Source organism: Pinus tabuliformis, chromosome 3_2 (genome assembly GCF_031772625.1).
Source record: "Pinus tabuliformis cultivar Carrire ecotype Pingquan chromosome 3_2, CPIR1, whole genome shotgun sequence".
Taxonomy (NCBI): domain Eukaryota; kingdom Viridiplantae; phylum Streptophyta; class Pinopsida; order Pinales; family Pinaceae; genus Pinus; species Pinus tabuliformis.
In genome coordinates this window covers 586,452,801-586,524,889 of record NC_142302.1, presented here as the reverse complement: position 1 = coordinate 586,524,889, position 72,089 = coordinate 586,452,801, and the positions used below count along the sequence as shown (strand labels likewise).

Below are 72,089 nucleotides of genomic sequence, written 5' to 3'. Positions count from 1 at the left end.
CTGGGTTAAAGTTTTTAACTGTATCTATTAATAATAAAGATCAAGTTTCCAAAAGATTTGCTATTTATATAAGCAGAAGTTCAAAATCTGATAGAGAAATGGTGTCTTTAGTAAATGTCAAATGTTGTTAACCACAGCAAATTTTATTAGGGAGAAAAATATTTAAAGAAATGAGAGGTAACTATTCCCTTGGATTATGTACATGATAGGGATAATTTCTTCTCTTATTTTGCCTACCAATATTTAAAAATTAAATTATCCACCTAATAACCTAGCTAAACTACCCTTACTTCTATTCTAACTATACACAGAAAAATTGACTAGGTAAAATGATATTTCCAGTGAAACCATCTTTTCATTTTTATTCCTACACGTATGTACCTTTTAAACATCAGTGTTAAGAATAAAACTTTTCTTGGACTGTGAACATTGAATGTAGGATTAGAAAGTGTAACTTCAGTAGGAATTCCACCTGAAATTTCTTTCTTATGAAATCTTCTTTCCAATTGGATACCTATTGGATCATAAAAATCAGGATGAATTTCTGTTATGGATTGGTGATCATGTAATAGGAAAGATGACAAGCCAGGTTGCGAATATGATTTTTTAGTTTTTATGACCTGTAATCTACTATGCGTTAAAGTCAAGCTTTTAGCAATTTCTCGTAAAAGGAAAGTTTCCACATATAAATCACTAAATAAATCAATGAAGAATAGATGGAAATTTCTCGAAAGAGATTTATCAATTAACGTGAATTGCTGGCAAGTTTCCAAAAATACTTTCTTTCGTTGATGATGTTTTGGATGACATAGAAGTTTCTTCTGAAAGGTTGATATTGATTGATCTTGGAATTGAAAAAGTTCTGTATTTCCTTGACACAATTTAGTTTTCCAAAATGGTAATACATCTCTCGAATGTTCTTTGATAAGGTGCTCAATATACCATAGTAATCTATCAAAAGTCTGAAAATTTAAAATACAATCCGATTTTATACAAAATGAGTGCAAGCGAAAAAGAATGTAATGATTATCTGTACAACTAATGTTACAGCACAACTGGGATTGACTTGAAATATCTTCTTTTTCACAAGAACTGGCCAGAATTATGGGATCCGAGTAATTTCAAATTACGTCTTGTGAATCAGAAAACAAGTTATGATTGGGAACAGACATGGGGGTTTGCTCATGATACGAATCATAGATCAGGATATTGTTTTGGATAGTAAAATCATGCAAATGATCCGTCACTCTGGGATGAGGATCGACTGATATGATTCTTGAATTAGAATATCTCTCATTATCTGAGCTCTGTTGAGCTACTTGAGATAAATCAACATCATCATCATCAAAGTAGCTATCATAAATGATTTTACAGGTTTCTCTAGATTTTTCTTTTTCATCCAATATTTTCAGAAAAGGAAGGTCAAGTCGTTCTTGTTTGTAAATGACCAAAGGATGTTCTATCGCTGCCTCTTTATCTTGAAAACCTAATGGTGATTCATTTAAATAATCCTCTGTACTTTTTGAGATATCATTAATACTGAGGAGGAAAAAATTATCATCACTAAATACATCAGGATAAAGAGAAAAATGTGATTCTGAAACAATGCATTTGAAAATATCATCGTGAAAAAAAAATTGTTCATCACATTCATTGTAGACATCGGGCTTTAGATCATACCTTTGCGTGTTTTTATTTTCCGAAAGAGAATTAATTTGTTGTTCTAACCTTGGCATATGCATTTGTTGACTTGCGATGATATTATCTAACCTTGTCTCCAAGTTGCTTTCTGGTTCCAAGGCAGACTTTCTTTCAACATTCTTGCTTTTGTCTTCTTGCATTAGAGCAGGCATGTTTCCTAAGCTTTGGGAAGTTTCTTCATCATGAGTGATTCGCACATTCAAATTGGAATTTTCATTCCTATTAGAAGAAAATAAAACAAGACTTGGACTAATTTCTGATGGATCGGGCATAGGAGGCAGGGAATGCTCAGCATAATCTGAAGATTCTTCATTCATGAGTTCATTTTCAAGATCATATTTTAGACAATCAAGATGAAATCGCATATTAAAATCCCTAACAGATTCATCTTCTTTTTCTTAGATACTCAATTTCATCATATACCTGATCATAATCATAACAATCAAATTTACAAATGAAAGCCTTGACAAATTGGTCCCAGCTGTGAATTGAGGCAACTGGGAGGGTTCTACACCATTTTCTAGCTTCTGCCGTGAATGTGAGAGTAAAAATTCTGCATAAAATGCCTTCATCAATTCTTTGAACGTTCGAACTTGAAACATTTTGAATAAATTGAAGGGCATGATTAAAAGCAGAAGAATGATTCTTACCATTGAATTTTCCCTGAGACAAGAGTTTACCACTTCAGGTGGAGTGTTGGAAGAGGCACGAACATGGATACAACTCCAAATGGGAAGTTTGTGAGCAGCCATCCTAATTCAAATGTTATGATTTCAAACCATTCCAACAGAAACTATGCTCAGGCCCTCCTTCTAGCGCCAAATATGTTGAAACCCCGAAAATCGAGTCGACAACAAGGGGGATACCCGCCCGGTCCGGACCTTGGTTGGCAGCTCCTTATCCGTTTGGTATAGCGGGTCCGACTGGGGATAATGGGACCAGTTTCCCAATCTAAGGGTGTGTGTGTGTGTGCAGAGTTGGATGATGTTGATCTAAGAGTTCTAATCTAAGCTACTTTAATCTAATTCTATGCTATTGTAATCTAATGAAAACAGCACATCTAATCTATCCTAACCTGGGATGTATTTCTTCTATTATGCGATCTAAAGAGATTTCAAATAATAACTGGTAATAAAGATCATTCAGCTATCATAAGAATGGAAATCAATTAAGATGAACCACTTTGCATAAAAAGTTAGGCAAAACAGTTGTGAACAGCATATCGCATAATAAGTTATTCATATATCAAACATAAATAAATGGCTTCACCGTACAAAAGTGCCAAATGGTAACTCAAACATTCATGCAATAACATATAAATAACTAAAAACTGTATATCACTTTAAGAATATAAGCAGAAATGGCCAAGAGATAAAAGTACCATTTATGACTGGTCCTACTCATAAGCTTCAAGCAACAATGATTTATCTCTCCTTCTTCTAATATCTACCAAAAGTACAGAAGTGCAACATCAGTAGCAGATATCAAATGCAAACATTAATAAACCTTGATCCACTCATTCATCAAAACCTCCTCTGAGGGTGCAAAAGTGCATGTTCTGAGGACAAGTTTTTGACAAATTTCTGGACCCTTCTCTAAATGCATGAGAAGGGTTTAAATACTACTTCCTAATTCTAATAATAGTTTATTTACAAAATTTAGGATGCGGTTTTCAAATGACCGTCCTTTTTCTAATCTAATTTTTTAAGTAAAAAAAACATTCCAAATTAAGCTATTTCTGTATTTGGTCTTTAAAGTTGCATGCATTCAACATTGGTTTAAGGAGAGCCGGCTAGCTGACTTCTGCTTTGAGTTGGGCTGAGAAAATGGAATCTATGAGAGCTGGCACCACTTTTTCGGCCGCATTTATGATACATTTCACAGTCATCCACTGACTATGCGGCTTCACCAAGTATGCCCAGTAACATTCCCAATTTAACATGTTTAGTGCTTGGATTGCTTTTCCCTTTTCTTGTGCCTTCTGCTTCCATTCTGCTTCTAGTCGTAGTTTATTTGATAAATACCCGGGGTGGTCTCTGCGATTAAATTTTCTCTGTGCAAATTCTCATTTACACAGTCGATAAGAATGCTTGCTGTCGTGGCCGATGTTTCTGCTGCTTGTTCTGCCTCCCTGATTTGATCGTCCCACTTGTTGAAGAGCAACTCTTTATGATTCTCATTTATCCTGGGTGCGTCAGAAGATGGAGCGATAGGAATATGCTCTGTTTCTGTGACATTGCTGACTATAGTTGAGCCCACTTCTTGTGCTACCTGTGTATTGCTCACAGGTGTTTTTGGGGCTTGTCCTTGAAGATTGATCAGTTCGTTGAAGGTTTCCCATTCCTTATCTAATTCTGTTGTGACGGATGGTGCTTCAATGATGAGAGGGGGGACATCTCTTGGTGGGGAGGTGATAACCTGCTGTTGTGGAAATTCCATTGACTGAGCGGTGTCTTTAGCTGACTCTTCGCTCCTATCTTGGTTGTTTTCGGATATTTTAGAATGCTTAGGCATCTCTTGTCCAGTCTTAGATTTAGATCCGGAAGTGCTTGAATTCCCACTGAGACTAACGCTTGGAGTCGGTTCTCTGGTAGATAGTCGCAGCTTTTCTAGAGGGACACTGGCTAGTCTTCTTTCCCTGTATACTATGAATCTTTGGAGGTCATCTGGAGACAATTGCGATTGGGCTTCCCGAAAAATTTCCTGAAGTGAGCCTTTACTCTGAAATATATCATCAAATAAATCCTTTTTTCCAACGAACACTTTTATCTTGACTGTCGTTGTGAAATTCTGGGCAACCTCATTTGGGTCAAATGGTCTTGTCGGGAATTTAAATAATTGTAGACACGTCATATTCTGTACTTCGGTGAACGCGTGACCTATATCGAACAACGAAAAGGCCCCACAAGCCACAGGAAACTGTGGCCATATGGCCTTCTTTTTGTCTTTTAGGTCTTTAGTTAGGTTGCCTTCTGAACAAGTTTGATATGCAATTTCTCGAGCCAGAAGTTTGTCAGGGATATACAAAGGTAGGACATGAGGGGGGACAGTGCTTCCAAATACTCTAATATAGGTGAACCATTCTTCTCCGAACCATCTTGCGATGGGGATGATATCTATCTATGCCTCAGGTGAGCACCTCGGGGGGTCTTTATCATACATCATTCTATACAAGGGTAAGATAAGCCCATGACAAATCTGGTAGAAATGTGGAATGAACTGAGAATCCCATAATATCTTATGATAAACATGGATGGGTAATGGGTCCTGAGTTTTCCATTTCCAACCCATAACGGGAAATTTAGACACATAACAAATAGAATCCATAACATATGCGGATAGGTAAAAAGGAGGATAGATCCTTTGAGACATGGATCTTTTAGACCGGTAATTGACAATAGCCGTGAATAGGTTATCAGAAAAGATCTTGGCCCAATCTATAATAACGGCATTTGTGGCAGCATCTATTAATGGTAACCATTCAGACGAAAACTTATTGATATCTGGCATCCCAAATAATCTACAAAGCATGGCCGCAGCAAAACAATACGGAGAGGTAAGGGAACCAATGCTGTACATACCGTTTTTTTCTTTCTTGAGCAGTTCATCTTTTCTGGACCAATCTTTGGTGGTCTCTGATAGGTTTGGGTTCTCCGCCACAAATTTTTTAATGAATTGTGCATTGTAAGTCGCCTGCGGTTCAGGAAGATGATACATGAGCTTTAAATCTTGTGCAGCGAATGACCCGATGAGCCCATGTCCTTGAATCTTGAACTATCTGTTGTTCATTTCTGCATCGTCAAGTATCCACTTGATCATATCCGTATATGGGAGAATTTTGGGCCTTGCTGCTATCCGATGAAGGAATGAGCACGCTAGTTCTTCTAAGGATGCTTTGGAAGAGCCCTGTGAGTCTGAGACAGCGATAACCTTCATTATTCTGGGGTTTTCTTCTTCAAGCAGTCTGTACATGCTTTCCCACGTCGATATCCCTACGTCTCTGTTACAAGCTGTGTCTGTATATAAAGGTGTCATTTCCTTCACCTCAGAGCCCTGAGCTTTATTTTTCTTTCCCATTTCTTCCCTCGTATGGCTTTGTATCGTCCTTCGTTCTCCGTTCCTGCAGCTCACAAGTGAAATGGAAATGACTGATCAAGAAAGGTGATGGGAGGGTCTTAAATGCAGCAGATATATCAAATATGCCACCTTACGTGAAGTAATTCTTTGCAAAAGCACGCGTCTACATTTATTAATAGATGACAACTAATTCCTTTATTATCATTAAAAGCGCATGATCTTGAGTCAGATTATGGTAAGTGGCTTTTCTTGAATAGCGTGCCCGAAAGATTCGTGATGGAGTGATTTTGCGATTTGGTTCGCAATCGTCGCAGATCGCGACATCGCATTATTGCACTATCGCGCTCTCGCACTGACTCACAAATATAACATCGCAGAGTTGATTTGGCTTAATATCGCAACCATCGCTTTATCGCGATATCGCAACATCGCAGATCGCAGAAGTTTTATGCTTGCCAAATTTTGTTAGCCCATTCCCTGCGATATGCGATCTTGCGATCGGTGTTATCGCAAATCAAAAAATCTTGAAGTTTTTCTTATTAGCATTACTTTATTGCGATGCGATATATTGCTTAGTACGAGAATCTTGCACATACCGGGATTATACCCAAATGGAGGTGTTTTTCTATCATTTTATGATGCGGCTTTTTAAAGATTTTTTCCTTATCATAAACTTAGGTTTTAAAGTATTCAAAAGATCTTCCTAAGCTTACGATGGTAACCTTATTTTGAAGAAAGGAAACTCTTGCTTTTCCTAAATTTTAACTAAGGGTCCCCATTCATTTAGTATTTTGGACAACACTTAAATGAAAAAAGGGGGGGGGGGGGGTTGTTGCTAGCCACAACAGGGTGGCAGGGCATGCACCTCCCTACCCGACCACCCCCACGGCCCAATTGGCGCAGTGGTGGCACGGTCATTCCCGGAATTGACCCTACCACCCCTGGGCCTATTTTTCTTTTTCTTTTTAATTTTTTAATATTTTTTTAATTATCTAGTTTTTACTTTTTTACTTTATATATATATATATATATATATATATATATATATTATTTTATTTTGTTAATTTTCATTTTTTTTACATTTTTATAGTTTAGATATTTTTTATTTTTTGGTCATGTTTAAAATAAAGTGTGTTTTCCCCAGCTGCGGGTGTTAATTAGCGCAATGAATGAGGAGGCGGCCTTATTAAATGGCAAGTGGCCGCCCGCTCCAGCCAAATGGACCGAAGCCTCGAGAAGCCATCACCACTCAGTTTTTTGTATGTCGATTATAATGTCTGTGTCTGTCATGTCGGGTTTTTTGAAGGTGGGATTTGCAAGGTCTGTAAACTCCTCCCTCGCCTCGGCAGGGAGTGGAAGTATAGCACCTAGGTCCAGTTCTCTGTTGGTTCTAGCTTGGGGTCAGCGGACAGTTTCATAGTCCCTCTTTTTTCTCCGGCTCAGTTTCAGTCTCAGAATGTCAAACTGTTCATGTAGCCAACTCTTTGTGGCGGATGTAACTCTCTCTGTAATCTTTTTTGTACTATAATAGAATTAGCATGATTTACAAAAAACAAAAAAAAAAGTGTGTTTTATTATTTGTAATTATTTTTTGAATTTTTTTGTGTTTTTTTTTTATTGTTTTTATGTTTTTTCAATATGTGAATTTTTGTTTTCTTTTGTAATTTTCTCTTTTATTTATTTATATATTTATCTATTATTATTATTATTATTATATGCAAGGTTTGTGTCATTGCTCATCTAGCAACGCATTCCCGTTATGTGTAATTTGGTAGTTGATTTTAAGATTTTCATTATAATGAATCGAGTGTGCCCACACAATGTGTCAATTTCATGGTTGATCTGTAAGTTTTTATTACAATAGCTCGAGTTCGCCTATGTTTCGTGTCAATTTGATAGTTGATTTCTAAATTTTTGTTGGTACGTATCAAGTTGTCAGGGTAAGATTTTAAAATTGCTATACATTTAGCATTTAAAAAATAAGTTACTCTTGGTATAATAACTATTTCATTCAAGTGTTCATTTTTAAAGTTTTTTTAGTCATAAAACAATTTCATAATGTCATATTTGAAATATTTTGAAAACTTAAGATTCTTTTGTAGTCATAATCTTTGGTTTTAATTTCATGGTTGAAAAATTGTCAAGATTTTAATGTTTTTCTAAGTCGTGATATTTATCATTAATGTTATGGTTGAAAACAGTTATAAGTATTTTTCTTTAGCGCCGTGCCTGAAAATTGTTGGAATTTTAAGGTTTTTCAAAGATGTGATATTTTAAATTTAGTGCCATGCCTAAAAATCGTTGGAATTTTAATGTTTTTCAAAGGTGTGATATTTTATCTTTAATGTCATGTTTGAAAATTGTTTTTCTACCATCAACACTTCGTTTTCAACCTGTTTTTTGGGGTTTTTTTGCTAGAGTTCTCATTTGAAGGTAATAATTCTCGTTTGATCAATAACTTTGTTTATTATGTTGTAGGTGCATGTCATCATAACAGGGTCAACAAATGTATCAGTGCATAATCACCCTTCAACAGACTTCTTAGGTTAAACTTTCACAGTGATAATAGCAATTTGTTTCAATCAAAATTTCAACTTGAACATCTGAAACGTGGATCTAGCCAAAAGAAAAAATGATGATCGAAAATGCTAATTCTTAAGACAAACTAACAGGTCTACTCAATGTTGTGTTTGAACGTATTCCCAATTAAGAAGACAACAAACCACAAGAGCTTGATATCACAGGTCCACCAAAAGAAAGCGAAAATCTTTCCAAATACTCAACCTCCAATAACTCAAGGTCGTAGACCGAATTGTTATTGGTTGCAAGCAACTTCTGGAGAAATATCTAACCCCGAAAAATCAAGAAAATATATGAGAAAGTCATGTTTGAAGTGCTTCCTGTAAAACAAGCGAGACCTTATGCCCAAAATAAGGCCTCCCATGACTTTTCCATGGAGTCGAATTATTTCAAGGCTAAGTCACAAGTATCATTCTTTCAATTCCTTTCTCTGTCATTTCTTGACTGGTCATAGAGCACGTGAAATGAAAGGTTTATCCAACAGTTATGCCATAGGTTCAAAAATATTGGGTGAATAGAGCTCTGAACTGCGATGATTCAGGTAAATATGCTCAAAGAAATTCCTTGGTACAAAGGCCGCAAGAATAATAGAGGATAGGAGTTTTTCATAACACTGATCACGCAAAGAAATAAACCCCGGTGAAACCCATATGTAAAAGAGAGCAATGAATCCCAAAAAAATAAACCATGAAAATAAGTGAAATCCCTTAAGTCTGAAACCACAAACCCAAACAACAAGCCAAAACTCAGATGCTTTCTGACCTTCATCAATAGATACTCAAAACTATGCACGAGCCACAGATACAAAAGAGAAATAATCTTCATGAATTCCTTAAGACAGTGAGGGAAACTTGGATTAAATCGATGTATTTGAGGAAGAGTGAGGGTGTGTTTATACAATTTTGAGAGGGTAGCTAACTTCAATATTGAGGGAAATATTTGATTTTAAAATTAAATGTCAAACCCTAAATCAAGGCCAACTTACTAGCAGCCATTTTGTTCCAAAATAATTTTGTCCTTTTATTTGATATTTTGGACAATGAAATTATAATAACGTTTCTTTTTTATCCCCCAAGGATAAACTTTAAAATAATAGTGTTTCTTTTTTATCCCTCAAGGATAGACTTTAATAAAATATCCTTTGTCTTAGACCATAGACTTAAGGAGCCTTGATCTAATATAATTGAATAATGACCCCTGGAGAGTCCTTCAACGATAGATCAATATTTTTTCCAATACTGCTACATCATCATTCAATCCTTTTATGACACACAATCTTACCACATCAGCAGCCCCTGAGCCACAAATTGGGTGCACAACTTTGACGGGGCATATGTCGCAAATCATGAAGGTCCACATGACACCCCACATACACTAGAATCGGCATGATGAGGAGAATCCATCTAAAGAGGTGTTCAACAAAAAATCAATAAATTACAGCTTCAAAACTCCAATCAAAGGTGGGGTGTCCCCATCATCTAGGGAATTCAAACCCTAGGACTAGGGTTTCAACCAATAGCTAGAGTTTCATCCTCCACCTGTAATGTCAACCACATCCATGAGCCAAGAACATCAAACTACATCATCATTAGTTGCACAAGGGTTCCAAACCCTACGGTTAGGGTTTCATCCCTTTAATTATGGTTTATGCTCCAACTAGGGTTTCCTAGTTACTTTGCATCATCTTGTGAACCCATCACATCAATGGCTTCCAAAACCCAACATCAATGATGACATCTGCATTCAAAACCATCTTGTACCTATTGCATCTTCTCCTTCTTTGACATCAATGACAACATACTCAACAATCTCCTCATTTGTCATTGATGTAAACATGCCTAGTAAGAAAAGGTATGTTGCGTCTTGCATCTCTATCTCCCCCTTGATTCCTCCAAGTTTCTCTCCCCCCTCTGACATTAATGGAAAAGGGTGACTCCCCTTGACAATCTACTTGATCCTACGGACCTATAATCTAACTCCCCATGACAGACTCCCCATGTCAACAACTTTCTTGTTGTATTAGATCACGCGTTGATGCTCCCCTTTAACAATATGTTTCTCCTACAAACTCCCCCTATCTTTATGCATTTACCAATCGTGTGAGAGATCATGGAGAAACTTGTTTTCTCTACCAAACCTTGGTGGTCTTGTCTTCCTACCTAGTGAATGACCTTCCTTCTTGATTCTATGGGGTCCACGTCAAACCGCTTCTACAATATCATGCAAAATGACCAATGTTGTGACACAGATAGCATTTTTCAATCCTTTCTTCCTGGTTCTATGGGGTCCAATTCAAGCTCGATTTACGTTAGAGAAATTTTGAGGTAAAAAATGGGCCTTGAAACAAAAATGTACAACAAAAATCAAATTTATAAGAACCAACAGGATTCAATATGATGATGTCAACCATGGGGGTGATTCAACAGTTTTGGAGTAAAAAAGGTTTTAAAAACTACTTTTTCAGCTGGTATTTTCATTTTATCTCCCTACAATTTTACTCAAATTTAAAGCAAGAGAACTCCTTGGATGTAGAATTTATTTTTGCATCCAAGGAGTTCCCATGTTGCATATTTTTTATGGACCCTACTAAACAAAAAATGTGAAATACATGAACAACATGATTGCAATCATGTTTTTTCATGTATTTCATATTTTTCGTGTAGTAAGGTTCATCAAAAGTATGAAACATGGGTACTCTTTGGATGCAAAATTAAATTTCACATCCAACGAGTGCTCCTGCTCGAAATTTGAGTAAAATCGTAGGGAGATAAGTTGAAACTATGAGTTGAAAAAAATAGTTTTTTCTTTTTCTCCCTCCAAAACTTAATGAGGTGATCTAATCTTATTTTATTATTTCCACAATTATTTTATAATATTCCTTAGAAGGCCCATTTTAGACATCAAATTTTGTCTAATGCAATCTCATGCAAAATGGACAAGATTATGGCATAGGTAGCACTCAACATTTGATCTGAGAAGTGGAGCGAAAGTGTGGTAATTTTTGTTATCAAGGGTATGACTATTTTTTGTCTTCCAGTGAACATGCCTCTACGGTTTTGATAAAACCCTCTATCCATAATCCTGCAATATCTATATTTATGACCATCATTAGAACATGTGTAAGAATATCCATGAAATATCCTAGCATACCTCGGTGCGTGGGGTGAAGATCTGTCGAAGGTGCCTTTTCCAAGGCTTTGTTGTTTTCCATTTCTGAATGGTCTGCTATGAATTGGCGTCTTAAATGGATCATCTTGACTTCTTGAGGTCTTCCAACTTTTAGTGTTGGTTGATTTGTGCAAGACTTTGACTTTGGGCTTCTCTACATTTTTGGCATGAGGCTTCCTCTCATGAGACTTCTCTTCCTTGACATGTGGTTGATCTTCATCTTTGGGATGAGATTTCTCTTCATGTGGTTGCTCTTTGTCATTGGGGTGAGACTTCTCTTCTTCTTTGACATGTGGTTTCCCCTCATTATTAGAGCATGAAGACTTACTAATATATCCAAGACTTGTCTTGATGAGTGGTGACCTATGGAAATTGATAATGTCTTCTAAGACCTGTGAACTTCTCAATTTTTGTTTCAGTTTTTTCACTTCAACTCTCAAGGTGACGATTTCCTACTCATGGCTTATGCAGTCTTCTTCCTTCTACTTTATCTGTCCTTTTAAGACATCCTCAACCCTTTTGGCTTCTTCAAGGAGGTGATATTCTTCCCTTTATCCTAATTGTTCCATTTATTTGGCTTTTCTTTTTCCTTTTCTTTGAGTTTGTTTATCAATGTTCTTTCACTCTTGTTTGCCTCTTCCAACATGCTTTTGAGATGCTCCAATTCCTTCTTTGCTTCATCAAGTTCTTGAACCCTTCTTGATGTTTCTAGTTCTCTAATTTGAATTTCAAGTTGCTTGATATAAAGTATGGAAAATCTCCAACTATCTTAATACTTTTCCTTCAAATCCTTCAGGTCTTCATGTTCTTTGTAAAGAATATTATACATCTGTGAAGTCTTGTCCCTATCAAATGTCATTACTCGAAATTGTTCCTTGAGGGAATCAACATGCTCTTTCAAATCAGTAGTCATCATGCAAACTTTTCTTAATGTTGTGGATCTACCTTCAAGTGGTTAAGCCTTTAAAAAGGACTTGCTCTAATACCAATTATTGGAAATACTGAGAGGGGGGTGAATAAGTATTTCCTCCTTTTTCAATTGGTTAGTTAATCTTCCTTGATCATTCAGATAATTCAGAGCATAAAACATAATCGTCACATCAATGGACAGTACAAAAAATTTGGCTCAACAATAAGCTTTGATATGTTATGTATGGTATACTTACAACAACAAATTACTAGGAAAGCCTGGAAGGAAGTGCAAGACTCCCAAGTCTGAAGATATGTAGACTAAGTATGAAGGAACCTTCAGTCTCCTTTACAATCCATCAATTTTCCCACAACTACCACTAATCCGAAGATCAAAAATAGGCTCAAAAATTAAAGTGTTTGGAATCTCCCAAAACCAGCGTTAAGTCATAGTGTTCGTCGTCTTGATTCCAACGATGCTTGAATCGCCTCAATTTGACGTCATATAAAGAAGTTATGGCATTCTGAATATTTTGACCAATAGCTAAAAAGTCAACAACTAGGAATTGACTGGGTTGTTGATTGGGTAGTTCGTACAGCGGACATCATCAACTAACTATTTAGGGTATGGATAATGGTGGACCAATCTGGTCTCGACACATGGAAGGTTCGTACAGGAGCAAGGAGCTCATTTTGGTTGGTCAGTTTTGGTTTGAGGTGGCCAAATAAGAGGCTGCCATGTGGCCCAATCAAAGGATGTTGTGTGGCCTTCTATGATTGGATAAAAAAATTATAATGGACTCAAGGGCCTAGACAGGGTTCAACCCCTAGACCTCCCACACAGCAATCCAACGTCTTACCATTGTGCCATATGATTGGTTCTTAGCCAATATAGTTCATCAGTTATATTTAAAGAGATGTGAATTTGACGTTTAGGAGGAGGGGTCGGGCAGTGAGCCCTAGCCCCTAGTCACGTTACCCCCATATGTCCATAGGCAAAAGGGAAAGGGGCGAGCAGGAAGCTCTAGCCCTTGGTCTTGGTGCTCATTACAGGAACACTAGCATAGCACCATGGCAGAGAGGGCGAGGACTAAGCCCCAGGCCTTGGTCTCATGCATTGCCTACATGACCATATGCAGACATAGTTGAGGGCTCACGCCGTGGGGAGGGGCGGGGGGGGGGGGGCGATTAGCTCCAACCCTCGGCCACATCAATGCCCATGAGACCTTATCCCAAAGCAAGAGCGAAACTAGAGGGGGTAGGTAGTTGGCCCGACCCGCGGCCATATCACACCACATGTGACCTTATCCCAACAGAGAAGGATCTTGATCGGTGGGGGTAGGTGGTTAGCCTGGGCCCCTGGCCACATGGAAATAGTATGACCCTAATTTGGCACATAAGGGTTATTGGCGAATTTAAACAGGCAACAAAATGCACCTTTTATGGCAGGAATCTTGGTGGCACCAGGAGAAATTGTCACTCAGCGGACTGTGTAAAGGGCGAAATCGTCACGCAGTTAGCATATTTTTCCAATTTGTAGGACAAATAGCATAGCTAGGCTTGGAGAAGCATATCTTGCTCGGTCTTTAACCTTTTTGAGCTCAAGAAGAGCATAGATGGGGTTTTTTAGTGTCCTAGACTCAATGGCATCCTCAATTTTCTTATTTGAGCATTATATGATGGAATTTTTGCAAAGTCAAGTCCTTTAGTGCTAGAGACAAACAGAGTTTTGCAGCAAGTTGAAGGCATTTTTTAGCATGGAGATAGCTTAATCAAAGGTTTTCCAACCTTCCAGTTTCATCTGCAATAGTTGTTACTTCAGTAGAGCATTTATTTTCAGTGTTTTCTCAATGTGCTCATGAGAAAAGCTCTTTTCAACACTTTAGTGTGGAGTTGTTGTATGTTTATGTGCTTTTGATTTTAGGTGGAGTACAAGGACCTGTTGTGAGAGTGTCCTTCTTTTGTTGACAGTATTGATTTGTTGTAGGGATTCATATTTTTGAGTGAGAATTCTTTGTAGGAGAATGTTTTCTTGTAGGAGAAACAAGCCACTTTTGTGTCAACAATTTGTAATGTAATCATTTACTGCTGAAATCAATATAGCAGGCCTAGCCGTTGGGGCAGGGCCCAAAGACGTATCCCAGGAGGGGTGAACTCCATTATCAAATGTTGGTTTCTTCTCTTCATGTTTATCATCATGAGTTGCATATGAATTTGTTTCTATTTTAAGTTCATGTGAAATTTAAATCATCATCTTGAAGAGGTTTTGAAACTAATTTTATCTATGAAGACCCATTTTGTTTAACTTGCAAAGTGTCAGAGGACGATCAGAGAGTTTTTCTCCCATTTTCAGATCAAGTGGTATCAGAGTAGGTTACAACCGGATTGCAAGTATGGGAAAAAGATTGAAGCGTGAAATACTCCAAGATTTGGAGGAGATTAATCTATCTCTTCAAATGGAGAATGTCAAGCTAAGGATATTTCATGAAATTACAGAGAAGGAGAAAAGGAAAATTCACCTACAGTTGCAGCATGTAGTGGAGGAACAGACTAGTGAGTTTTTTGTCCCGGAAGAAACAAATAATTCCTCCAAGATGAAGCCAATTTGTGGGCATGGTCCGAACACAAGATATGGACCCTATGTTGAGAATTATGCTTGCAATTTTTGTCAACATCTGAAAGATTCTCCCTATGTGTCAGTCGGTAAAAGTGGTTGGCTAGAGTCATCATCCACTTCATCGTCGGCATCTGAAAGATTCTCCCTATGTGTTAGTTGGTAAAAGTGGTTGCCTAGAGTCATCACCCACTTCCTCATCAGCATCTGGAACAGAAAAGATGGGTGATAGGCCAATCCTTCAGCTAATGTTGATAACACATATTTTGAAACCTTTGAAAATCATACCAAGGGTATTGGTATGAAGCTTTTAACTCAGATGAGTTATGATAGAAGAGGCCTCGGCGTCAATGGCCAAGGTATAATCAATCCTATCGAGGTGAAGGAATGCCCACAATATGAAGGATTGAGTTATGGCCATCGAAAAATTGGAGGGTGCTCTAAAATTATTGAGGTAAAGAAATAAAGTGATGATATGTCACACCACGATGGTAGTGATAATGACAAATTGTCTCCGAAGAGAGATGAACATTCCAAGGGACATGCAAATTCCCAGTTCTTCTCGACAAAGTCACATCCCAAGGATAGGTATAAGTGTCATGGGAATTTCAAAAAAGTTGGTGAATTTTATCATTTATGGAAAATGTTTCCTTACACACTTTTTTATGCATCTGACAATTGTGTGGTTGAATGCAAGCAACGTAAGGCAATGGTCAAAAGAATGGATCAAATCCTTGGGACAACGCATGAGGAACCTCTCTCTATTATGAAGACTTCTTTGTCGATGGGAAAGCATAAGCATTTTTGTACCCATTGTAGCATGAATGGGCACTGGATTGAAAAGTGTTGGAAACTCCATCCGGAACTTCGTCCCAAGAAGGACAAAGAAGTCATGCAATACCTTGCAAGAAAAGCGACATGTGGCAAAGTGGAAATTGATGCAGCTCCCGAAGCAGCCTTCGAAGAATAGCAGGTGTAGAAAGAGAACCCATAAGCCTGGTTAAGAAAAGAATGGGTAGACTATTATGTACACTTAGCTTGCTTTGTAAATTGTAATTACTTATTGTATATTCCCGTTTGGGTACTTTGTAAAGTGAAGTAATGTACAAATCACTTATCTGCAACGAGTTGTTTTCTTTGGCATGTAATGATATTTTGGCTTGATGATGATTCCATTTGTTTCGAACTTTTGGTATGAGCATTTGTATTTCATCTAGCATGTCTCAGTTGTGTCAAGCACTCACCTATACAAGTATTTCGATATGAAGCTTGTTTTTGAATTTGATCTTTGGTAAAGATTGTGAAATAGATGACCATAGTAATGTGGACAAATCTAAGCATGTCATTGAACAAATGCAACCAGTGCATCTAAGAGTACAAGTGCAGCTTAAGGACAACAAAGCAAAGTACAAAGCAATGCATGGCAAGCATTGAGTTGCTTATGATTTCCAGGTGGAAAATCAAGTTTGGTTTCAACAAAGAGAGACTTCAAGGTGAATTTGTTTGAGCTAAAGAAAGATGGTTTTGGAGAGAATTCTCAGATTCCATCCATCGAAGTATTTTTTACTGCATGTTTAGAAGAATTGCAACAAGACACAATTCTTGACAAGAAGATAAGGACTTCACGTAGAGGCAAGGTGGAGTACCTTGATTTGGGCTCGAAGGCACCAATTCAAATAGAACAAGAAGGATTGAGATCAGGAAAGTAAATGAGCTTGTTCCTCACTTATTTTTGAGTGAAGATAGACTTTTAGAGGTCCAAAAGGTCCTAGCGGAGAAGTATGATCTGGAGATCAAAATTAGGCTCAAAAATGAAAGTGTTCGGAATCTCCTGAAATGGGCGTCAAGTCGTAGTTTTTGTCATCCTAATTCCAACGACGTTTGAATCTCCTCAATCTGACATCATATGAAGAAGTTATGGTGTTCTGAAGATTTTGACCAACAGTTAAAAAGTAAACAACACGGAATTCACTGGGATGTTAACTGGACAATCCGTACAGCTGACACCATTAACTCACTATGAAAGGTATGGATAATAGTGGACCAATCTGATCTCGACGCGAGGCAGGTTCATATAGGTGCAGGTGGCTAATTTTGGTTGCTCAGTTTTGGTTTGAGGTGGCCCAATAAGAGGTTGCCATGTAGCCCAATCGGAGGACACCATGGCCCTCTATGATTGGGTAAAAAATTTATAACGGGCCCAAGGGCCTCGACAGGGTTTGATCCCTAGACCTCCCACACAAAAATCCAATGTCTTACCATTGCGTCATACTGTTGGTTCTTAACCAACATAGTTCATTGGTTATAATTAAAGAGATGTGAATTTGGTGTTTGGGAGGAGGGGTTGGGCGGTGAGCCCTAGCCCCTGGTCACGTTATCAACATACGTCTGCAGGCGGAACGGAAAGGAGCGAGCTGGAAGCTCTAGCCTCTGGTCTCGACACTCATCACAGGACCACCGGTAGAGTGTTATCATGGAGAGAGCGGGGACTAAGCCCCAGGCCCTAGTCTCATGCATTGCCCACACGACCATAGTTGGACACACTTGAGGGCTCTGGCGATGGGGGCAGGTAGATAGCCATGGCCCCCTTCCACATCAATGCCCATGCGACCTTATCCCAGAGAGGAAGGAGCAAAACTGGCGAGGGCAGGCAATTGGCCCCGGCCTCCGGCTATATCGCACCACATGTGACCTTATCCTGACGGTTAACGAGCTTGGTTGGCGGGGGCCGACAGTTAGCCCTGACCCTTTGCCACATGGCAATAATATGACCCTAATTTGGTGCATAAGGGTTATTGGAAAATTTAAACAAGCAACAAAATGCACCTTTTGCGGTAGGAATCTTGTCGGCGCTAGGCAAAATTGTTGCTCGACGGATTGTGTAAAGGGTGAAATCATTGCGCAGTTAACACGTTTTGCCAATTTGTAGGACAGATAAGAGAGCTTAGATTGGAGAAGCATATCTTGCTTATTTTTTAACCCTTTTGAGCTCAAGAAGAGCCTAGATAGGGGTTTTTGAGTGTCCTGAACTCAATGGCATCCTCACCTGAACTCAATGGCATCCTCACTTTTCTGATTTGAGCAATGTATGATGGAGTTTTTGCAGAGTCAAATCCTTTAGTGGCAGAGACAGACAGAGTTTTGCAGCGAGTTGAAGGCATTTTTTAGCATGGAGAGAGACTAGTCAGAGGTTTTCCATCCTTCCAATTTCATCTACAGTAGTTGTTACTTCAGTAGAGAGGTTATTTTCAGTGTTTTCTCAATGTGTTCATGAGAGAAGCTCTTTTCAACACTTCAGTGTGGATTTGTTGTATGTTTATGTGCTTTTGATTTCAAGTGGAGTACAAGGACTTGTTGTGAGAGTGTCATTTTTTCTGTTGACAGTCATGACTTGTTGTAGGGAGTCATATTTTTGAGTGAGAATTCTTTGTAGGAGAAACAAGTCACTCTTGTGTCAACAATTTGTGATGTACTCATTTGTTCCCGAAATCAATATGGCCTAGCCATTGGTGCGGGACCCAGAGATGTAGCCCAGGAGGGGTGAACTTCGTTATCAAATGTTGGTTTCTTCTCTTCATGTTTATCATCTTGAGTTGCATATGAATTTGTTTCTCTTTTAAGTTCATGTGAAATTTAACTCATCATCTTGAAGAGGTTTTGAAACTAATTTTATCTGTAAAGACCCATTTTGTTTAACTTGCAAAGTGTCAGAGGACGATCAGGGAATTTTTGTCCCATTTTCATATCAACCACAACCACTGTTGCACCCTTCATACTATGTGTGTTGATTCTACCACTTGATTGCTTATGTTTCTATTACCATTAGTCTCAACTTCAGCTAGTATTGATGCTATATTTGTTGTTGCACTTCCCACTTCAATTGTTGCCCGCTGCTACTACTACCATTGCCCACTGTTGTAACCACTATGCCTTTGCTACCCATGTCACTACTAGTGCATACTACTATGCTACAGACACTATTGTTGTTTACTCTCACTGCCATTGGCTCTAGTACCAATGCTTCTGAAATCATCAACAACTATCTTCCACAAGAAGTGCTAAGTCAAGCATATCACAAGAATAATATTGTTGGAACAAGAATAGTATTGTTGTCACAAAAATAACACTGGTGTAGCAGGAAATGTGTACATTGTCAAATGGTCTACCACACATCCTTATTGTTAATGTCAATGTTACTATCATGTCACTCTTCGAATTGAAGGCTTTGTCATCACAATGTATCAGGAATTGTGTTTCACAAAGATCATTGTGTCATGTGTCAATAATAAACTGCCAAATTTAATGTCAAGGGTAATTTCCTTAGATACAACAAGGTTATGGAATAGGGTCACTGTCACATCTGCATTTGATTTCACTGTCACAACTATCATAGTCATGTAGATCAAGAGTCTTGTTATATATGTCATCTGTCAAGTTTCCTGAATCAATGTTATATTCACACAGGATCTCAGATAAGTCCAAGCAACAAATCATAAGGATGGTTGCTGACTTGAAATACTTCAACATTTATACAACATGTTACTCCTCCTCCTACTACAGGTGTGACTCACAGAAATATTGATCCATGTTTTAACATTTGACTTTCACAAGCCCTTAATGCCCAAATCTCATAGATAAGTCTTATAGTTAAAATCCAAAATTACTTCATGTCTCCCTTTTGACTCAGCCAATATGCACTAGCTTCCAATGCTCTTATACCTCACTTGATCCTTTGAATTCGTAACAATTCCATGTATAATTTCATACAATACTGCTTCATTAAATCACAGCATTCATTATTATGTTGTAGGTGCATGTCATCATAATAGGTTCAGCGAATGTATCAATGCAGAATCACCATTCAACGAACTTCAGCAACTGAATCAACCTCATGCTCCGCTGAATCAAACTACCTCAATGGAAGCTCTACGCGGCCCTTGCACAACCTCTCTGGGAAGTACATGTTTCCTCCCACACTCCGACTAACTACCTCTAGAAATGTTGGAAATATGACTAGAGTCTTCATTCTGAATTATTTGTTGCCCCTCAATCACTGATGCTCCTCCACTAGCTCCAATTCTTCCATCATTGAATCACTATGCACTGGAAAATTCGCACTGCCTAGATGATAACTCCCTCGCCCTTTGTCTCTCCTCATTGGAGCTTCAACAGTCATTATTAGATCCTCATCAAAGGCTAAGATCATCTTAGACTCGATCCATGTGAGTATCTAGAACTTTCTCGATGATCCTCAATTATTTTTTTTAATTAATTGATTTCCCTAAGTTAGATTTGGGCATATTTTTTAATTATCGATCAATTAATTTAATTGGGTGGTTTCTAGGTGTTGTCTCCCTAAACCTTTTCTAGGTTTTGGAGATTTCATATTCCTTAGTCTCTTATACACAAATTGAGACTAGAACACGTGTCTGATGCTACAAAAACTAACAGTTATGGGCTGATTTCACCCTAAATGAAGGTCTTCTACTTATGATATGAGTCAACTTCAAGAAACATTGTTTCAAATTCAACATGCTTGATGAGCAATCAAATTTTGAATTTGGTAAGGACATCGATTTCTTTCATTTTGACCAAATTTATGTGGCTCAAACACCAAGAAAATACAAATTGCTAGTTGCTAGGAAAAATACAGCCCAAGTATCCACAGTTGCTTTTCTTTTTTGTTAACACAGTGGGAAAATCTTTCGTAATTCAGTAGTGGAATTAACAGTGGTTATAGTATCACAGGTTGTTATCTGTTAATGCAGGTTGACTCATCACTAGTATTTAAGGAAAACCACACCACTTGGAATTACTCATTGGTGGTCCCTAAGGGGGCAGGGTTTCACTCCTATCTCATGTTGTCATTAAAGCTTTTAGCCAAACAAAAGCAATTTTAGGACATACTTAAGGCATAGTATTCACTATTTCCTATACAAATATGATATCCAACTAACACACACAAAATTAATAAATAAATTAAAAAGAAAGAAAAAAGGAAAAATAAAACAGTTTTGGTATAAATATCAAATTGTGCTCCTGTGAACTATATCATTTCGGCTCAAATAGTCTAAATTTGGCAGTGTGTGCCTCAAAATATTTATAGCAGCAAAACCTATTGAACAATTAGCCATTACTAGAATACCCCGACAGCACCGCAGCATCTTGCAGAGACTGCTATGATGAAACATTATGTCAATTGAATAATTTGGGACCAAAGTTAATTATTCAAACCAAAGTTAAAACACTGCTTTTATCAAACTCTACCATTTTCACAACAAAGTAGCATGGATCTTTTTGAAATCTGTGACTAGGTGAAAATCTAATCTACTTTTATTTTGAACGGTAATCCACTTCCCTTCATTGTGCTAAACATGGAAAACTTAGCCACTTATTTTGGAATGAAGGTTGCAATAATAATTAGTTATAGTCATTCCTCTCATCTTTAGATACCACAAATAGTCACTAATCTTGAAAGTAATATTTATAGCTCACTTCTTCCAAGCCCCATAAATGTAAAAGTTATCCAAGCTCTCCATTATTTGGAAAACTTGAAAAACTTTTTTTGTTCGTATTGGGAAATGGATTTCAAAATGTTATATTTATTGTATAGAGTAAACAATTTAAACTTGCTACTCCAACCAATCTATGTTAGATTTTGGACAAAATTAATTTAAAAATAGTCTTAAAAAGCCAAATGTAAAATAAACTGTTTGAAATGTTTTAATAAAAAGAATTTATTTTTTTCAATTACTTTATATAATATTTACATTACTTTATGTAATATCCATATATGTACATAATTAAAATTGAAATATTGTCCCCAACCGTGGTAACAATAATAGGCCTTTCCAATGAAATGATTGGTTTACACGGTATAGCTCGACACTTGGATGGCCAAGTACCTTTTCTCCATCAAGCATACCATCAATTTAATATTGAGCTTAAGTGGGCATTAACCTCAGTTGTGGGTAAGTACAAAAGCAGATGTTTAATGATGGAGTGTCATCATCATCTTGTCGTCCCGTTCCTATGTGAGAACCATCGCCTTAATGCTCCTGCGTGTGACTCTGCTATAGATTGCGCAATGCATGGTGAGGTTGGTATCATCCGTCTGGTCAATGGTGAAACTATGATAAAAGCAATTTGCAATGTCAATAGTTTTTACAGTTATAATACTCTCGGCCTCTGAACCTATGATGGGACCCAGTCGATAAAAGTTTAAACACCTTTGTTCTTGAGAGGTGACAAGTTCAATTCTCTTGACACTCTCAAGGTTAAGCTCAGTGGTTGAGTCGTGGGATTTGATCCCCCTTCTGGGTACAAATATTTCATGGACATGCAATCACCAATCTCCAAGGTCCATGAACCACATGGAAAAAAAAAAATATATATATATATATATATGTAACTTAACTTTACATTGTGAAATATTTTATTTGTGAGGAATATTAAAAAATATATATATTATTATTATTTTTTAAAATATCACATATCAAATTACACATTTTTCTCTTATTAAGAAGTCAGTTAAGTATTTTATTTTTAATTACTTCTTTTGAGGCATTGAACTATTTTACTATGTTCAACATACATGCATATATATAAGACTAATATATGATTTGTTTGCACTTTTAATTATTTTATCTATCTAAGTTATGTTACTTAAACATTGAAATATTTTATTTATGTGAGTATGGTAAGATTGAGATTATTGATGTTTTATAATATTTTTAATTAAAACTAACTAGATATGTATTTTTATCTCTGTTTCTATTACTATAACCAACATTTTTTTTATTTAAGAGTATATATTTTATTTTTATTTTAAAAGGAATAAGTGTCAACTAGAAATTGAGAATGAAAAAAGTTATACATTTCTCTCATTCTAAGTTGTAGAATGTATCTCAACAATAATTTAATATAAAATTGTTGATCTTCCAGAGTGTCAACAGTATCACAATTATAAAAAATAAAAATATAAAACACCAAGGTTCTGAAATTTTAATCTTAACAATTAAAAAGAGCATCTACAGGGTGAAATCTTAATTAATATTTACAATTTCAGCTATTCTAAATTTTTAACGAAATTTTGAGCAAAAATGGTAGAAAATATATGAACACAAATTATATGAACATAACATATTTAGAATACGCTTAAAAGAATTATCGGAAATGACCAACATAGAATTAAAACAGCCAACATAGAAATAACCATTTTGCAAGACTTGCGGTGCCAACAGTTTCCCGTTTCCATAGTAATCATCTTCATGCACATTAGAACGCAAATCTTAACGGACATACGTGTTAAGCCTTAATTTTTCTCTCTAAAAGTGAGAATGCTAACAAAAATAATCCTTTGATTTCAAGTGGCAATGATACTGATTTCCTGTTCCTATCAACATACTTTATGCCTAGGAGTCGGGACATCTTGTTATAAAGGGCATAAAAAGATAGTGCAGGACAGGCAAACCTGAAAACAACAGAGAGGACATCGCATACGTAAAATATGAGTCCCCTCGTTCAACATGTAACTCCCCTAAAATCCTTGCCTTGGATAGTATGATAAGATATATATATACTCTATCTATAAATTGATCCAAATCAGTTTTGAGGTTGTAAGCATAAAAAGAATGAAATTAGACACTAGGTTGTAAACTGACTGGATTTTGAAAAAGAAATAGCAAAATTATTTTGCCCGGGCAGTGCTATTTAGTAAATAGGAAAAGGATTCTTTCCTTGGTCGTTGAACGTTCGAGTTTCAGACATGAGCAAACTTCGAAGGTAATGTAGAATAGCTAACCATGAAAATAAAAGCAAACTCTATCTAAACAATAAACAAATACAATAACTGTGCCTTCAACGTTTTTTGTTTTGTGTTTTCAACAATATTGCATTCAAACTCTTTTCAGATTTACAAAAGTTGCGTCGAGACTACAGACGCAAGAATATAAAACTAAATCAATAATTAATATTAATGACAACTTAAAGAATTGCGATACGCAATAGATACTGGAAAGTCAGGCGCAAGCAAGAACCTTCGGTTCTAAGCTATCAAATCAAATGGATATGAATTCAGTACAGAGCTTTAAGCATTCATATTGCACTTGATAGCACAAAATCATGATCCAGAGTTAATCTGAATATACATAATTTCATATGCCCATAATATGAATCTGTGCTTCGGGACAAAATCAAGGATAAAAATCCGCCGCCCAAGTGTGCACTCCTTGTCAAGTGACAAACTTAGTATCATGACTGGGTAATAACCGAATAAGGCCCACTTGATTGGCTTTGTGCATCAACCATGTTTTTACAAATCGAAAAAAGAATTATAACATGCATACATAGTTGGGTGCCTCCTTAAAGTGCACATATTGAGCACAGTCCTCCAAAAGAGTTATGGTACAAAGCAAAATTGAACAATCTTTAGTAGATCATACAATCAACAGTTTTCAATTCACAGGCTCTACAAATATAAAATGACTATATGCTTCACCAGATGGTGAACATTTCTATTCAGTTGGCGGTCCCTATGTCCGTAAAAAACTTGAGCCACCAATAGGAACACAACTCTTGAAGAATCGAAATAGTTTGTGCCGCTCTGTAGGCTTGTAATGCAAAAGGAATTCAGGATCTTCTCTAAGAGAATCACGGTACTGTTCTAGAAGTGATACAATATGGTCAAAATCTGGTCGCTTGTCTGGATTTGTTGCCCAGCATCGCTTGATAAGGTGAACAAATGCAGCAGGGCAAGCAGTCGGCAAAGGTGGCCTGGCATTCTGCGCCCATTTCAACCATAATTTCTCTCACATCAGCAAGTCTATGGTCATTGATAAATCGAGCCAGCATGTAATACATCAATATATGCAAAAATGACGATTGACTTCTTACGTTTCTTTCTTATTCGCTAAAATAAAACGCCTTAACATTTTTCTTTTGCAAACAATCTGGCAATATCTTCACTTCCAAAAGTAATTTAAAAAATATTTCAGAGGTCAGAAAACAGTTTTGGTTCATCCAACAAATATATTAAATACGTATTAACTTTAACAACCAGAACAGTTATATTCAAAATTTGAACTATGAGCACAGCCTTTAATAAAAATATTTTCATTAATACGAGAAGACCAGGCAGCCTAACATGCAGGGAACTGATAGTGAGGAGCAAGGAATATCACACAATAATGAAATGAAATGATATTTTAAGGTCCACAAGACTAAAAATAGTCTATGAGACCATTAGTTCCTTGTTTTTCGCTCTTTGCAATTCAGTCCTTTTCTGATTCAAATTGATGATGAGCTGACCCAACCTTCCAATCCCCTCGCTAAAAAGACAGTGCCAAGAAACTGATGCTAACATGTTCTCATAACTTTCTCTGATGTCTTTGAATGCATCACATTCCAAAATGAAATGTTTTTCCGAACGTGCAAAATGTACACACCCTTTCTTCCCAAGCTTCTTTAGGCCTTTTCCACCGTCCTGTTTCACACCGAAGTTGATGTGAGTTGGTCCTTAATTGAGCAATAAGAACCTTTTCCCTCCATGAAATGCTAGCTCCAATGAGCTCTTTTTGTTGTAAATCACACGTAGGGTTGAATTCCTCAGTGTCGTATTTCTTCTTTCTACCCAACTCTTTTCCCCATAACTTTTTACGAAACTTCTCCATAACAAAATCCTTTAGCTCCTTGCTATTTGTGGGATAGGCATTGAGGTAAATATTCCATTTTGGCATCCATGTGTAATTTTGTTTCATCCATGTTTTCTTTCTTTCACTAATGCCTTCATTGAAGATAACATTAGGCCATCTACCTACTCTCATTTGTTCAATTCTTTTTAGGTATCTTATGAGCCGCACCATAGCAATTGCTTCAATGGAAGTTGCTCATGTTTCACTCAACATTATCTTATAAGGTACCGGACTTTTTATTTTGAACTTGCTCATGATCAAGCATTTTTGGATTTTCTCAATTTGTTTCCATTTTGAGACGGGAATGCTGCTAGCCCACAATTCACACCCATATAGCATCACTAGACAAACTAGGAGTCCAAAAAGCACTTTAATCGCTTTTATCCCATAACTTTGCCTCTCTACATCTGTTTTGAAGAGTGTATAATGCTTTCCACCCTCCTAAAATTCTCTTCTTTCTGCAGTCCTCCCAATTGAGTTTGTTGTTGAAATCAATCCCAAGGTACTTGTACTCCTTTACTTCTTCAAGAATGTTGTCTTCAAAGAAGAAAGTATGCTGGCTCTGCTTCCTTTTATTAGAAAAATCATTATTTTGGTCTTGCTAGTATTGACTTGCATCCTCACTGCTCTACAAAAATGTTCAAGGGCATATAAGTGCATTTGCAATCCATGGGCCAATTTAGAAATCAATACAATATCATCAGCATATAAAAGAAGCTTTATCACAAACTCCCCCAACCGAACACCATCTCCACCTTGCAGATTTAGCCACTCTTCCAATTTATCAATATATAGACCAAAAAGAGTGGGGGATAAAGAGAAACCTTGCTTGACTCCAATGTCACTTCTAAAGCTCTCTGAAATACCTACTGAGGTTCTAATTTTGACTTTCACTTCTTCATAAAGTCTATGGACAGCGACTCTATAATGCACAGGGATTTCAAGTTCTTCCATTCTACGCCACAACTTATCCATAGGAACTGTGTCAAATGCTTTTTTGAAGTCAACAAAGCAGCAAAATACTTATTCTTTGTCCTCCCAAACCTTTTCAACAATGTGTTTCAACGTGATGCCATGATCCACAGTAGAATGTTTCAGCCTAAAACCCGCTTGTCCTCTTGCCCTCTTTTCTTTTACTTCTGCCCACTTGCTAATTATGTCTTCTACCATGCTGCCGAAAAGCTTTGCAAACAAAGGATTGATCATAATTGTTCTATAGTTGGATGGATTATTAATGTCTCCACTTTTAAAAAGGGGTATTGCTAGGCTAGTTGTCCAATCTCTTGGGAATCCTTGCTGAATGATGTTGTTGAATATTTTCATGATGTGCGGTGCAAGAGCATTCATTCCCCATTTTAGATACTTTGCTTGAAGTTCAACCAAGTCCTTTGCCTTTCCTATTTTCAGCGTCTTAATTCCATTCTCCACCTCCTGTAATGTGAAGAGCTTTGAATTTGTGTTGATCCTAGAGGGGGACTCTGCCTCAAATTCTTTCTCATAGAGTTGCCTTGCATATTCAAACCATTGATTGGCTGTAATATTATTTTCAATTTGCTTCTTCCTTGGTTGCAGTTCCTACCAGAAAAGCTTTGGATTATTCTTGCTTAAATATATTAACTCTTCTCTCCTTGTTTGCATGAACTCATCTTTTTTCCTTTTTAGTATCTGCTTATATAACTTTACATTCATCTTCTCTTTTCCTACCTTTTTCAAGGTTCTCCTTGCCATTTTGCATTCCTCATCAAACCAAGCATTTACAAGAAAGCAATTTGATTATGATTTCCTATTTTTTGCTCTTTTGCACTTCTCAAGTGCACTTTAGATTATATTTGTTAACTCATGGCTGCTGAAGCGTTTGAAACCAGTTTTATCCTTCTGAATTAATCTCTAACATTGTCTTGAAGATAGTACCATTTTCTTGTGTTAGAAGAATTTTGCCCCTTGATAATGATTGTCGAGAGCATTGGGCTTTCCTCCTATGTTGTCTTTCTTCTAACCATGATAACCTTATAAAAATTGGGTTATGGTCTGATTTTAAGTCCAAATGTGCTCTCCAATACTAACTTCATCTATCTTTTCTATTAAGCTTTGTGAACACATCACATAGTCAATGACACTTGCCCCATTGTATGTGTTGCAAGTGAAGTTCCCAGACCTTTTCCATCTATCTAAACCATTGCAAATAATTAAGTTGAAAGCCCCACACAGTGTAAGCAACTCATCTCCAAAATGATTGCTAACTTTGTCATCTTCTGAACACCTCACCCATTGGGGATTCTCCTCTTCAGTGAGCCAAATAGGATTGTTATCCTCTTTGCAACAAAGGATGCTAGCTTGATTATTTGTTGTTCTAGCATTGAAATCTCCCACTAAAAGAACTTCTCCCTGCTGAGAGTACACGACAATATCTTGTTTTAAAGCTGCATATGGATCCTTGTTGTCAAGCCCCTTATTTTTGTAAGTTTTTGAGACTTGAGGGGCAAAATAGCATGCTGCAATTCTTATGTGATTCTCATTCTCTGATATTTTCAACCATAGATATTGTTTATTTGCATCTTCTTTAATTAACTGAATGTGACGGCCTTCTTTTTCTTTCACTAAAACTAGTATTCCCCCATACCCTTTGCCATTTTCTGCTACCTTGTTCCAAACTGCCAACTTCAAATAACCATCAAACACAGGAGTTTTGCAACCATCATGTTCATGAGTTTCCGTGAGACAAATTGTGTCTCTACCTTTTGCAATAGGCCTTAACCCAGGTCCCCTCCTCCAAGGGTACCCTCTACAATTCCAACAAACTAAACTTAGGTAGACCTGGGTAGGATTTCACTGCTACACAGTTTGGCACATAAGACTCCAATTTGAGTCTTCACCCCTTTCTGTCCATGCTACTCTTGTTGTTTTCGTCTCTATTATTGAATTCTCTGTTTTTTCTTTACTGTCAGCTTGCTACCCTGATTTGCCTGGAGGCCCAAACACCGCAATAACGGCTTTCCCATTGTACAACCATGCCCTTTTCCCTTCATTTCTTGATGTTCTAATTTTCTCCACTTCATCCCTTCTCTTCTCTTGTTGTTTTTTGGTTAAATCTTTATCGAGGAAGAAGTATGAGCCTTTCAAGAGTTTCTTTCTGCCTAAAAGTTGTTATTTTTCTTGTACTCTTGCCATGGTGACTTTTATGGGTCAAGGCCTCTCTTCACATATCCTCCCAACCCTTCTTGCTTGGCAAACTTGCCCTTTCCAATGTAGTTTAGCTTTCAGAAAGTCTCTTGTCAAATTAAGAGTACCTTCATTCTTCCCATAATCTCTTATTCCGCTGATAATAAAGTTTGTTTTTCTGTCCCGTCTTTCTTTTTGTTCTATTTCCTGTGTTCTGCGATCACTTGCATCTTCTTCTTCCTTTGTCCTTATGTAACCATTAGTGTCTTCAGCTCTAGCTTTGATTTCTTTTGGACTATCTTTCCCACTGTTCATTTTTGCCTTCTCTTTGGAAATGTTTGTTTGCTAAGATACCCGAGTTTGTTTAGAAATTGTCACATCTCTGTTTGTTGTTATTAGTTCTTTCATGTTTTGTCATTCTTGTTTTCCTATCTCTAGAGCCTCCTATAACATTGTTACCTATTCTTTTAAAATTCTATTACCTTCCATTAGACATTGGTTTGCAACTGTGATCTCTGAAATTTTGCGGTCTCTTTCCTGTTCTCTGGCTTCCAAAATCTCCAGCCTTGTTCTGACCTTCATCAGTTCTTGGACATATAGATCTGATGACCAAGTAAGAGGTGTAGATGTGGGACTGTAAATGATTGATTCTTCTTTATTTTTGTTTCTCTTATTTATTTTCTTTTTCTTTTTCTTGATCTTGATCGGTTTTCTTCTCATTTGTCCCCATTTAAGGCGAGCAATCCTACGCCTTAAAATGCCCTCATATTGCTTTGCATTTACCCAAATCCACCTTCTTGTTTTGTCTGTTGAAGCAATTTTGACTTAACCCAAATGATTTGTTTCCACTACCAAGGTTCCAATATCAAGTACTCTCTGGCACCTTGAAATAGCCAGGGGCCACCTGGAGGTAGGGGTCAAGTTATGACAGTGCGTGGCATAATCCCATCAAAATGGTCTGGCCTTTCCCTATATTGATGGAGGGTGGGGTCCACACCACCACATTAACAACTTAGCATAACCGCCATGTTCGCTTCAAGGCCCATCATTTTGAGGAAGGTCTGCAATCATTCACTGACATTAGATTAATTTATTATGATGGAATCTGTACCCAAATTACTGCCGAATACTCAGTTGTGCCATTCCTCTAGATACCCTCCCTCCTTTTTCATCAGTAACACCAAGATTTTGGTTTTAGCTATGGTAAAGAAGGCTCACGCTTCATCCCACTCTTTAGCCTAGCTTCAGGCCTCTAAAGAGAAACTCCTTCGCCCTGCTGCTCCTCCAAGGAATCGCAGTTGGGGGCTTTTCTTTGGACAACCCTTTGTTGCATCCTTCACCGAGCTCTACACCAGTTCTAAGCACTAAAGTTGACCATACATCAATGAAATTGATGATGGATTAAAAACGTGACACTACTGGAAACATGCCTTCTCATTCTTCTTTTGTTGAAAACTTGATCTTGCTGGAGAACTTGAAGATACTTCTTGTACTGTGCATGTGAGCTCTTCTTCAAGAATGCAACCTCCTAGTATCCCACTAAAAGACACAAGCTGTTCCCTTCAACATTGTTTAGCAAGGAACACGGAAAAAAACGATCTTGCAATTGCATGTTTTCTTTATGCACGTAGAATAGCATTTAATGTAGCACACTTCATCTTTTACTATGAAAGGGTATGTGCTATAAATGAGGGTCCTAAAGGATCCATTCATTGTGATCTCGACGAATAACCTTCTTCTCTGTTCATGTCATGCTTCTTTCTTATCACTGTGCTTTTGTTTCTTTCCAGTAAGGAGTCACTAAAACTTTTGTCTTCACAATTGGGCCTTGACTCGAATTATTACATGGTGTTGAAAACAGATATTTTTGTTTCGGTTCATAAAAGTTGTAGTTCTGTTCCTTTCATTCTTGAAAATTTTAATTTCAAACTTCTAAAGTTCAGGGTTTAAAGTTTTATTTGAAACATTAAATCTCCCATCCACATACCAGGTTTTAAAGGATCCATACCCATATCCAGCATACCGCCATACCCACATATCCAGGGAAAATCCATACAAAGTGATCAAGCCCATATTGGGATCCATTTCACCACATGCAGTTACAAAGGTGTTTCACTATACTACATTCTGAATGTCAACACAAAATGTCAAATATTTGTTAGAACCATCCTCGTTAATATAATGTAACTTGAGAGAAACTCCATTTCGCTAGTGCCAAACAAAAAGGTAGATCCTTTGCTTGAACTCAATTACTCAAAGGGTCATTGATGATTGAACACGTTACTTTGGACAGTCAAATAGTTAACCCGTCAACTAGGTAGAGGGAAAACATTCAGGAACAGATTCACCACCCTCCCATATTGAACCAGCCTCAACAAGCAATAAAAATGAAATGGGTTGGGGAGGGGGATGTTCCTTTGGAATAACAAATTATTCATATCTCAGATTCTCAGATAGGGTTCACCAGTGTATATCTTAATTAATTTTCAAGACTTCATAAAGGCATGTAATGCAGTTAGCCCGCAAGTGTACCAAAAGTGAAATAGTCATTAGGATTATAGACAAATTTCTATTTTTATTCAATTCCTGTTTTATTCATTGTTTTTTGAGATATCATATATCACTATGCTACCAGAAGCCTGACCAGCAGACACGTTTCTGTTTCAATTACCATCCCTGTCTTTGTTCCACTCCCATCTTGATAGTATATTTAGTACATTATTAACCAGTTTATAATACAAATACAAGCTGGGATGGAGCACGGATTCACACTGCTCACCCCCAAAACACTCTAGAGTCTAGACCCATTTCTTGTTCAGTTTACATTTTGAATTTCATTTCCCATTTCCTGTTTATGGTCATGTAGGCATATTGTTTTTAAGTAGAAACTGAAATCCCCCTGTTTTTCAGAAGTCATGTCAGTAGTCAGAGCATCAGGATTTGAAGCTTGCAGGTACATATTAGTCACAGTTACCAACGTTTTTTAGAAAGGGTATATCTGTCATATGTTCACTAGAAGAATCACTTAAGATTTATACCTATGCTGGTTCAGTATCTGTCATGGATTGCAAAGCTAGCAATTTGAGATGGACCTAATTGTTTTGCTTTTCTTTTTCCTTTTGTTTTGAAGGTTAGGGGAGTGAGACTACCCTCGGGGTTTCAAATTGGTGACCATCACACAAGGAATGCCTTAACAGCATACCCATTCACCAACTGTTCTACACCCAGTGGGCAAGACGGACCTAACCATTAAAAATTACAGTTCATCATATAAAACTTAGGAAACAAGAAAAGGCCAAATTGACAACTCAAGGTGTTGCTACATTGTTGGATGCAGGATATAGACCTATCTTCAATTACTATGCAAGGTATATGCAGATTGCCACTACAGACCTCAATCACCTCACAAGAAGATCAGGTGCCATTAGCAAACCCAGATCTATAGAACTGTTTACATTGGCATTCATGTGGCCACAAATAAAGAAAGCACTTTTTCCCCATCTGGACCAAACACTAACTTATGCAAAAGGTAATTTTCATGAGGGTTCGAATATTTATTTTCACCAAGTCCATACCTTATGTGATACTGCAAAAGCAGCTTGTACTGGGGTCATATCTTGAAATGGGATCAGCGCTGTCAAGAGCTCCCAAAGAACAATTCCAAAGCTGTACACATCAACTTTTCTTGTATATGGCTTTTCCTTGATCATCTCTGGTGCCATCCAGCGGTAAGTACCCATAAAGCTGTCACATTGGGACTCAAAACATGACACCCCAAAATCAGCCACTTTCACGCACATGTCATCACCCAAGAGGAGATTCTCTGATTTCAGATCCCTATGCATTATACCTTGAGAATGAAGATATTTCATTCCCCGAGCAATATCAAGGGCCATCTTCAAAACAAGTTTCAGTGGAATTGAATGCGGCTCCTGCTTATGAAGGTATGTCCTCAATGAACCTCCAGGCAAATATTCAGTGATGATGCAAAATACAGGAGGCTTCTTGCATGCTGCAACAAACTGTAAAATCCAGTTGCGTCACGGTCAGTTAACATGTTGAAATAAAATTGCTATCTGCTTTGACCATTCCACAGGTTTACTGCTTGCGTCATGTGAAAGTTATTAATTACACAATCAATAGCCAGAACAAAAGAGAAATGACACCCAAGCAGTCGACAAATCAGAACCAAAAGTACAAATTTGAAAAGCAAAACACTAATTCAACAAAGTCATTAATTGCAATGTCTTCAAATGGTGAAAAATGAACCTCAATTTTGAGAGGAAAGAAGCAAGTTTTAACTTCAAAGTGACATGAAAAAATCACACGTACAAATTTTACAAGAAAGAAAAGTCAACAGTCAATTGGAAACTGATGAATAGAACATGAAAAAACCACACATACAAATTTTACAAGAAAGAAAAGTTGACAGTCAATTGGAAACTGATGAATAGCCAACAGAGAATTATCAGGGGAGACCTACTAAGAACAAGAGACATCAGAAATTAACTTTATCAGACAACCCAAGTTTCTACATTCTAGAACCAAACTGCTACCTTTTGAATTGATAGATATTAAAAGCTCACAACTAGTTTAGAGATATAAAATAGCCTTTACGTTTTATTGGCAGCATTCAGTATTAGTTGTAAGCAAAAACTCTGTATCCAAGAGAAAATGCCTGAAATAGACTTTATGCCATGTTATGTTAGCGCAATCCAATCAATGTTCTCTGAAGCACCAATTTGTAAAAGATAAATATCTAAAATGTAGCGTTGCTATTTATGTTGATGTAATTCAAATTTTCATATCCATTGAATTAAAAAATGCAATGAAAACAGAACTGCTGGAAATAGTTTAACAACAGAGCTTCCTGCAGTGCACTCGGCTAGCTCAAAGATCATGCAGGGGGTCTCAAGGTCAATCATCTGGGCTGACTGCATTTCTTGTGTGCCTCACTCAATGTCCCTACTGGGTGAAGCACTGTGATCAGTACCAATGGGTTTACACTTGGTTCTATCTTTGAAATGCTGGGAAGTGCCCAGGGGTTTCCCTTCAAGGCTTTCCTTTGGAAGAAGGTAGATCTTCTTCTCAATGATTTTAAGATAACCAGAAAAAGCATCTCAAATTAGGCCTTTACAATGCAAAATGTACATGGACTTCAGATATTTTCATATGAATTTAAGTGATCACCGGAGAACAAGTCGTTTAGGCAAACCTGTAAAGACAATAAGCAGTTGAAAATCTTAACTGGCAAGTAACTAACTGCGGACAGGTTGGAATGTGAATACTGAATCCATTTACATTATACTACATTCTCTATAAAAGATTCAAAGAGCTACAGCAGTATGATCCCAACAAAATTTCTATACATCTGCTGGTTTTGAAACCAGTGTAGTTTGAGTCAGCCAAGACTCGTGAGTCTTGCTGAGTCTTACCGATTATTAGCTGGGCTGGGTACTCACCTCATACTCAGCCCTGAAGTCACCACTCACCAAGACTTGGCCAGACTCGCCAAGACTTGCTAAACTCACCAAGACTTGCTAGACTCACCAAGACAATATTTTGAATTGTTTTTGTATTCGTTGAATATTTCCTGAGTGACCGAGTCTTGTCGAGTCCTGGCCAGCTGTCTTTCGTCAAGTCTGAGCATGGCAACTTTTTTTTGAAACCCAATCTCACATGTTTACAACAGGTTTTGAAATGAACAAAAAAAAGCACCTAGGAATGAAATGGATAACATTTCTCAAAGTGCATTTCTAAGGTCGCATTTCTCAGATCACATTTCTGTTGGCGAAAAGATTGGAATTACTCAGATCGTGTTTCTCAGATTATATTTCTCAAATCTTATTACAGATTGCGTTTCTCAAATTGCAGCGAGGCTCAATCAGAGGGTTTTTGTGAAAGGTATAATTTATTACACACTTTGAGTCTGTTCATGATTGAGCAATTTTGGGAAGGCAAAGTGTTTATCAGGGAATTCTAGAGTTTATATTATATTTTTGCACAGAATTCAAAACTTCAGTTATTTCGTTCAAGGACCCACAGCCATATGGACTGCGTGGAGATGGGTGCCGGACACAGCCAACCGCATTCATCACAGCCAACACCTAACACGATATCTTGATGGGGTTGTTACAATTGCAGACAGAGGGCATTCAAACACACGAGCAGCTGAAGATGAAGATTGAAGTTTCTCCAGAGAGATTCAATCTCAAGATTGTTCTCTGTTGGAGTTTCTGGCACTGGATTGTAAAGATCTTAATCAATCTGGGAGGAATGTGGTGTATTCTTTAAATGCAAATTTTGATGGAGTTGCAGGCTTGGCAACCAATTCAGAAAAAGAGTAGACTCCTTTTACCTCTGCCAAATTTTTGGATTCCGAAGCTGCAAAGAAGGAATTGGTGGTCAGTTTGAGTGCAGATACAGAGGCTCAATGGAGCTTCTAAAGAGTTAGCTGTAGTATTGACTATTGAGTGGCCAAGAATATGGGAAGAGCTGAGTATATCAAAGCCCCAGCTCCAAACATTCATATCAATGGGAAGCTTTTAATCAAGAATAATGGAGTTGCTGCATAGAATCCTGAATCAACTTGATGCCAGAGCATTCCAAAAGGATCTAAGTGTGTACAAGAAAAGTGCGACAAAAGGAAGAATGGATGGATCATGGAATAGCACAGCTGCACAAGTGTAACATAATGGTGCAATGCACAATTTTGGCACAACGAAAGAAAGCACACACATATGAGGGAAGAACACGTGCATGACATCAAGCATTCAACACAACAGTTATATAGTCTGAAGGCACATAAAAGATGATCAAGAGGAGCAGAACACACAAAATGGCATGATAGGGACAGAAAATCGTAGTATGGATGGAAGAAGAAGAGAAGCAGGATAGGGAGATTGACCTAGAGAGTCAAAATGAGAATCTAGAGAGCCAGAATGGAAGATGAGTCAGTCATGAGCATAAATAAAAAGGATAAAAATTAGAAGGTTAGCCAATTAAGTCGGATAGGGAGTCAAGTATAAAGAGAGCCATAAACTCCATGTAACTACTTCTATATTGTTGTGTGTGAATGAATCACTGAATGTTTGATGCTTAGCATTGTTCTATGAGGCCATTAGATGCATCATGCAAGTGAAGAGGTGAAGACTTGGGACACAACAACCCGCTAGCATCAATGGTATGAGGCTTGACCAAAAGGTTGAACTCTGGGAGAGAAAACTGAATGAGAGGAAGGTTTTAGAGAAGATGACGAGTGTTGCATGTGAGAAGAAATGACGAGAAGAGGCAACATAATGGTAGTAAACAAGGAGTAGCAATAACTAGGAAGAAAAATAGAGAAGCTAGAAAGTATGATTACCACCATTGTAAATGTGAGTTTGCTATGCAATCACTGGTATATTTGGGGCATGTGGTTGGTGAAGGTAAGTTCAAGGTAGGTCCTACAAAAACAGAGGCCAACCTTAAATGGCCCACTCCTATTAATGTCACAAAAGTTTGGAGTTTTGTAGGAGCTGCCCAATATCTAGGAAAGTTCATAGCATCAATTTCAGTTGTGGCAAAACCACTTCATGCTATGACAACCAATGGTAAAAGTTTGCAGTGGGGTAAGAATCAGCAAAAAAGAAAATTGCAGAATTGAAGCAGATGACTAGTCAAGCCCCTGTCCTAACACTACTTAACTTGCAAAAGTCATTTGAAGTGAAAATCGGTGCTACTGGGTATGCTATGGGTGCAATGTTAATGTAAGGGGGCAGGATGGTCTGCTACCATTTGGAACTATTCCATGGAGAAGAATTGAATTACCCTACATATGGTAAGGAGCTCCATGGCATGGTGCAAGCAATAAAGAAGTGGAAACATTTTCTGTGAGGTAAGAAAACCGTTATCCATACAAAACACCAGCCACTGCAATAGCTGCAGACTCAAAGTAAGCTTCAGCAAGAAAGGTATTTTAAATGGATGGGATTTCTGCAACAATTTCATTTAGTGATTAAATATAAGGGCATTACCAACAAGTTTGCCAATCTAGCCAACACAAAAAGTCATAGCTTTGGGAGACACTATGCACATGGAGCCATTCACCAATGAAGAATACAAAGAGGGGGTTTGTAGAAGATGAGGAATTCAAAAGGTGTATCAGCAACTGTAGTGTCAATAGGAGCATGCACGTCTTGATTATCATCTCCAAGATGGATTTCTTTACAAGATGGAGAAGCACTTTGTACCAAACGAAGAAAGAGTACCACTAATAAGGGAGGCTCATACCTCAAAGGTAGTTGGGCATTTTCATGTTGGGAAGACTGGCTAACTTGTAGAGGTATGTTTATTGGCCAAGATATAAGAACAAGTAGCTAAGTTTATGAAAAAGTGTATATTGCATTGTACAAGCAAATCTAGCAACAGCAACATGAAGCAAAGACTATAGAGTCAATTTTGATGCCTACATGGCCATGAGACAGAATATCCATGGAGTTCTGCCAAGGACATGGAGAGGGCATGACTCTCAAGAGATTCAATATGATGTGTGTTCTGATGGATTATGAAAAGACCGTCAGAGGACAAGACATTGCATGCTTGTTCTTTGAAAGGGTTTCGATGCACATTGGGTTCCGAGAAGCATCATTTCTAGTAGAGATATTAGATTTCTCAATAGTAGATATATTTTGAACTTTGTTGTGGGAGTTGGATACTAAATTGAAGAGATCCACTTCCCTCACCCACAAATTGATGGACAGGACAGAGGTGGGGAATAGGACTTTGGTTCAGCTTATGAGAGGATATAATCAAGCATCCAAAGACATGGGATGAAAATTTAATTATATACAGCATTCCTATAACAGGGTTGTCCACACTTCCACTAGTAAGTCCACTTTTGAAGTCTACTTTGGATAGAACAAAACCAAGGATATATTTAAAAGTCACTTGATGAGAAGTTTAATGGCAAGCCCACAACCTGATTTGTGTGGTGTGCAGTGAAATCCACTGTATGTCTAATGTGGACAGTCACATGGACACTCTTATTGCAATAAAGACATTACATCAATAAATTGGCCATAACAATTTGACTCAAGCTCTAACTGACCAAAATTTAATGTGACAAGAAAGCTGCCTCAGGTTACAACTTTTCTTTTAAACTTGGGGACCCAACTCCAAGCAGGTTTTACCCAACAAACTCTGCAAATCTTCTACCTTGTTCTTCTGTATTATTCTCTCGCTTCAATAGTTGTGGCTTATTTTCCTTCTAATAGTAATTGCAGGTCTCTACTGGATCATATCTCAACAATAGAACCAAACCTTGGAGCAAACAAACAGATTATTATCTTTTTGTAAGCTAATTTTTGCAATGAAAATATCAAATAATTACAACTACAATACTTGTCTTACTGTCTCTGGCCTGCCACATGGAAACCAGACCATAGACAGAAGAATAGAGAGTCTAGGGCAGCATAATTGAAACATAGCTTACAGTCTGAGACTGAAAGTTCACAGTAAAACTGCTGCCCCACCATAAGGGAAACCAGCAACAAAAAACAAAAGGTGCGCCATTTGAATTCCTCAGAGTCTGAGAAAACAAGCTAAGAAAACTAAACATAAACTCTGAAAATAAAGTGCCATCAGCCCTGGTGGGCAAACATAGAAACCCAAGAAATAAAACCATGAAAGATGAGAAACCTGAGCTTCAGGAGGAGAGTGAGGTGTTGCAGTTGATGGGTTGTTCCTCAACCTTGCATGGCCAAGAAATTGGTGAGCTGGGTGGAGATCCCATATCTAGCATGGCCAACCGTCCTTCCACATCTAACATGAGATCCCTAAGCTCATCCAAACGGTGCATGAGGTTCACCTGGGTCTATCTTCTATCCACAAGAATCTTGCCCAAAAGCAACTTAACATGCCAATAAAGGTTCACAGTATTAATATAATGATTTTGTCTTCCAAGGGAATCGCCCGTATCAGGAACCCGAGGAGCAATACCTGCCATGACATCCAAGTCCAAAATCTCCTACTTTTCCTGCTGAATTTCTGCCTCGACCAGTCAAATTTCCTCCTGAATATGCGGGGGGGTGCTCATGAAAGCTGCGAGCTAAAGACTATGCTCGTAATCGATCTCTGGAACCACCCAATGCTCCTCAACCTCTCCCTCCATGGTGGCAACGAGCGCGCTGGCACGTCATGGCTGCCGAAGGCAGTAAGACTTTGTTGAGGCCTAACTAGAGCTAAATTGGAAGCTGCAAAAGCTAGTGGTGAAAGAACTTAACCAGAAGATCACAGCAGGAGGGTTGCACAATCAATGGACTCAGGGCAGGTCTATGTCACAAGGTTCGTCGAACTTTAACCTTGAGGTTCGAATTTTGGCGAACCTCAAAAAAGTTTTGAGGTTCGATGAGGTTAGCCAATGACCAAGTCCATAGATCAAAACTCATAACTTCATGTCACAACTCAAGCTTGTAATTTATCCTTGCAGTTTCCAAGTTTGTGATAGCATATTTTATGTTTATTAATGTTGATTTGTTACTATTTTATCCTATGATTCATTTTAAATTAATATATGTTTATATATATAGACGAACCTAATAGCGAACCTCATCAAAAAATTCGAACTCAAACCGAAGCCAATCATTGTCGAACCCGAACCATGTGACATTGGGGCAAGTCCATCTTCATCGCAAAACGCCACTATAGGTGGAGGGAAAAACAGAGGGGCGAAAGAGGACCCCCATATGCAAGCAACCATACAATAATCAAAGGTCATGGTAAACGAAGGAAGCATTTGAAGCAAGCGTCGAAAGAACAGAAGAAGGGCAAGCAAATTGCCAAGGAGGAGGAGCATGATGTTGCTTGCAGCGCATGCGCTGCATCTGACAAAGCTTAACATTAATATGTGCCAAAGTGCCTCTACCACCCTCCTTGGGTGGCGAGGGCTCATTAATGTACTAGGGTGGTGTGGTGTGTGAGGGGGTGGGGCAGTGGGGGGGCCCATCATATAAAGCCCTACCTCCATTATTTCAGCAATAACACCCGCATAGGGGCTTTGGTATTGTAGCAATCTCTTGGCATTCTTGCTTCAAGGTAGAGGGAGAGAAAACCAAGAGGATTGGTTTATCAACAGACAATTACTACAACCCTCATTAGCTAACCTGCCAACTAGCTTATTTGCAGTTCTTCTAATGTGCGAGGGAATAGTGACCAAAATTTGAGGGAGAAGATGTTTAATGCATGCCAGAAATCCTTCAGATCTCTAGCTTTCGGCAATCTACAATAAGGAAGACACATGGAGAAGCTTGGTGATCAAGGAGCAAGCAGACAAACTATAAAAGAGCATATCACATCATGCTTTTCCAACTTATTTCAATCTCATTATCAGTATGCAGGGATCGAATTTTAAGGCATCAATGCCCAACAAAAGGCCATTTTATTTGTAATCAATGGGATGATATTTTGTCACTAAGAAAATGTTATAATGAAACTTTTTTGTCAAAGAAGGTGCCAACTAAGAAAGATTTTTTATAAAGGAGAACGCATTTGATTAGTCCAAGCAGAAATTAGAAGGAAATCCTAACCTCAATCTAGCAATAACAAGCTAAATGTCAATGATCTTCAGGCTTCAACAATTTTCGAGTTGAAAGAAGATCCTTTTCCATCATATTTGATTCCTAGAAATCTATCTTAGCTCTAGATCTATCAAGCTCTAAAAGGGATCAAATCTCTTGACGTGTAAATTTCTTGATCATTTAAGAATCCATATGGATATAGGCTGGTTGTAGCATCACTCAACTTCACAAAACTCAAATGGATATGTAAAATTACAATTTTGATTATTGTTAAGATATTTTTATTTGCGATCAAATCTCTCTGTTTCATATATCTAGAAAGTTTTTTATTTTACTTTGTATCTATATCTATGTTGCCAGGAAACGTGGGTTCGAGGACGGGTGTGTCACTTTTTGAAACAAGATACGTGGGTTCGAGGACGGGTGTGTCACTTTTTGAAACAAGATACGTGGGTTCGTCGGGGGTATATTATAATTTATATATTTTATAAATTATAATATATATGAATTTTGAAATCTTCAAACTTACAAAAAAAAAATCATTTAAAGACTTAAACATGAGCATTCACTTTGAAATTTCAAATTTGATATCAAGTGGAAATTGCAATTTACACATTGAAATGAAGACAATAACTCTCTTCAAAATAAAAACCAAAGTAGATTATAAAATTGAATATCTGTTTAAAGAACTTTAAACCACAAAACCAAATTCCTCACATATGGATACTATTGAATACATAAATAACTTAGTATCGAAGTTTTGTGTTGAGTGCGATGAAAAATTTATATTATATGGGTATTGACATAGTGGAGAAATTTATCAGAGCGGGTAGGCAGCCATGCTGCCTGGCTCATAATGGTAACATCTAATGAGGAAGGAAACATCTAGTCTTAGGCAACTTATATCAAGAAAGGCAATATCTAAATAATGTATTTAATTTTTTTCCTATTTGACAACTCACAACAAAGGAGGCAAGTTCTAAAATATGTATTTGTAATCTCTTTAAAAGGCTATCAAGCCTCATGATAATACAAGTGAATGTTAGTCTTTTATCTTATCTTGTGTGATTGTGTTTGATTCATTTGTTTCTGAGTCTAGTTTTTGGAAGATGTAGCTGAGAGGTGAGGCTCTCTAAGAGCCCCACCTCCAATCAATTGCAAATCAATTGGTATCAGAGCAAGTTGCTCCTTGAGGCTTGATCTAATTTTTTATTTTTTTAAATGCTTGTTTATTTAATGCACTCTTTTCATGTGGCTGCCACATTTTCCATGCTGCATTTTTTTCTTTTCTAAAGTTTGTTGCTCTAAATTTTTGTTATTAGCATCCTTCCTATTTTCCAGCCACTACAGGTTCTTTAGTCTCAGTTTCTCTGCCTCATCACAACATCTACAACACCCATGGCCACTTTTGTTACAAGTTTGCAACACATTTAGTTCAAGTATATCTCTGGTGTGGCCTGGTTCCGCACCCTATCTAGAATCCATGAGTTTTTATATCAGGAGCAGCATTCGGAGCAAGTTCCCTTTGGAGACGTGCCCTTTCACCCCGCTTTAGTAGGCACATCAGTTTCTGCATAACAACATCTGTCTTGGGTTCCTTTGGAGAAGTGCCCTCCCACCCCAAGCTATGTAGGCACCCGTTATTTCATCAACAATCAGCACAGCAGCATTCGGCTCGGGTTCATTTGGAGGTGTGCCCTCCCCCCCCAAGCTATGTTGCTATGTTATCAACAGTCAGCATCACATCACATCAACTCAAGCAGCATCCAAAAATCATTTCAGCCATGGCTTCACACTTAAACAGGGAGGCGGAAAGCAAGGGACGCTTTCCATCTAAAACAGGAGGAATTGGGTAGCCAGGTTGCTTGGCTCATAATGGTAACATCTAATGAGGAAGGAAACATCTAGTCCTAGGCAACTTATATCAAGAAAGGCAATATCTAAATAATGTATTTAGTTTTTCCGATTTGACAACTCACAACAAAGGAGGCAAGTTCTCAAATATCTTGTGTGGTTGTGTTCTAAAATATCTTGTGTGATTGTGTTTGATTCATTTGTTTATGAGTCGAGTTTTTGGAAGATGCAGCTAAAAGGTGAGGCTCTCTAAGAGCCAAGAGAGCCTCACCTCCAATCAATTTCAGATCAGCGGAAGAAACGCAAGGAAATTAGTGAATGCTTAAGATAGCAAAAAGTAGTTTTTTAAGTGCATATATCCTTCAAATGACTTATACTTAATGGTATTTCTATGTTTTTTTAAATGCATGTATCCTTCTTAAGATGACTTGTACTTAATGGTATTTCTATAAAAGGATGTCGTATCTCAATTAGAGGCATGCATTACTAATTATCATTAAGAAATAAAATCCAGAAACTAATTCATGGCAAAGAAATTAAAAAACTTGTACTTTTGAAATGCTAGGACTTTAAGACCTCAACTTTAGATTTGAAATGTTTTACTGTGATAGGAATTTTGATAAAAATCATGGCAAAGAAATTACAAAAATCTGTACTTATTTCAAAATGATGGGACTTTAAGACCTCAGAACTTTAAATTTGAAATGTTTTACTAAGATAGGATTTAATTTTTCTTGCACGGCGCCACATAAAAACCTGTCACGCACCCATTTTCGGAGTTCACGGACCCATTTTCGAGGTTTGGTGAACTCATTTAAGCAAACGAACCTAGGGAAAAATTATTGACTACCGGAAGAACCCGGTTCGTATGGGTTCATCTAGGAAGTACCCGCTCCAGCGCCCGGTACGTGGTACGTGGGGACGAGAACCCAAGACGGGTTCGTGAACCCCACCCCCTAGTTTTCAAATCCCCTAGTTCGTGAACCCGTGCTTCACAGATGTATATTTATCTAACATATAGTACTACTATTATTATTTGTTATAAATAGTATTTTTTAAGGACATATAATAATGTAAACATTTCTCACATGACACCATCTCTATCATACTAGGTTATAGAGGCACCTTGCTACTCTCAATGCAATCAATAGAACAAAGAATTATGGCCACGAAAAACAACACATTATGTAGTTTGTGATGAATTCAACATGTTATCTGAATACAATCAAAACGTACAGTATGCAGAAGACATCTAGTTGAAACTTGACAATTGATATACTTTAATCCAGCGTTGAAAAAATTACCGATTTTTTGACAATGACCCAAAAAATCGTGATTTTTTCAACCAGCTGATTTTTTGCCTGAAAAAATCACAATTTTTTCCTTTGGTGAATTTTCCAATTTTTTCCATTTTTTTGCCGATTTTTCCCGATTTGGAAAAAAATGAATATATTTTGTATTTTTTAATATCAACAGCAGTTTGCCAATTTTTCCACCGATGTTTCCAAGAAGATGTTTTCTGGACCCTTGCTGGTTTTTTGCCCATGCCAAATTTTTCAACACTGATTTAATCAACACAACAAAATTTATCATTCCAAATAAAACAAGGGAAACAACCTTTTATGGTGCATCTTGTAATGAGCTTCAATTGTGAATCAAAGCTTACGACAACTAAAGACATCAAAGCTTGCAGAATCAAAGCTTACGGCAACTGAAGACATCTGATATAGCATCGTTATGGTAGATTTTGTAATATATCCCATTTCCTTCAACCAATTAACCCAAAGATTGCACGACAAAAAAAAACGTAGAGAAGAACTTTTATCGCACTTATTGATTGGGTATTCAATTTCTTTCAACTCAAGTTGTAACCATGGAAATAATTGTGACACATTTTGTTAATGGGCTTCTGAAAATTTTGCTTTAGAAAACTAAGTGGAATATGGTGATCGGATCGATTGTCTTCGACATCTGAGAATGAGAAATTGCGTTGAAAAGAGACAAACTTTTGCAAGCTCTAGTCGAGGCTTTTTTTCTTTTTTTCCCCTAATCAAAACGACAAAACCAATGTTATCTATGCTTTGGATCCTAGACGTGTACCTCTGGCATAGTGATTTTGAGTTTATGATTTTTGCATGTTTAATCATTAAGCCAAGCAGCCGTTCGTTGTCCTTGCACAGTAGCTCGTGCTCGGGATGTCGCAGATCTAATTGGCCAGTGAGACCCTTCCCGGTATCCCCGGTGACGAACGGTGCTTCTGATGTAACCTATCTCCTTAGATATGGGTGGGGTGAACATACCGAGGATGGATTTCGTCACTTTCGTCCCTGGTGCTTTAAGTTGATTGTAAATTCCTTCCATCCCCAAACCACAACCAAAATCATCCTTTTTATATGTAAAATAAATCTATTAACATCAGGACAATTTATTTGATGTTCAATACTATCAGGGCTCTGATTCAACAATTAGAACCTTAAAACTAAGAAGTAGGGCTACATATTCAATTTTAGCCCTTCTTCTTCTATATATCTACTGAACACTTGTTTATCTATCTAAGCCAAAACCCTGCTGTTCGGGGAGACAATGAAATGTTTAATCTAAAAGCTAAAAAGAGAATGTTTGCGGATATGCAGAAAACTTACATCTATGATGTTCGGATGCCTTAGCCGAAATAGCAATTTGACTTCCGCTGTAAATTGCTTCTCTAATGAAGTAGCAACAGCGTCATCCTCATCCGGTTGCCTCATCACCTTAACAGCCACAGGCCTCTGTTTGTAAATTCCATGGTATAGTCGGCTGTAGGTCCCAGAAGCAAACTTGGTGCCTATGAGCAACTGAGACATATCAATCATCCATTCTTCACCATCTCCAATAGCCTGCTCTCCTCCAATGAAATCCAAATAATGAGACCAAGAAGACACTCTTCTATACTCTTTCTTTGCAAAATTGATATCATCCAGGGTTTGATTGTCAACGGGTAAAGGAAGAGACCGAGTGCCATTCAATCTGCCACTTGAATGATCAGTTGGAACTGACGAGAAATTGCTCTTATCCTCAATTTTAACTTGCTTTGAGCTTATTTTGCGATCACAATGCTTGAAAACATTCTTCATTGTGCCGAACCTCCGGGACCTCGGGGGACAGGACCGTCACTGAATATCGAAAATTGCCAGAAAAACCAGCAAAGCTTCAAGCGAAACAAAATGCAGAAACTGCTCCCCGTTAAGACATTTCAAGAGATTGAAAAGCTTCTATCATACACAATAAAGCACTGCTATCTAAGGTTAAAATCCTGATATTTGCCCCGAACATAACCTAAAATCTTCTATTTTTCCATTTTGCTGGAGAATTTAGCCAAGCGCAACTATCTCCCCTCACCAAATACTGGATATGTAACAGTGTAGTTTAAATCTTCAAAGTTTTAAACATCTTCACAGGCACATCTAAACGCATTAGCAAAAAGCTTCAGAATCGTCACAATCGCTTGAGAATCTTCGCAATCGTCACATAAATTGTGCGAAGTTTCTCGAAAACAGCTTCAAATTCAATATAACCCTCCTCTAACTCGGTTTCGAAATCTTCACAGCAGACAACATGCATTCTCACCACGAGCTTCAAAACGATTCAAGCTTCATAATCTTAGGAAAGCGGGAAAAGTAAATTCCGGGCTCCTTTTCCAAAATGAGGAACAATCTGAACAAAAATCTTAATCTAATGTGGCCTACAACCCAACCAGCCACATCTGGACACGAAAAAAATCAATACAACTGTCCGATATCTCAGGCTGTCTTGTCCTGCGTTGGAAAATCGATCATAGAACGCGCCAATGGCTCCCATTACAGAGTCCCTTCAACCGACTGCCAAACTTAGCCAAACCGACACAAACCTGCGCCAATTTTTCCCGAATTTGAACCAGAACGCACTAAATGACCAGCGGAACTTATTTCCGCCCCGGAAATCCCAGACATTTTCGATGAGCCTGGAGCGGATTTGAGCCTGTGGCCATCAGCATTGGCACTGCTTTGTGTAAAATTGCTGAGATTTTTTTTTGCCTCCTTAAAATGCAGTCAGTGCAGTTTGGGATTTAGCGGTTGATCTCGCTTTCCATGCGACCGAGAGCCGAGGGACCCAGTTTCTTGGCGATAGGGCTCAAGAAGGACTGAAATCAAAGTTGAAACAAAAAGCAAACATGATAATCTGGAACAAATCTGTAACATACACTCAATGTGACAGTATATTATTAGCTAGCAAATATGAATATTATGTGCAATAACTCTAAGTTAAAGCTAACACAACGAAATTGCTGGCGATGTCACGGGACTGAATGATGCGATACTGGCGGAATATTTACTTGTAAGGTATTTCTGTAAGGATCTTTCAGTATGGATATTCTTATTAAATTTATTTATTTTAAGTTTCTCAGTCAAATGGTTAATTTGAATTTTGTATTGTATTTTGAGAAAGAAATGAGAAATAGTCTGTCTTTAGTGCTGTGTTATTAAAAATAATAATAATAATAATTGTATTTATTATTTATTTTTTTAATATTATAATTATATTTATTATTTGTTTTATTTTTAAATATAGAAAAGAGTGGAATGATAAAGAATTAGACGTATTATAAAGCCCTAATCAATTTTAAGTTGAAATTATTTTTTTACTTTGATTAGGACTAAAAAGAAAATGAAGAGTGTGAAGATTAGGGCTAATCTTCAAAGTGAAATTTAGGACTAAAGAATGTTACTTCTGCTATATTAAAAGGGTTGACGATGAAAAGTATTTTTTCATGGATTGTTCAGCTCTTACTCACATTCACTCTAATTTTCAAAATCTTTGTCACACTACCAACTTTCTTGACTTGTTAAGTCAGCCAAATTAGGTGACTCTTCTCTCCCTTCTTTTTTATCATAGAAATAAAATGTCAAAGAATCTCAATTAATCTTGTCTTAGTGGACAGTTAATCATCATCATCAATAAAATGTAGTTTAAATAAGTGTATTTTTATTAGGCATTGTCTACCAAGGCCACAATTTCACCCATACCATAAATTTCTTGGCTAAATCCAACTAGAAAAATTTCAAATAACTAGAAATTTTTTTATGGTGAAATAGCTTCAACACCATCAAGAACCCTTGAGCCAACCCAAATTTCCAAAAATTTCAATCAAATTTTGTCAAAATCTCGTTGGAATTTCCATTATTTTCCCATCGAAATTGTGGCCTCCTTAAACTACTCTCTTTTATTATTGTGCATAAATATATTTTTTATTAATTTTATTTAAAACTTAATTAAAAAGCATTGAATTTGTGAATTTAAATAATTAAAAAGCATTGAATTTGTGAATTTAAATAATTAAGTTTATAGAATTTGAGTCTTTTAGGGTTTTTGAGTGTATTAAATCTATTTATATATTTAGAAATATATTTTAAATAATGAAAATTTGTTATTTCAAAAAAAAATATATTAAATTTTGGTATAAAAGACCAAAACATAATGTTTAGTCTTCATTGTTAAACAATATTTACATGGCAATTAATTTCATAATTTTTAAAAGACAAGCCACCACTTGTCAATGCCTTTGGTAGCAAGTGATACAAGGCACCTTTGTCCCTACCACTCAAGTTAAAAATTATGTTTTAAGAAAAGTTGTATAAAAAATTATAATCTACATTAGTCAGTGTTAAACTAATGGTAGTCAATAGTTTTGCTTTGGCTCATAAATTGAGATGTGAAGTAGATAAATTAATTATTTGCTCACAAGCTTCCGTAAATTTTGGTGGGTAGTAACCACTAGTAAGTATACACATTTAGAGTTTTACTCCTACATAATTATTAAGGAAAAAATAAATAATAGTGGGAAGTAACTCCTATTAAGTATATTTATTTACATCTTATCCTTATCTATTTTTTATGCAAATACTTGTTTAAATTATGGTGAGAAATAACTAATGGTAAATATGTTATTATGAGCTATTTTCAAGAAATTTATTTTTGAATAATTTTTGTGCAAAGCTTGAGAATCAAAATTCACTACACAAATATCTAAAAATCATTTATGAAGATTGCAGCAATATCCATAAATTATAGCATAAAATATGTGAATGAGTTATCTCATCCAAAACATATTTCCATATCCTAGTATACTTAAGAGAAAAATATGCTAACAAAAAGTGTAAATAAAAAATTAAAATAATTAGTTATTAATAATTAGATTAGTCTAGCCCATAGGGCTTTGGATTAACGATGAATAGATGCACTGTTAAGGCACTCCTTGCGATAGGTCACTGGTTCAAATCCCTATGAGTGCTTACCTACCCAAAAAAAAAAAGTCTAAATTCATCTTAATATTAATTTTATTTTTTATTAGCTAAAATAAATATAGATAAAACTCACCTCCATTTTTTTTATTTTTAACTTTTCCCACTCTTTTAACCATACCTTTATTAACGACCAAATATAATATATTAAAAAAAATCAATACCCTTAATAACATCACAATCATAATGTTTTAAAATTTTATTATATTAATTATATCAATATTATTATAAATATTATTTTATATAATAATATATAATGTTAATATTATTAATTAAATTAAATTTAAATAAGGGAGTTGTAGTTGAAATGTTACTAGTAGGATATTTTAGTTGTAAACGCTGATTTGTTTACTCATTACATATATGTTCTTTTGTTGTTTTTTCAATGATTGCACTCTATAGCAAGTTTATGTTCCGAATACATTAGCATGTGGGCTCAAATGACAAGATATTTGTATTTTTTTTAAATTAATAAATTATTTAAAAGTATTTATAAAAAAAAATATTTAATTATAAATAAAATAATTGATTGATAATGAGTTAAAAGTTTTTAGGAATGAAATGTTGTAATGTTTTGTTTTGTAAATATTTTGGCTCAGTCAAATTGTATAAAATTAAAATTAAAAAACTAAAATAAGATAATAAAATTAATTGTGTAAGCGGCACTCTCTAACCTAGTATGGTAGAGATGTAATGCAATGTAATGTCTTATAAATATGTTAACTTGGTCAAAATAAAATAAACAATAAACAATAAAACAAAAACAAAAATATATTATTATTTTTATAAATGATTATCATTGGTTTTTGAGCTCCACGTTTATGAGAACCCATGGTATTTATGTGGAATGGAGTCTCTTTAAAGGGGGAAGTCAAACCAGCATAAGCCCCAAGAGAGATCAAATCTATTTTCACTCTAAAAGAGGTTCTCTTGAGATGCAAACCTCTTTTAGAGTGGTAATAGATTTGATCCCTCTCTGCACTTGGTAGATTTGGTAGATTGGGAGTTAAGATGGATCTATGCTGATATATATATGTCAATTTTTTTTTTATTAACGGGTGTTTTTAGGTTTTTGGTTGTTAATCTATTTCTTGGTATGTCCCATAATGTGTTTGTCAACCAATATATGAGTTGGGGCCAAACACTATTTATTTGTTTAATGAGGATTGTGGGTAGTTGTCCTAAGCTTAGGAGTATAATGGTAGTCTCATTTACTCATTCTAAAAAACTATTTCCTTGGATTCAGAGAACATGAAAATGAACTTTTAGGTCTTACTTTAGAACCAAAAGGTAGTTTCACCAGAAATTATGTTTAAAAGAAAGTCAATTTCTTTTATGGTCATTATTCAAATTATCTTTAATGTAGTCATGTGCCTTTTAGTAAAGCTTAAACTTAATGTTGTCTCTTCTGGTTGGTACAATGGGGTGTTATCACTCCCATATTGAGTCCACATTAAATGTTTACATTCATTTATTAACACTACAACATCTGCCCCATAGGACTGTAGAGTGCCTCTAAACCCAAAAATATGTAATCTTAAAATTATGATGAAATATTTGGATTTGCATAATCACATCATGACTCTCATCTTTCCAACATTACATGGTAAGAAATTGACAATCATCATATTTTTAGTTAATCTTTTATTTTGTAAATAAACTAAAAAATAAAATAAAAATATAAAGATATTTTATTAAGTCTAAAATTATATAAATGTGGACATCTATAAAAATTATGTATAAGGTGAAAGGATCATTGTGCCAAGAGGCGCTCTCCAACCCAGTATGTTAGAGATGTTATAATGTAATGTTTTGTTAAACATTTTGACAAAATCAATTTACATAAAAATAAAATAATTAATAACTATAATTATGTTTTAACAATTATAATTATCAATAACACATTTTGACTCGATCAAATTAAATAAAAACAAAAATAAAATAAAATGAAATGAATATTTTGACTCGATCAAATTAAATAAAAACAAAAATAAAATAAAATGAAATGAAAAATATAAAATTAATGATTAATACTTAAACCAGCCTAGATCTATATTAACTCTAAATATACCAGTTGTGGAGAATGATCTAATCTTTTGAAATGTGTTGTAACATTTTCTTGTTAAAGAAATGCTACAAAAAATTTTGAAATCTACCAGTTTGTTGCCTAACTAGACTTCTGAACATATGCAATTTTTTATAAATTTTGGTAAAAATTTATAATTTGGGCAAAAATTTGACATTTATCAAAACTATCTTTCCAACGTGGCAACTCTGGGAGAATTGCACACCCCCCAGCGCAAACCATTAAGCATCCCTTCTGCATTTCACTTACGGATTGTAACTATACCACCTTCTTCAATGCTCAAGACAGGTCAACATTGCTATGAGTTTTACCATTATCAATAATCATTGTTTAGATTTGGATGGTTTCAGGGATATGGTGTGAACACTTTAGCAAATATTTTCCAATGAGTTACATCTTCATCACTCGCTAAGGTTGTAATTTATGGAAGGGACCCAAATTGGGGTCATATTGCTTGTACCGTTGGTCATACAAGGTTTCATTTTTAAGTAAATGACTATTACATTACTCTTGGCACATTGTCCTCGTACATAGTGGACTACCATTGCTATTTGATCAGGAAAATAGCCAGTGCTTATAGAAAAGAAGTTGGAAAAATTGATAACACAATTCTAACCAATAGTTTTGTTGATTCCAGTGAAGGCTTTATTCAAGCCTATGGTTGTTATCTAATCTATGACAACATCAAAATTAATACAAAGTATACCACACAATGGGACTGTGTCTTTTGTAATTCAAATTCGATGATAAATATGTTTGAAGCCATATTCAAAAGTTAATCTTGACAACTCGACGATGGGTTTTTCTTTACACGCCATGGATTCGAGTCACGTGGTTGATCCAAGATATTTTACTTTCAGATGCATCGAAATTACATATAATAGAGTCAATTGACCATGGAACTTAAAAGCACATAAACAACGCAGAAATAATCAAAAGAACACAAAAACCATGACACAATGATTTGATTACGGAGTTCGTCCAATTTGGGCTATGTCTTCAGACCCTGCTCAATAGTGGGGAGGCTTTCTTTTTAATAGTGACATAAAAGAGATAAAAGTACAACAACAAGCAATTTCAACCCTTACACCTCCAAGCTGATAGATGGGCAGAGAATGGAGAGCCCAGCTTTGAAAACAGATAGAACCACTAAAATCCTAGCGAAAAATAGTGCAAAAACGCCTATCCAAACTCTCAATTTGGATAATCGGGCCTTCTGCAACCTTCTTGGAACCTCCCTACTGCTCAAGGCAAGGTTCCGCTTGCTGCCAGGGTTAGGGCCTATTGTATGCAGTAAAATTTCTGTATTCGGCCAATCCTCTCTTGCATTTCTCCGACACAATAGTCATATATATAAGATCATGGTGGCATCCCTCAAAATCGAGGTAGTTTCAACATAATACCCAAGGTTAGCAGACGGGTGCAAGCCTGAAGGATTCACGACAACCACCCTTCTGCAATAGTAAGCCACTGTCCAGCAACCCATTTCAACGACGCATGACTCTCGGCGGTGGGTTCATCAGCGGTTCCAGCTTATTGGTGGACAGTCCAATGCCTAGACACAACATCCTGCGATAACTATGGACCCAACAAGAAGATTCACCATATAACATAATGTCTTCGCGTCCAACACTCCCATCGCATTATCGCAATCGGCGTGAAACCCTTGGCGCAATGGTTAGCACTCTACAACACTTGTGGACCAAGCGGGTTTATTAATCACACTGTATAACATTTCGGGTCCGGGCCCCTTATCATAGTATCGCAATCAGCACCCATCGCGAAATCGCAGTCAGTGCCCACCGCGAAATCGCAATCAGCGCCCACTGTGAAATCGCAATTAGCAATTATGTGAAAAGTGTAAAGATCATTGTTTAAATATATTATGCTTACATGGTTGATCAAAGATAATTATATAAACCAAATAATCCTTTAAAGGTAAGTCATTGACAAATAACATACAAAAACATTGATTAATCTATTATTTGATAGATGAATCAAAATAAACAATATAAATTTCCATTAATTAATTAATTAATTAGATTTAATTTAAATAATTTACTGAAACCAACAACTATCACTTATTAAATAAAGTAAAATTTCCTAATAATTAATTAGATTTAATTTAATTTAAATAGTTTACTCATTGAGACGGACCACTATCCTTATTTCATTTTCACTGAAAATAAAAATAACCATTTAAAAAAATATTAATAATAAAATCAGTTTTTAATTTTACAATAATCTCTCCTAAATTTTAATTATTTATTAAAATGCATGTCCCATGCCAAATTCATTGATAGAATGATGACAAACATGTTCCTTTCAAAGAATAAGGCCAAAACCGTTTTAGTAACCGAAGCCCCGTGTATGAGCCTATCTCATTTAATTTAATATCAAATAATGTGTGAATGTATTTCATGTTGGTTAGTGGTCATCATGCAGAGTAGACAGATAGAGAAGTAAGCCCTATTATGCACCGCACGATTGCCGTACGTATGTATGTACAAACTACAAAGTAAAAATAGAAGCAGACCAGTCACATGACACGCCAGGAACAACAGACAAGAAAACCGAAAGTGTCTGGGGTTCGACACGTTCGCATCCATTTCAACGGCTGGAAAACACATAAATGACAAAGCGGTGGTGTTAACAGAATATTGGTCAAAAGTTTTGGAAATTAGGGAGAATTCGTTGGAGCGAACACAATTTTGATAACAATTTTTATCAGATTTTTCAAAATATGATTAGAATTTCCATAACTTTCAGGGCAAAAAAATATAATCGTTAGACCACAGTGATGAGGTCATAAGAAAGAGTAAAATTTTTATAAAATGGTTAGATTTGAAGATAATTTTTATAAAATGGTTAGATTTGAAGATTATATTTTTGAGTAATTATTTTATGGGATTTATTATAGGTAGGGGCTCTTTATCATTATGGGTAGTATCAGTGGCTATTTTTTATTTTGGAAAGTTTTCGTAAATTATTATGTTATTATTTATTTTTAAAAGTAAAAGAATAAATTATTATTAGTATTATTTTGTATAGGTTAGTATAAGCCTATTTTAATTACGGATCTATCAAGTGCTGAAAGGGATTTTTTGATATGCAAATTTCTTTTCAGAATGTAAAATTTGAAAATAAATTTACATCTCAAGAGATTTAATCTCTCTCTTAATATGTAAATATTTTTTCAGAATGTAAAACTTGAAAAAAATTCACATCTCAAGAGATTCAATCCCTTTATGTGCTTGATAAATATGTAGTGAGGACGGATCTATAGTGATTACTCTCGCTCTCTCATATATTTTAACCACATCTTTATCAAGTGTTGAAAGGGATCAAATCTTTGGATATGCAAATCTCCTTTCAGAGTGTAAAACTTAAAAAAAAAAAATTATTTAATCCCTTTTTGTGCTTGATAAATCTATAGTCATGATAGAGATTTATCATGACTACATATTTATCAAGCAAAGTAAATTAATCACTATATTTCTATCATGACTACCGATTTATCAAGCACTAAAATTAATTAAATCTCTTGAGATGTAAAACTTTTTTTCAAGTTTTATATTCTGAAAACAGATTTGCATATCAAGAGATTTGATCCCTTTCGACAGATTAGTGGTTAATATATATATATATATATTCTGAAAATAGATTCGCATATCAAGAGATTTGATCCCTTTGGGCACTTATAGATTAGTGGCTAATATATATATATATATATATATATATATAATTGTATTTTTGAATATTTTATTATAATAATATTTTATATTAAAAGTTGAATGAATTAGACATTTTCATAACTAAATTATTTTACTTTTAATTACTTTTCCTTTTGAGTATTGAAATATTTTAGTAGGGTCAATATTAACACAAGTGATTCTCTCTCTATATATATATGTTAATATGGATATTCAAACAATTTATTTAAGTTCTATATTAGGGTCAATTTTTTGCTTTTAATTACTTTAAATATGTGAAGTTGATCTAAAATTATGTTATTTAACACAAACATTGAAATATTCTATTTATAACTCTAAGAGTGAAAGTGAAATAATATTACCACATCCCTTTCATATTATATTGTAATATTAAATTATATTATTTAACATAGACAATGAAATATTTTATTTTTAACTCTAAGAGTGAAAATGAAATATTATTATCACATCTCCTTCATATTGTGTTGTAATATTAACAATGAACCAAATGAGCACAATGAAAATGGGATTATTAATGTTTTATAATGCTTTTAATTATAACATACCAAATATATATAATTATTTCTGTTTTTATTATAGCCAACATTGTTTTTTTATTTAGAGTATTTTTTAGGGACACGTGTCAACTTCATGATGAGCACAAATAGAATCACGCATTGCCCTCATCAAGGTTGTAGAATGCACTTCTTAGTGCAAAAATGAAGCTATTGCGTCGAGAGGATCAAACAAAATTTAGGACCTAAACCCTATAGAACTTTTAAGACATTGATATCATATAAAGCCCTTTTCCTCAAAATTTCAAAGTTTTTTCCCATATATCCTCCTTTCATTATACATGTATATATGCCAAAAAAAACATGTAAAGTTGAATAACATTTACAGAGAAACATGTAAGAAGTCTATTTAGAGGGACCATCTTGCTTATTGGTTTCTTCCTAGTGAGATCATTCTATGACATCCACATTTGGGACTAACTGAGCTATGGTAGGCTATTCGTTGCTAGATACAGTTGGTTCAGTTGGTCATCCATCTAATGTTGATTGGAGGTTTTCAATTTTATGACGCAAACAAACATCTCATCCTCATTTACGTTGATGATGCTCCCTTGCTCCACTAAGATGTTTGTAACTATTGTGAAGCTTGAGACATATTGATTATGATTCAATTGCAGAGTGAGAATTTCCTCTTGCAATTACTTTACCTTTTCCTAAAGAAGCATGATTTCTGCATTTTTTGAATTGCCCATTTGGACCAAGACCCAATCCTCTTGCAGTCTTATCCTTCTACTTGACAAAGCAGGATGGAGAGTTTCCCAACACAAAGAAACCTAGTTCAGAATACCCATGAGCCTAAACCACATTGGCTTGAGGCAAACTAAGGATGTTGTTAGGACAAATTTACAATAATACGATGCCACTAACCCCCAAAACTGCATAGGCTCACAAACCTGTAGACTCCGCCAATTGAAGGAATTCACATATTTCCACTTCTTAAGAAGAATTTTGAGATGAGATTGGCCTTCCCCGTCCCTAAGGTGGTTGAATACAAAGTGTCGCTATATCATATTTTTAATTGTATAATTGCCACTAATGAATTAAACATATGTTCCACTGTTGTTTGTGAGATGATAAGGATTAAGCATACCTTGAATAGACATTTGGAGTCACGACAAAGAACTTGTAGGTTGTTGGTCTTCCCTCTCAAGTCATGGAACTTCTCTACACCACCGGAGCATAGCTAGAGCAAAGCTCAAGTGAAAAGTTTTGTGATTCTTCTTTTTAACGGTCTAGGGGACATCTTCCATGGTGACCACGAACCTCCGCAAGAGTTCTGCTACTGCAAGTCTATTTTGAGAGTGAAAACCCACATGGAGCACCATGTTAAAGCTCATATTAGTTTTCGCAACCTCATTTAGACATTTGAACTACATCATGTTGATGTACTTCCACCTTGTGCTAACTGGACCAAGCATAGTATTTGTGTACCAAATTGAATGCAAGGAGGGACTAAATCCTAAATTATATTTGTTTAAGGTGCTTGCATACATACAATGGTGAAGGAGAGGCTTCCCTTTGGCCCTCTCTAACTTGGGGATAAGTTCCCTTTGAATTAAAATTATATTTCATGGGATTGTACATAATTTTCTTGAGTTTTGCCACTTTAATATTTCGAGAGGTAACCCAACTCCTTCATTGGCCAGTGAATCTGGTAATTTATTGTGCTGCCTAAGAATGCGATAGACTTCATATTTTTCCATCCTTGATAATATCCCCTTTACTTTTTTTATTATGGCCTTCAAGTGAATGTATTTAGGGAGTGATCTCTCATGTAAACTTTGAATAACCATTTGGGAATCTCCCAAGATGGTTAAATGTTGGATCCCTTGCTCAGTGGCTAGCGTCGATCCATGGTACAAGGCATAAGATTCTGCTTGATTGTTTAATCTTTTCCCAAGCCCCCGGGAGAAGGTTTATTCTATTTTCTCATCAAGACAAAGAATAAACCCTCCCACTCTTATCACCCCTTACTATGCCATTATTGTTACTGTTTTAGGATTGTTTGATTATGGTATTGATACCAAAGATAACATTGAACACTATTTCAAATTTATTACTCAATGAATTTAGTTTGTGGAAGATAGTCTACTGTTGGAGATGTTTTTCCTCCACTACTTAGGCAATGAAAGCCATATTCAACCAATACAATTTTATTAGTCTAAATATTTTTGTATCTCTAATTCAAGAAAAAACCAAGGAGAATTTTTCTCTTTTGCCTACTTGAATCCTCTATTTGGGTTATTTCTTCATTAACCTGAGAAGGGAATCTAAATGGAAGTTCCTAGCTACCAATTTAGCACCCTTCTCAACCTTTTGGCAACATAAAGCTTTATGGGGAAATAAATTATGGGTAATCGTTTAGGCCTTCTACTGTACATATTTTTATCAAACTCCTAGTCCTAACCACTAATGACCCTTGCCATTTTTAGAGGCCAAAGCAAAATCAAAGTGAAATTTTATCGCAAGAGAAGTAAATATTGCATCTAATCAATACAATAAAAAGGCAAGGGAGACAAGGATGACAATGGGTGGATTCATACAAAGAGAAAGAAATTGGCGAAGGGAGTAGAAATCCCAACATTAGAGAAGCCAATGGTTGAGGGAAATCCCTTTTTTCTCCCTGGTATCTTGAGTCACATGAGAACTAGAGAATGAAGGTTAACTATAATTGAACCAAGGATAAAATAACTAACCAAGAGTTTCAAAGTTGAGATGTCGTGACTAAAACCACTAAAGGAGCCCTGCCATATTTCATTGCACAACTACAATTGCATTCATCAACATTCGATCTTCAACATCGGGCCTGACAAAAAATAAACCAAAGTGAGTTCTTTCCATGATTCTCACAACCAATGTCTTATCAAGGTGTCATTATACAATACAAAGGTGACACAAGCTAGAACAATAATGAAAATCCACCCCCTACCTAACTACTTTTAACACACTCCTAACTTATATTATATTATGTATATTACTATCATCAAACATATAAAAGGTGTTGTGTAATGCCCACTTCTTGATTATATTATCTTATATTAGGTTAATAGCCTACCTGATTAGTGATTGACTTTTGTGATTGATTCTTATAGGAATTATTAGAATAAGTATGAGGTTTATGTATGCTAGCTACATATCCACACCTCACACAAATAAATTAATATTCTAAAACTAGTTTTAAGCTTGATTGATAGTTAAGTTTGATTAATGATTAAATAATGATTAACCCTTAATAAAGATCACTAAATAATTAACGATTTATAATTAAGGGGGATTTAGCGGTTGATCTAGCTTTCCATGGGACCGAGTTTCTTGGCGATAGGGCTCATGAAGGGCTGAAAAATCAAAGTCGAAACAGAAAGCAAGCATATTAATATGGAACAAATCTGATCATACACTCCATGTGACAGTGTAGTATTAGCTAGCGAATATAAATATTATGTGCAAAAGTATAGGTTAAAGCTAATATACCGAAATTGCTAGCGATGTCACTAGACTGAATGATGCGATATTGGAGGAATATTAATTTGTAAGGTATTTCTGTAAGGATCTTTCATTATGATATCATTAAATTAAACTTATTTGTTTTAATTTTTTTTAATCAAATTATTAAATTTAAACTTTGCATTTTGAGAAAAACATGAGAAATAGTTTGTACTTAGTGCATTGTGTTATTAAAAAATAAATTTGTTTTTATTATTATCTATTTAGTTTTGTTTTGACTGTTTATTAGTTTATTTTTATAAAAAAATTTACAGCTTATCCATGGTTTAACATGGGAATTCAATTATTATTTATTATTTTTAAATTTATTTATTTGTAAAGTGATGGGTTAAGGTCTTATTCTGGGCTGTTTAGTAACTTCCATTTTTATTAGTTACTAATTTTTTGTATTTTGTTTTTTTCCTTTTTATTTAACTCTTTTTTCTTTTCTTTTTCTTTTTTTTACTTTTAATTTTTTCAGTATGTTCTATGACTTATTATTATATTAAAAACATATTTTAATAATTTTAATTAATATATATATATATATATATATTAAAGTGCATATATGTTAATATAAATAATATTAGTTAAACATATTTCTTAATTTTTGGTGGTGGTTTTCAACAATACAATATTTTATTAGTTGTTTTATTTTTGTGATGAAATTTTATGTCTTTATTGTTATTTTTTTAAAGTTTTATTTAAGCTAAACAACAAGTACTTACTACTATGTAGCCCTTGTTTATATTATAATTATAATTATAATTTATTTTATAATTAAAATTATTATTTATTTTATAATAAAAAATAAAGTGTAAAAGGCATTACAAGTTTTTATGATAGCTAACCTGCAAGCATTAATGACAGGTTAGAATCACTACGGGTTTTGTCCACAACATGAGTTGGGGTGATTGGATGACAATGAACAGGTATTTAATGCAGACTTGGGATGTGAGACAAAGCATTACTATGCTAGTCCTATGTTTGTTTGTTTTTCACATTGCTGTGAACATAGAGAATTCTTGTAGTGAGAGTGCGGGCGAAACTCAAAATGCCATAAGTCGACAATTCACAACGCTACAAGGAAATTCAAGTAGAGAGAACTCACGTTGCCACTAGTCGACAACCCTGGTCCAAGAGCATGGTTGTTCCAAGCGTGGGGGAGAGGTAGGCGCCGTTAACCTCCTCCTCCTTGGTGTGGTCTTGGAACTGAGCAGTTTGATGAGGAGTTTACTAGGCACATTCAAAGGATGATAACAAATATGGAAGCAACATTGACTAGAAATACATGGGATAGCCACTGTGCACTTAAGAACTTGCTTGGTCGACATTTGTGTGACTAGGAGGAGGTTTAGTGGGTCGTGGAAGGCCAAATTATGGACCTAGATTTTCATCTTGTTCAAGAGCTGCTTTGTGTGTCTTGGTCGATGCCATGGGAATTCAGTTCCCTCCTCCCTTGCCTCCTATGCCTTCCATCTCCTTGGACAACCCAAATATTTCTTCTCTGAGTCCTTAGACCTAGTTTCTCTCTCTAGGTGCAAAACCTCCTAGTCCTAAGAAGCTTAGGACAAAATGTAAGATGTAGAAGACCACTAAAATACTTGAGCCTTTGGGCAGCAAGGAGGGGGAACAAGCTATTATTAGCAAGGCTGTAGAAAAAGACAGTAAGAGAATGTGAATTTGTAGCCAAAAGCAGAAACTAACTTCGATGAAACAACAATCATGTGGGAAAGACCTCCATGGCTGGAAGAAGATCAAGACGATCCCTTCAGCGAATTCTCATCCCACCCTTTCTTGCTTCAAGGAACTAGGAGATCCTCTTTCAACCTATGTTACTCTTTTTCAATCTATGTTTGGTTTTTTGCAGTTATAACTATTGTCATAACATTTAGGGAGGCTATCTGGTTTCCCGTTTATGGACAGATAGTCATACTCCAGTTATGCACAAGCCATGCACCATGTACAATGATAGTTCCAGATTTTTTGTTTTTGCATATGCTTAATCTGGACATTGAAGAAGACTTCACATACTTGTACTCTATGTAAATTTGTAGTAATCTCATGGAATCTAACTTTTGAAAAAGAAGAAGTGTAGTTTAAATAAATACATTTTTTATTAATTATATTTAAGACATGAGACTTCACATACTTGTCCTCCATGTAAATTTATAATAATATAATGTAATCTAACTATATTAACAAAGATTAATAAGAAAAAATCAGAATCTTACTAAAAACTATATTGTCACATTCTCATAAAAAAAACCATTTTTTTTATAAGTAAGTATCCACAGGGATTTGAACTAATGACCTATCGCAAGGAGTGCTTTAATAGTACACTCATTCACCGTCAATCGAAAACCCCATGAGTGCATTGTTAAAGCACTCCTTGCGATAGTTTATTGGTTCAAATCCCCATGGATACTTACTTATAAAAAAAAACCATTTTATTTTAAATTTATCTTAAATATAAAATTTACTATACTTATGTTTAAATAAAAATATCAAAAAATAATAAACATATTCATATTATAATTAATTGGCCTATATTTACATACAACAATTATAATTATAATGTTAATTAAAAAGTGACACTCCTTTAACTTGGGTTTATTAACATCAAAATTTTAATATACTAAAACTTTATCAAAACTTTTACATTATTATAAATAATGGTTTATATATATGATAATGAAAATATTATTAATATTATTTTTTATAATATCTTAATATAGTATATTAATTTTTTTTATAATATTTTTGTTCACATCAAAATTTTAATATACTAAAATTTTATTAAAAGTTTTACATGGTTTATATATATATATATATAAATTTAAAATGTTATTTTTTATAAATATATAATGTATTATTAATATTAATATTTAAACTTAATTTAAATAGTTTAGAAAAATAGTATTTAGTAATTAGAAATTATTTTTATTATAAAAATATTCATGAAATAAATAATACGTGAAAACATAAGATATATTATAAATGTATTCTTTTGATATTTAAGTTGTAGTAAAATGTTAGTAGTGGGTTTGAGTTGTAAAGATTGATATGTTTACTCACTACATTTTTGGTGCTTAAAGCAAGTTTATGCTCAATACAATAGTATACATTGTGAAAGAATAAGATGGGTATCCTATCTTCAAAATTTATAGATAAGTTTAAAGTATTTGTAATTTTTTTTTTCAATTTAATTGTAAAAGATTAATTCATTAATGGTTTATAAAGGGATAGATGTCATTTTTAGATTTTAAGTTATTAACTATTGTTTTTAGGTTTTAAGTTGTTAATTTATTTTTTTGGATTTAAAAGAAGATAAACTTTTAATAAGTAATTTTAAGTTTTATTTAAAAACCACAAAGAAGGTTTTAGTAAAAATTATATTTATAAAAAAAAATAGTTTTTTATGTTCATCATTCAAATTACTATTAATATGATTATATGCTTTTTAGTAACATCTTGTTTTATATATATGTTAATGTACTTTTTAGTAACATCTAGTATCAATCTCATATATGAATAAATATTATTCAAAATTATAGTAATAAAAATATTTTAAAAAAATATAGTTTTTATTTTTTATTTTATTATTATTATTATTATTATTATAATAATAGTGTTGAATAATTATGATTAAAGATTTAGATTTGCATAATCACATTAAGATTTTCATTCTTTCAACATTGTATTGCAAGAAGTCAACAATTATTATAATTTTATTTGGTTCAAACATATAAATTAAATTGTTGTAATAATCAATCCATAATAAGCATCAAAACACTTATTTCTTGATACACCTCACATTGCTAAACTTAACAAAAAAAAAAAAACCAAACAAACAAACAAAATTAACAAAATTATAATTTTGTTTTAAATTATAACTTTGAATCTACCAAAGGCAGAGAAGCATTAAATCTCTTTTCACTCTGAAAGAGGTTTGCATCTCAAGAGTTTTGATCCATATTAACACTTGGGTAGATCTAAATTTAAGCTAGTTTAATTATTAATTATAATTAATAAAATTAATTATTACGTCGTAAGGCGTTTCCCTTTGAAAACAACTCCCCTAGCTACCACGGCGTATCCATCTGCAATGTAGGATCTTATGTTAGACGATCAAAGAATCCCTCGCCATTAGATTGAAACAATTGATTGAAAAAGTTATGACGAGCTTCTTCAGATGGAGATATAACAAGCTTCCTCGGCTGAAGAAAATGATAAGTGACACATTTACAGTGCACAACACGAAAGCTCGCGACAAAGAGGATCGATTTGAGATCCTCGACCTCAAATTCATGCAACTCGACAGAACCCTCATGGAATTGAATTTACCATCAATTATTGTCGTCCGAGGGCATGCTTCTACAGGGGGATTCATTTTCGTGTTAGCCCATGACTACAGATTCATGAGAAAGGATAGAGGGTTTCTCTATATAAGCAACGTAGACGTGGGTTTCGTCATTCATCCTAGCGGCATGTCCATCATTAAGAGCAAGTTTGATTCCTGTTACTTGACAAAATTTGTGCTGGGTGGATGCAAGTACTCTACTCCCATGGTCTTCAAAGCGGGTCTGGTGGAGAAACTCAGGCTCTCTCTTTTCTTCGAACTTATTGAGAAACTCTAACTAATTGCCAAAAAGGGTTCTCCGTTGCTTTCCCGCCTCTGATTTCTATATCTTTAAACATTTTTTAAACTTTGTGAACCCCATGCATCAATTGTTTGAGTACTCAAATATATGAATATTATGCATAATATTTGCATACACATAAGCTAGTGCATTCTGCAGAGTTCTTGTAGGCCCATTTTTATAAGCTTCATCAACTCGCAATAAGGTATTCTTGGTAAAGCACATTTAGAGTCGGACAAATTGTATAACAACTATTTTGGTTTCCCTATTTTTGCATGGCTTATAAGCCTTATTTTGATCACACATTTTTCTCTCAACATGGTATTCTGAAGTTAAAAAGTTGCACTTATTGATCATTGGATGATATTTTCTAATTTTTAATCAGAATCTCCTTTTTATTTGATCATGTTGACATGTCCTGAGTGAACGTTGAAGTGGGACGAAGTAGCGAGAGAGAATTGTTAGGGTGTTGGTTTGTCTTTACACCTGATATGGCCGTCCTTACATTTCCAGGACAACCTTTGTCTTCATTTCATGTTATATATGGTCTTGATCTGAAGGCATTTTTCACCTTGTAATTCCTCTTGCCAGGAATTTTCACACACATATTTGCATGTTTATATGCTCAACATAAGTATACAACAAGAAAATTTCAATGGGAATTGGTATTTTTCCACCATTGAGTTATATAGCATGTGAGAACAGTCACCACAAGGTTTGCATGTCCGTTTATGCAACTAGGTTTATCCTTTGTATAGAGATGCAGTAATAAAAACTTACCTAGTTTTGAAATGGATCCATTTTCGGTTTATACAGAATTTGAGGTCAATGGATTTTGCATATTCATGATCAAAGGAGTTCTTGTGTGTGCAATAATTATGGAAGGATATAATATGAGAAATTTCATGACACAAAAATCAATGGAAAATCTTGCTTTCCGTTTTAGTAAATTGATGTAATTTTAAAATGGCAATCCATTTATTTCCAGCAACCAATTCATATTGTTTGTTGTAAGATTGTGAAAATAAACCAATTTATCTCTTTAGCCTAGATAATCTCTGTGATACTCCAATCACGAAATCCAAATGACAGTCTGCTTGGTTATTAATGGCTATTGCAGAAATGTTGCTGTTGAGGATGGAATTTGAGACCTGCATTCAGAGAATTCTCCTCTCTGCCTAGTTGATAGTCCTTTGTCACAATAAACGCTGCCATCCGTAAATTTTGATTCTCTGCCAAACTAATCAGTGCACAATATTACAATTCTAGAGCGTAGTTCAAAAATTGTGAAAATAGACTTAAGCTCATGCTTTTGTAGAGGCTTGAATGAACACTTAAATAAAATTCAAAATCACAAGGTTACTAATGTGACAATTGTATTGTTATGAAACCAACTCACAAAAGCATAGAAAAAAAATTATCAACGCCTTAGAATTCAACGTCTTCGAGGGGGCAACCTCCTTTACATTACACAAATGAACAATTTTTGGATGATACAAATGAAAAAACCTCCTTTCTATATATAGGAGTCTAAGGGGTCACAATATAATCAAAGCCGACATAACAATAATAATATAAGGGCACAACAATAACAATAGTGGGCTTTTATGGGGCACAATAATAACAATATGGGCACAATAGGGGCACAACAATAACAATAAGGGCTACAATGACAATAGTAATGGGGGAATCACTAGTATTATAGGGACCTAACATGCCCCTCTCCTTCAAAAAAGTGTTGTCCTAAACGCTTGAGCAGTTTGGATGCTTCTGTATAAAATTCTCACCCTCCCATGTGGAATATTCAGTGGGTAAGTTCTTCCACTTGACAAGATACTCCGAAATTGATCGATTTCGTAGCTATCGAGTTCTTGTTTTTGTGACTGCTTCAGGTTCCAATATGATTTTTCCTTCCTCGTCAAGTTCTGGAAATATTGTTTGAATTGGGAGCTTGTCACCAATAATCTTATTTAAGTATGAAACATGGAAAACTGGGTGCACTCGGGAAGCTGCAGGAAGCTCCAATTTGTATGCCATAGTACCAATATTTTGCAACACCTTGTACAGGTCTTAATACTTTGGTGATAATTTATTATCCTTCTTAGCTTGCTTGAGGGACATTTTTTTATATGGTTGTAGCTATAGAAATACCCAGCCACATATATCAAAACTTCTTACGCTGCGATGTTGATATGCCTGTTGTTTCATTCTATTCTGTGCCAAAGTTAGGTTATCCTTTAAGAGTTAGAGAACTTATTGTTGATGCTCGATGTGATCTTCCACTGCTTGAACCTTAGAATTTTCTCTTAAATATGATGTGATGGATGGTGGGTGATATCCATAAAGTACCATAAATGGGGTCACTTTTGCTGCAGTATGGAAGGAAGTGTTATACCACCATTCAACCAAAGGCAACCATTTGACCCATTGTGTCTGCTTATTAGATACAAATCAATGAAGATATCCTTCCAAACATTTGCTTACTATCTCAGTTTTCCCATCAGATTGAGGATGATAAGATGAGCTATGAGCTAACTGAGTACCAAGACAAGAAAATAATTCCATCCAAAAATTTCCAGTGAAAATGGATCTCTGTTGCTTACAATAATCTTTGGGTTTCCATGTAGCTTTTGAATTGTTTCCATAAATGCAGTAGAAATTGTACTGGCTTTAAATGGATGAGATAATGCACAAAAGTGTGCATACTTGGTAAGTCTGTCAACTACCACCATGATGACACTCTTTCCTTCGGACTTAGTTAAACCTGTGATGAAATCCATTGAAACCTCCTCCCAACGTTGACTTGGAATGGATAAAGGTTGTAATAGACCCGACGTCTTAATTGTTTCAACTTTATTTTATTGGCGAACCAAACATTCCACCACAAACTTTTGAATATCACATTTAAGGCCATCCCAAAAAAACTCCTTCTTAACCCTGCGGTAAGTTTTTAAAAATCCTGAGTGGCCTCTTGAGGGAGAGGTGTGCAATTCCATAAGAATCTATTGTTTGAGTTGGGAATTCTGACATAGGTATAAGCGATCTTTGTACCATAATGAATAATTTTTCCAGCTAAATGTATCAGATGTACTAGGATCTTGTTGTAACTTTTGAATGAGTGCCCACACTTCTTCGTCATTATTCCATTCATCCCTTGCTTCGTTTATCCAATTTGGTTGGATTATAAAAATGGCATAAAGCAATGCTTCCACATCCTCATCCTTTCTTGACAGTGCACCTGCCACAACATTTTGCTTCCCTTTTTTGTATATGATTTCAACGTCATAACCCAACATCTTTGTGACCCATTTTTTCTACTCTTCTGAAGATAATCTTTGTTCTAAAAAGTATTTAAGACTATCATGATCCATTTTTACCTTGAAGTGTCTTCCCATTAGGTAAGGTCGCCATTTGTTAAGTGCATGTAGTATTGCCAACATTTCTTTCTCATAAATAGCTTTGTGTAAATACTTTCCTTTGATTGGATGATTTTCGAAAGCAATGGGTCTTTCTTCTTGCATTAAAACAACACCAATTGCATTTCCCGAGGCATCACATTCCACAATAAAGGTTTTTATGAAGTCCGGCGTAGCTAAGACCGGTGCTTGGCACATTACCTCTTTAAGATGTTCAAAGGCCTGCATTGCTTCCGGAGTCCATAAAAATGCATCTTTCTTTAATAATGTTGTTAAAGGTGCTGCAATTCTCTCCTAATTCTTAACAAAATTGCAATAATACCGTGTCAACCGAGAAATCCTCGTAGATGCTTTATGGATGTGGGGATTTTCCATTCCTTAATGGATTTAATTTTTCTAGGATCTACCTTAACACATTCATGAGATACAATATGACCCGGATATTCCACCTCTTTTACTCCAAAGAAATATTTGGAGCTTTTGCATATAATTGCTTCTCCTCCAATAGTTGAGCACCCTGTCAACATGTTGAACATGATCCTTCCAAGACTTGTTATAGATTAGTGTATTATCAAAAAATACTAACACAAATTTTCTAAGGAAGGGTTTGAAAATGGAATTCATCAAACCTTGAAATGTAGAAGGTGCATTGGTAAGGAAAAAAGGCATGACCAAAAACTCATAATGAGCCTCATGAGTTCTAAATGTTGTTTTCGGAATGTCTTCAGTCTTCATTCTAATTTGATAATATCCTGAACGAAGATCCAACTTGGTGAAGTAAATTGATCCGTGCAATTCATCCAATAGTTCATCAATGATAGGAATGGGAAATTTATCTTTAATAGTGAGCTTATTGAGCTCCCTATAATCTAGACACATGCACCATGATCCATCCTTCTTGTGCACCAATAATATTGGAGCAGAGAAAGAACTTTGACTAGGAAGTGTTTGGAGGAACACTTCCTAGAATCAAATGAATAGCATGATCATGATCACGAATAGGTGGGAGACCTTTTGGAGTCTCAAATACCTTGGAATGATTGTCTAAGAATTTTTGGAGATATGGAGAAATAGATGATTTTGATGTGGGAACCTCTAGCGAACATAATTGTGAAATTATGCTTCGTTGTTCTTTCTTTAGAAGCTTTGTCATTCCATTAGAGCTGATTATCTTTCCTGGTTTCCCTGCGATACCTCTTAATTCAACTTCCTTTCCTTCCGAAGAAAATTTCAGGAAAATTTTTCGCATAGCTCAAACTATTGGAGGAGAAACAATTATATGCAAAAGCTCCAATATATGGAAAACCTCTTAATTTCAACTTGACAAGGATGGAAAAACCCTAATTTCCTCAGATCATGTCTCCAAGAATATAGTGATACAAGATCTGAAATTTGGACCCGAGGTTCAGAACGATTTCTCAAATGGGTTTTGTTTTTAGCTTCTGAAACTTTGTAGCGAAAATTTTATAGCAAAAATTCCACGATGACCTGTTTGCGATGGAATTATGGAGCTTGCAAAAACCCTAACTTCCTCAGATCATATATACGAAAATATAGTGAGACAAGATCTGAAATTTGGACCCGAGGTTTAGAACGATTTGTTCTCAAATGGGTTTTTCTTTATCTTCTAAAACTTTGTAGCGAAAACGTTATAGTGAAAATTCCACGATGGCTTGTTTGGAGCAGCAAAAACCCTAGAATCCAAAGCTCCGATACCAAATGTTATGAAACCATCTCACAAAAAGATAGAAAAGATAGATGAACACCTTAGAAATAAGCCTCTTCAAGGGGGAAACCTCCTCTACATTACACAAATGAATAATTCTTAGATGATACAAATGACAAGACCTCCTTTCTGTATATAGGAGTCTAAGGGGTCATAATATAATCAGAGTCGACATAACAATAATAATGTAAGGGCACCATAATAACAATAGTGGGCTTCTATGGGGCACAATAATAACAATATGGGGACTACATGGGCACAACAATATAATAAGGGGGTTGTACTAATAACAATAAGGGGTTACACTAGTAGTATAGGGGCCTAACAAAAAGTTCTTGAAAATTAAAAGCTATTGTACCCAAGGATTGTAGCCATTGGACTCCTAGTACAACATCAACACCACCCATTGGAATGGAAAGCATTGGGCTATTCAATACATATTCTCCCATGGATAGCTTGATATTATGGCACTTTCTAGAGCATTTTATGGTTCCTCCACTTGCAACCATCACTTGACACTTTGGTGCTGGACATAGGAAGCAATTCAATTCCTTGGCTATCTTACAATGAATAAAATTATGGATATTGCCCAAATCAATCAACACTATTATCTTTTTCTTCTTGATATGTCCTTCTATCTTGATAGTTTGAGGAGTGGTAATTTCGGCCAATGCATTACAAGATATGGTCGAATTCATTTCTTCTTTCCCTAGGGTTTGTTCCTGGTGTATATCCTCTTCTTTTTACTTTTCTTGTTCCTTTTCTTCATCCTCTTCACAATCTATGTAAAATAATTTATTCTTAGCACACTTATGATCTTTAGTGTATTTGCTATCACAACTGTAACAAAGCCCTTTTCCTCTTTTTTCTTCCAATTGTTGGGGTGTCAACCTTGTAGGTTGTGGAAGGCTAGGGGAAACAACACTTCCATCCTTATAGTTGTGAGTGGTGGGCTTGCCATAATTTTTCTTTCCATTTTTCTTGCCAACCTGAATGCCTTCTCCAATGAGTCAGGTTCCCAAAGGCGAACCTCATGTTGGACGTTATCCTTTAAAGTCCCTATGAACACATCAATCCTATGCTCCTCTGGAATATATTTTACCCTTATATTCAATTTTTGGAAGTCCTCAATGTGCTCCATCATTGAACCCTTTTGTTTGAGGTTTATTAATTGGCTAAAAAAATGTTGTTTTTTATATCCTCATAATATGCTATCATTTCTTCCGTAAAAATTTCCCAAGTGACAACTTGTTTACGAGAGAAAAGCCATTGATACCATACAAACTAATTTTGTTCCAAATATAAAGTTTCAATGCGTACCTTTTGTGTGTTTTGCACATATGGAGATCAAAATATTGCTCCATCTGTAGTATCCATGTTACAAGATCCTTGCCATCAAACTTCCTCATATCAATGTTTGGTGTTGAAAAGTGTGCAACAAGAAATTCTTGTTGAGATTGCAACAAGATGATGGAGCTTAGTGGAAAGGAGTCGCCTTCACTAAGTGGGCCCGCAGGCAAATTATGGCGCAAGTTCTATTTTTTGATCCCAGCAGGGATGATCACAGTATGGGTGATCACAGTATGGGTGATCACAGTATGAGTGACCACAGTATAGGTGACCACAGTATGAGTGACCACAGTATGAGTGATCAAAGTCTATTTTTAGACTGGCTGTCAAAAATAGGAAAGTCAAATATTATTGTCTCATAATAATATTTGGACTATAAACTTGATCTTATTCTCTTGGAGCACTTCAGGATGAGCTACGGATGTGGTACATGCAGATACCAGAAGGAAATACGTGGTTACCTATGGGATGACTAATATTTGCATGCAGGACTTCAGTTAGAACTCAAGTGAGTTGAGTTTAGTGGACTGGAGGTGCAGTTGATGGAGTTGTGTTCAGTTTAACTTTGTTAAACTAGTTGTATTTAGTCTAACTGATCAATAGACTAGAGATGAGTTGGGTGAATTAGTTATTAATTAATTCACAAGTTATTAACTCATAATGAAACTATAGAATACATCAGTTAACTCAGTTGCATGTCAGTGCATGTTCAGTTCAGCAGGGACATGTGTTAGAGGATCAGATTGCTATCAGTTGTGACTATAGTTGTGCATGATGATTTGCACAATCAGAGGGATTGAGTATGCCAATGAATTGGCCAATACCAAGAATTGTAGCCTGTGCTCACGTCCAACACAGTGTGAGTGATTCTTTGCAGGTGAAATACGAGTTTGGTAAACCATTCTCATCAGTTCTTGAGCAGGTATTGAGCTGGAGAGGCAGGCAAGCAGTGGAATAGATTTGGAGATCAGATCTGAGCTGTATTGTGTGTAACAGGTGGAGCTGGTACTGGATTGCTTGTGATAAGCATTGTACTTTGTAATGTTACATGATTCAATCAATATAATATACAGATAGTGTGGGGTTTTTAGCGAGATGCTTTCCCCGGGATACATACTGTGTTAATGAGTTTGATTGATGCTTCTATGTGCGCCTGGGAATGTTTCTGCTCCTGTAAATTGATGATCAATGTAGAGGAGGTTACGTATTATGCATGTATTCCGCAATAGTGTATTATCGGGATAATCTTCGTTGAATATGTGTTTATTATTCAGATTGCTATCAGTTGTGACTATAGCTGTGCATGATGATTTGCACAATCAGAGGGATTGAGTATGCCAATGAATTGGCCAATACCAAGAATTGTAGCCTGTGCTCACGTCCAACACAGTGTGAGTGATTATTTGTAGGTCAAATACAAGTTTGGTAACCATTCTCATCAATTCTTGAGCAGGTATTGAGTTGTGGAGGCAGGCAAGCAGCGGGGGAGATTTGGAGATTAGATCTGAGTTGTATTGTGTGTAGCATGAGGAGATAGTACTGAGTACTTGGGATGAGTATTGTACTATGTATTGTTACATGATTCAATCACTATAATATACATATAGTTGGGGTTTTTAGCGAGATGCTTTCCCCGGGAAAATACTGTGTTGATATGTGTGATTGATGCTTCTATGTACACCTGTGAATGTTTCTGCTTCTGTAAATTGATGATCAACGTAGAGGAGGTTATGTATTATGCATGTTCCGCTTATAAGTGTATAATCAGGATAATCTCTGTGAATATGTGTCATATTATTCAAAATTTCTACATGGTATCATAGCTGCTTGATTTGTAGAAGATATTTTTACAGGATATCAAGCAAGGATTGATCATCGGATCTATTATTCAGAAAGTGTTTACATATTATTTCTTCAGGGAGAGTCTGTAATTGGGCCAGGTAGCCTCTGGATTCATCCTTCTTTTGGAAGGTGAGATATCTGGTGAATGCCCATATAGTCGATCTCTGTACAAGAAATACTTTGTTCTCACGAATTCTAGATCAGAAGCGGTTGAGTTTTGAGCTGGCGGAATCCGAATTTAATTCCAAAGCAAGAGATAAAACTTAGAAACATTCAGTGTGAGAATGGAGACAGTATGCCCTAGTATCTCACGAAGTTCACCCAATGCCGGGATGAGCTGGGAAGTGTGGGGGTGACTATCGGATGAGGATGGTGAGTCTAGCACTCCTTGACCTTCTTGAGAGTTGGCATAGCTACCAGGACTCGGTGAATGGAAGGGAGAAACTGCCAGGATGGGAGACACTTTGGTCGGATCTTGTGTAGGAGGAGATTAGATGGAGCACCAGACACGGTTCTTCATCCATGCAGGATGAGGAGAATTGTGCCTTAGCGAGTAAGGCGAAGAAGGGGAAGGAGAAGGGTTCTCTTTCTGAATCCAGTTCTTCCAGTGGTGGGAAGAAGGTTGAAAAA

The 72,089-nt window shown here is 35.8% G+C and overlaps 2 protein-coding genes across 2 annotated transcripts; one reads left to right on the top strand and one right to left on the bottom strand.

Annotated features, from left to right (window-relative positions):
- Positions 1-24,422: 24,422 nt before the first annotated feature.
- LOC149181925 (serine/threonine/tyrosine-protein kinase HT1-like) lies at positions 24,423-46,620 on the bottom strand. Its single transcript, XM_089416720.1, has 3 exons — positions 44,951-46,620; positions 32,475-32,921; positions 24,423-24,831 (listed from the first exon to the last, which is right to left on the bottom strand). Exons 1-3 carry the CDS (start codon positions 45,419-45,421, stop codon positions 24,583-24,585), a joined length of 1,167 nt encoding a protein of 388 aa, XP_089272846.1. The 5' UTR covers positions 45,422-46,620; the 3' UTR covers positions 24,423-24,582.
- Positions 46,621-62,660: 16,040 nt separating this feature from the next.
- LOC149181924 (enoyl-CoA delta isomerase 1, peroxisomal-like) lies at positions 62,661-63,122 on the top strand. Its single transcript, XM_089414378.1, has one exon. The coding sequence runs from the start codon at positions 62,661-62,663 to the stop codon at positions 63,120-63,122; it is 462 nt and encodes a 153-aa protein (XP_089270504.1).
- The last annotated feature ends 8,967 nt before the right edge of the window (positions 63,123-72,089 follow it).

What these genes read in the sequence shown, in the direction of transcription:
- LOC149181925 (XM_089416720.1), bottom strand. Translation starts at nt 45,421, where the DNA reads ATGAAGAATGTTTTCAAGCATTGTGATCGCAAAATAAGCTCAAAGCAA. An exon ending in GGCATCCGAACATCATAGAT is followed by an intron (nt 32,922 to 44,950) that starts GTAAGTTTTCTG and finishes TGGATTTTACAG; the next exon opens with TTTGTTGCAGCATGCAAGAA. An exon ending in CTTTTGCAGTATCACATAAG is followed by an intron (nt 24,832 to 32,474) that starts GTATGGACTTGG and finishes AAATGGGCGCAG; the next exon opens with AATGCCAGGCCACCTTTGCC.
- LOC149181924 (XM_089414378.1), top strand. Translation starts at nt 62,661, where the DNA reads ATGACGAGCTTCTTCAGATGGAGATATAACAAGCTTCCTCGGCTGAAG.